Here is a 72,089-nt window from a genome sequence, read left to right as displayed (position 1 = left end):
ATCAAACAGTATTCAACAAAGCATACTTTAAAATCGCATATGACAAGACATACTGGTGAAAACCCATTTAAATGTGCCATTTGCACCAAAAAAATTTCAACGAAGGGTAATTTAAAAGCACATATTATGGCAATGCATACTGATGAAAAACCATTTGAATGTGCCATTTGCACCAAAAAAATTTCAACGAAGGGTAGTTTAAAAGCACATATGGCAATGCATGCTGATGAAAAACCATTTGAATGTGAACTTTGCGCCAAACAGTTTCCAACAAAGCATACTTTAAAATTGCATATGACAAGGCATACTGGTGAAAAACGATTTAAATGTGAAATTTGCAGCAAAAAATTTTCAACAAAGATTGATTTAAAAGCACATATTATTAAAGTGCACACTGATGAAAAACCATTTGGTTGTGAAATTTGCACCAAACAGTTTTCAATGAAATACGATTTAAAAATGCATATGAGAGTGCATACTGGTGAAAAACCATTTGAATGTGAAATTTGCACCAAAAAATTTTCAACAAAACGAGGTTTAAAAGCACATATTATTCAAGTGCACACTGATGAAAAACCATTTGGTTGTGAAATTTGCACCAAACAGTTTTCAATGAAACACGATTTAAAAAGGCATATGATAGTGCATACTGGTGAAAAACCATTTGAATGTGAAATTTGCACCAAAAATTTTTCAACAAAGATCGGTTTAAAAGCACATATTATTCAAGTGCACACTGATGAAAAACCATTTGGTTGTGAAATTTGCACCAAACAGTTTTCAATGGAACGCGATTTAAAAAGGCATATGAGAGTGCATACTAGTGAAAAACCATTTAAATGTGAAATTTGCACCAAACAGTTTTCCAGAACGGACCTTTTAAAAGCACATATGACAGTGCATTCTGATCAAAAACCATTTGGATGTGAAATTTGCACCAAACAGTATTCAACAAAGAATAGTTTAACATCGCATATGAGAGTGCATATTGGTGAAAAACCGTTTGTATGCGAAATTTGTACCAAACAGTTTTTAAGAAAGGGTCAGTTAAAAATTCATATGATCGTGCATACTGGTGAAAAACCGTTTTTATGCGAAATTTGCACCAAACAGTTTTCATCGAGACAAGTTTTAAAATCGCATATGAGATTGCATACTGGCGAAAAACCATTTGATTGTGAAATGTGCTCCAAACAATTTCCAACAAAACAACATTTGCGATTACATATCAGAGTGCATACTGGTGAAAAACCATTTGGATGTGAAATCTGCATCAAACAGTTTTCATCGAGACAAGTTTTAAAATCGCATATGAGAGTGCATACTGGCGAAAAACCATTTGATTGTGAAATGTGCTCCAAACAATTTCCAACAAAACAACATTTGCGATTACATATCAGAGTGCATACTGGTGAAAAACCATTTGGATGTGAAATCTGCATCAAACAGTTTTCATCGAGACAAGTTTTAAAATCGCATATGAGAGTGCATACTGGTGAAAAACCATATATGGATGTGAAATTTGCACCAAACAGTTTTTAACAAAGGGTAATTTAAAATCGCATATTAGAGTGCACACTGGTGAAAAACCATTTGAATGTAAAATTTGTTTTAAACAGTTTTCAATAGAGAATAATTTAAAAAGCCATATGACAGTACATAGTGGGTGTAAAGGGTAATTTAAAAGCATGCAGAGTGAGTTTTATGTATGGAAACGCTCAATTATCGGGGGTAATTACACAAGTGCATCAAAATTATCGATAATTTTGCTTGATAGCATATTGCCTAAAAACTACTAGAGTTCATTTGCTGAGCCAAAATGTAAAAATTAACGAGAGTAGTTTTTAAAAGACAATACACTTGAAAGCTAAATTATTTGGTTATTTTGATGCGCGAGTGTAACTTAGGGAGAAAATTACTCGAAGAAAGTGAAACTATTAAATGAAGAAATAATAGTTTTCTAAACAATTTATTTAACACGACAACAATACCCAATCTTCAAAAAACTAATAACTATTAAAGACAAAGTTATAAGGATTATTTGCATTATTTCCCGATGTGGATTTAAATTTTTGGAACACTATATTGGCATTGTATCAATTAAAGTGATAATGGCGAGATGAAAATTGCATTATGGAACAAAGAAAATGCATTTTCCGATAGGCATTTCGAAGTGTTGAAAAATGATAAATTTGTAATTCGAAAATAATTGACATAAATGAGTTCATTATTATGGTGTCTCCGAGGCACCGATGTCTCCGATGGTCTTTTAGGTATCTGGTGCCTCGGAGGCCATCGTCGTCATCATATTCGTGTTCAGCGAACCCAAAAACCTCCGAGTAGTAATGAACTAATTTATGTCAGTTATTTCCGAATTACAAATTTATCATTTTTCAACACTTCGAAATGCATTTCGGAAAATGCAATTTCTTTGTTCAATTCGCGAGCTCAAGCGAGGGTGCTGCCCCTTATTTGCAACTAGAGGAATTGGGATCAAAATATAAACCAATCATCCGTTAACCTATGTATGGACGTCGTTTGAAAGCTTGTAGGATGTGTTCATTTAATAAATAATTTATTTATATTAATTAATTACATCAATAACAATATTAATTATAGAAAAATACGATATCCCAATTACATCGGCCATTTTCATGCAACTGCACTGCCACCCAGGGCTGTGCGGTGCTATGATGCGGTGAGGCAACCGCATCAGGCGGCATCACAAGGGGGCGGCATAATCAGTAAAATCAAAATACAAATTGAGCCATTCAATAATTAAAAGTATATATAGGACCAAGTGTCAGCCGAAAATATTTAAATGGTGAAGGTTTAACAGAACTTATTTTGACAAATTTGGAAAAAATAGTTCTTGTTAAAACAACTCAGAGGACAAGGTTATGATAACGGGGTTAATATGAAAGGAATAAGAAAGGGTGTGCAAAACAGAATATTTGAAAAATATCCGAGGGCCTTTACGTGCCCTGCGCATGCCAACTCAGTCATAAATGACGCAGCGTCTTTTTTTCACAGAAACAAACTTTTTTTGTATTATACAAGAACTGTAAACTTTTTTTCTGGTTTTACAAAGCGTTGGGAAGTTCTGAAAAAAACATGTTTCACAACTAACACTAAAACCGTTGAGTACTACTAGATGGTTAAGTCGAATATATGCATTGAAATCTCCAAGATTTCAATTTTGTGAAATATATAATGCCTTATTCGAAATAATAGAAGACGTCAACAATAATTCAGAAACTAAAGTCAAAGCACGAGGATTAGTAAAAAATATTAAAAATTATAAATTTATATGCGGTGTAGTCTTTGGCATGATATTTTATTTTATATAAATTAAGTCTCGAATATGTAACATCTGTTGTAACTATAAATTTGTCATATTGTGTAAAAATGTCAGAAACTATGGAAAAATTAAAATTTACTGACAATTTGGCTATGACCAAATGAAAATTACTGATAATGAAATTGCAGAAAATCTTGTAAATAAGTTCCGAATTTCCTGCTGAAAACGAATATTGAGGCAAGAGAAAAATGCGTCAATTTGATCTATGGATTAGCTCTCAACAGAGAAAGATAAATTTGTAAATTTTTTCATCTATATTTTAAACATTGCCTTTAATTCTTTGATTGATCGATTTTCGCTTTTAGAAACTCATAATAAAAATTTTAAAGTTTGATATATTTTTAAATTGAGGGAAATATAAGAAAAAGGAAAGATGATAAAATACTAGAAAATATTCATTCAATACTTTTTATAGAAAAAGAATCGGATATAGAGGCAAATGATTTTCTAGAAGATTTATTGCATGATTTATCCCAAATGATACCATACTCCATGAAACCTTTAGAGGTTTTGAACTATTTGTGCCAAAATAACCTAATTTCTTTATACCCAAATATAGTTGTATCACTAAGGGGCGGTATTATCTGTTCCGATTAAAACCCGGTTAGAGGAATTTTGTCATGCGAGGTGCCGAAAGTACCAGCGCTAAAAATTTTATTAACACTCTGTCTCTGTAGCTTGGGGAAAGAAGTTTTTCAAAATTAAAAATGATTAAAAACTATTTACGAAGCTCCATAAGACAAACAAAACTAAAAAAAATTAGCACTTATTTCAATAGAGTCCCCACTAGCTGCTACTTTAGACTACACCGATCTGATTGACGAGTTTGCCAAAATTAAAATCAAAAGGATAAAATTGTAATTTTCATAAATGTGATTTAATGTTAATACATATTATTTCATTTAATTTAAAGTATGTTTTGTTTTTAAAATAAAAGTTTTCGTTCATTTTGTGTAATTTCATTTAATAAAAATAAATACGAGTACTAGTATTAAGCTGCAATAATATTTAGGGGGCGGCATTTCGAAGACTTGCATCATATTGAAAAGATGTACCGCACGGCTCTGCTGCCACCTATAGTCGATTGAGTTCGCGAATAATGCAATTTTCATTTCGTCATCATCACTTTAGTTCACAAAGTTTCCCAAGGCTTTTACGAATCGAATGCAACAAGTTTCATCGAGATGAATGCTGCTAACAAAACTAAAATTTTTGTAAAGTTTCCAGAATTTTGGCCACTAGTGTATGCATATGAGAGTGCATACTGGTGAGAAACCGTGAAACAGTAATTTAAAAAGACATATGGCAGTACATACTGGGTGAAAAGGGTAATTTAAAAGCATACGGAATGAGTTTTATGTATGGAAACCCTAAACTATCGGGGGTAATTACACAAGTGCAGCAAAATTATCGATAATTTTGCTTGAAAGCGTATTGACTAAAAACTACTAGAGTTAATTTGCTGAGCCAAAATTGGAAAATGCCAAAATGGCACGAGTGTAATTTAGGGAGAAAATTACTCGAAGAAAGTGAAACTATCAAATGAAGAAATAATAATTTTCTAAACAATTTATTTAACAGGACAACAATATCCAATCTTAAAAAAACTAATAATTAATAAAGACACAGTTATAATAATTGTTTACATTATTTCCCGATTCCTTTGGATATGGATTTAAATTTTTGGAACGACTAGGTTGGGACTCCGTTGTATTGGTTCTCATTTCTTGAATGATCATCTCATGGTGTTCGTGGTCCATCTGCAGGTAAGAAGATATAGTTTTTGTGTTGGAATGCCCGGTTATTTTTATGAGTTGCTGTTCCTCAACTCTTTCCTTCGCCAATTTTGAAACATCGGTCGCACATAAAGAATGATTGGTTATTTTCAGTTTTTTGTTATTTAAACCCGTTCTTTTTTTTTTCATCCTGGAGGGAAGTCCATTGTCCTATCATATTTCTGCGAACGGCCATATTTTTGAACCATTTTCCTGTCTTCCAAGCAGTTTTCTGTTAGAAGCAGTCTTGAGTTTTCATGACAGTGCAATTTTCGATTTCTACTATGCAATTATCAGTAGTAATTGCACAAGAGCTCTAAAATTCTATATTAATTTTAGAGATCGAGTGCAATTTGTTGAAATTATTTCATGAATAAAACTGTTCAACACCAAAATTTTATTGTAATTTTTTATGTAAGTACAAATTAGTACAATTAAACACACAGTTGTTATAAATATTAATTTGACGGTTGAAAGTCATCACTTTTATAATTTTTAAAACATTAATTGTCATTAATGTCACTGAATGTATTTTTTCGTAGCAACGAAGGGCATCTGACGTAATATACTTGACGACGGGAAATTATCAAAAATTATCGATTTAATTTAGATTTATGTAGCTTTCTATTGGTCAGAATCTCCTATGAATGAAATAATCGCTATAATCAAGCGATAATTATTGTCGAATAGACAAATGGGTCAGTGTAATTTGCAGTAGTAATTACTCGAGAGCTCTAAAATTATCGATTTGTATCCCGAGTGACATTTTGACAATTTTAATTTCACGACCCGAAGGGGATTGAAACTATGTTACTTATAGTGTCACGAGGGCAAACCAAATTGATAATTCGAGCTCGAGGGTAATTCGGTAAGATTATTTCATGCATAAAACTGTCTTTTTAAATCATTTATTTAATATTTTATTGATATCTTTGCCTGAATATTTGCTAAACCTGCTTCTTGTTGTTCTCTGTGACAAGTTGTAAACATTAATTGTCATTAATGTCACTGAATGTATTTTTGCGTAGCAACGAAGGGATCTGACGTAAAATACTTGTCGATGGGAAATTATCAATTTTTTTTTTGGCATTAGGTTCAAGACCTATTTAGCCAGACAATTTATTAATAAGTAAAAAATTACATTTTATAATAATACATATATACATATATATGTTTACAGTAAAATAATATAGATTACGCCGGTCAATTTCCATTACGCACATTCACTTGATTTCCTAACCTTCCCATTGGAAACACTATCGAAGATTGTACAACAAGGAATAACATGGACACACGCTAAGGTGCCCGTCATAGCGACTTTTTTTTTAAACAGACAATACAGGCAACGGTTAAAGGTAAATAACATAAAAGGAAAAACAGTAGGAAAATACAACTACGGCCCTAACATTTCGCATTCACGCAACACTGTTTGAAGAGAGGATTTAAATTTTCCGATTGGTCCGTTTGAAAAATTCCCATAAAGTTGATCTAATGGTTGGGTTACGACTACTTAAATATAGGAGAAAAGCGACGTTCAATGGTAATATGATTTTTTGTTGGGAGATGGCTTGAAATAAAAATTTTATTGCTTCTTGATTATACCGACACTGGAACATTCAGTGGTTAAGGTCATCAAAACTGCCGTCACATTCACATGTATCTGTTTCTGATAGTTTAATTTTATACAGGTATGAGTTTATTGTAGCATGTCCAAAAAGGCATCTAACGTACATGGTGTAAATTTTTCGAGAGATGGGACTTCTCTCCTTAGGAGAGTAAGACGGAAGAGTTGGATATATTATTGCAATATGTATTTTTGCTACTGTTAGTAAAGGATTGCCACTCAATTTCCCAACTAAATCTAACATGTTTCTTCCTAGCTGCAACTATATCCCATTTGGGCAACTCATTGTATTCTAGGCCCACTAAAGTGGCGTCTTTAGCAAAATGGTCTACTTTCTCATTGCCTGAAATATTAGTGACCTTTTACCCACACAAAGCAGACATTTCTTCTTAGCAAACTTAGTAACCTTATCTTATATAGTCTGTTGGTATATATGTGTTTAGAGAAGTGTCTTAATGCGAGGAGGACGGATTGTGAGTCGGACAGAATTATATACCTTTTGAAATTTAATGTGGTATTAACTATCCAATCTAATGTCTTGACAATGGCTACCAGTTCAGCTGTGAATATTGAGCAATCTGATTTTAATTTATACTGAAAATAATCCTTAGTATTTTCTATATAAAAGGCACAGCCAACACCGGCAGACGATTTTGAGCCATCGGTATAAATTTTACAAGAGTGGTTAGACTGAAGCTTATCCTGTTCTACTAAATTTTCGTGGACAACTGAACTATGTGAAGGAATTATTACAATAGGTTTATATTAATACAGTATGTCATAATTAGAGCAAAAAATGGAATACCTTCTCCATTAAATGAATAATGTGATTATTTGGGAAAAGCAATAGATAGGGTCGGAGAGTTTTTCTTTGCCCACCATTTGTTTGTTAGATTTCCAACAGAGAGGCAAGATATTTTTTGTAACAAGCTATTTTGTTTATTAAACTCGCATTTAAGAATAAATTTTTCTGCCAACAATAGGCGTCTTAAATGTAATGGAGGCTCGTTACATTCTGCCAGAAGAGCTGGTGTAGGAGTAAATTTGAGGGCTCCTAGGACTAACCTTAAGGCTTTGAATTGAATTCGATCCAGTTTAATCAAACGAGATTTTGTCGCAGATCCATAAAGAAAACTTCCATAATCAAAAATTGATCTGGTATATGCTCTGTAAAATAATAAGTTTATTTTCGGGTCTGCTCCCCAATCGTATCGATTAACGGCCTTAAGAATATTGAGGCTTTTTTCACATTTGTTACTGCATTTATTAATATGCTCATTCCAGGTTAATTTAGAATCCAAGGTAACACCTAGGTATGTAAAACTATTATATACACTACAGGGATCTCCAGCTGTGATGGTTCTAAATTACTAATTTTTGGTAACCTTTGTCTCGAAAAAAATACCACACCTGACTTCTTAGGTGAGATATCAAGTCCATGGTCATCAAAATACTTTTTACAGTAAAACATATTTACTTTAAGGTCATTAACACATTGCTGATAAGTATTTTTCTCAACATAGAAACAGAAGTCATCAGTATATTGTAAGATGTTACACTCCATTCCCATAGTATGTAAATTTAAAGAATACAAGTTAAAGAGCAAAGGACTAAGAACTGAGCCCTGGGGTAAACCTTTGTTAACTATCCTTGGGCCGGTCAATGAATTATTTAGCCGCATATGGACTTGTCTATTTGTAAATAGATTGACTAGGACATAAGCGCATTTACTCGGCACTCCTAGTTTAACAAGTTGCTCAAACAGTAGGTCGAGAATAACATTATCATATGCACAAGAAATATCCACAAATAAAGCAGCAATATATTGGTTTTTAGAGTAAGTTAACTGGATATCGGTTGCTAAGTGTGAAATGCAATCCATAGTACCTTTTCCTCTACGAAACCCAAGCTGGCCGTCTGGGTAGAGATTGTTACTTTCCATCCACCATTCCAATCTGTTTTTCATGACTCGTTCAAATGTTTTCAATATACATGACATTAGAGATATGGGTCTTAGGACATTAGGATCATTAGCTTTTGGAATAGGTATTACAAGACACTGCTTCAATGAATCACAGTTATCCCCTTTAATTAAAATATTGTTAAAAACATCAAGGAGAAACTGAAGGGCTATTGTAGGCAAGTAAGATATCATAAGATAATTGATACGATCAATCCCAGGAGAGGATCTTTTAGAACATTTGATATTAGCAATTAGTTCATGGATACTAATGGGAGATAACAAAAAATGTTAGTTAAATTCATCTTCCGTGAGATATATTGGTGACGGAACATAGGAAGGAGCTGTTTTATGAAACAATTCTTCAACAATAGCTTCGTCGTGCACATAAAGATTTTTATTTTTTTTTTTATTTTCTTAATTCTATCCCATATTTCATTTGGATTAGTTTGTCGATTTAGATTAATACAGAAGTTGGCCCAACTGTTTTTACATTTTTGTTTAAAGGTACGTTTACATTGAGCATTTAGTTTTTGATATTCAACAAAATTTGTCAGACACATATTTTTCTTGTATGTTTTACATGCAATTTTTCTTTTATACGATATCTCAGAGCACTCCTTGTCCCACCATTTAGGTGATTTTAATGGCATATTTGAGCATGGTCTTATAATTTTGCAAGCTTTGTTAGCAGCGTTGGTAATCTTCCATTAAAAATATACACATATTGTTGGTATCACTACAGTTTGGTGGCGTGAAAAATGATTTCTCTATTTCAGCTGTATATACGGACCAATTGTCATTATTCATAGACCATCTAGATAATGGGGATGTGATTGTGTCATTGTAATAATAGTTATTAAGCGTAATAACGATTAGATAATGATCTGATCCGTACGTGTCCTGACTGACAGACCAACCAAGCGTAGGACATAACTTAGATGAGATAATTGTGAGATTTACAGCAGATTTAACCTGGCTAGGCGGGGAAATCCTTGTGGCAGATCCGTCGTTTATGACAATCAAGTTTGAAAAATGATCTAAAGCGTCCACCAAAATTTTGCCATCATGAGAGCAAGCAGGCGATCCCCTCATGCCGTGATGGGAATTAAAGTCACCTCCTATTATGCAGTCATATTTTATTTGACCAAATAAGTTTATGTAGTCTTTGGATTTCACTCTAACATCGGATGGCTTATATACGCTTACTATACTTATTTTGTTGCTATCAAGAGTGATATTGACTCCACAAACTTCAATTTTTGGATTAAAATTATAATTAAATCGAATGGCTTCGTATATAATTTTATGAGAAATGAAAATCGCAACTCCTCCAAAACCTTTATCTCTATTAACTGCAATGACTTTAAAGTTATTAAACTTAATGTTATCAGTAGGTTTATACCATGTTTCAGAAATTATTGCAATATCAAACTTTTCCTCCAATAAAATTTGGTGTAAAGAGTTTTTGTCAGCTTTAAAAGATCTAGCGTTCCATTGAATAATCTTTAAATTTTGTTTAAATTGTGTTGGGATACACGGCATCTCTTAGTAATCTTCTTATTAAAACAAATCCTTTTAATAATTAAAAATGTCTTTAGCAAAACAAACTACGTTTGTTGATAGTAAATACGATCGACCTACATTAGCACATATCGGTGTAACAGTTTAGGTTTGACCAAGGTCGGTTTGAAATAACAATAGTATTCATTATTTTTATAACCTAGTCGACTCAGCGCTTTTAACCAAAACAATCTTACTTTCATTATATACCAAAACAATAAACAGGAGAAGACTAATTATTATTTTCTAATTCCATTGCGAAGAGTAAGTCATTAATATTTGAGATCCCAAAGGGAAAACATCACAGCTACTGAGAACTAACGTACCACCAGCTCTTTACCGTTAGCACTCTAACTTACAAAATAAATGCATCTACGGTGATACGAGTTATTTCATCAACCCTTATGGTAGGGGATAACCAACCCTTAATTATCTAAGGTGGCTCAGAAGGTAGGAGCCACCATAAAATGACATATTTACAGTTGTTTTTGTTTTAGGGTTTAAATATATTATCAACAATATTTTTAATTTTATTTTCAAACTCCATATCTTTAAAATTTAAAGTACTACTTGATGATGGATTTTGTGAAAATTGTTGGAAAAAACTTGTTAACATCGTAATTAATTGTTGTTTAAGTGTTGAAAAATCATTTTCCGACTCTTTTCCAAATTTGAAAACTGGTCCTGCGCAAAAGCTAGTTATATTCACGTCTAATTGGCGGGAAATTGAGAAAAGAATCACTAGTTTTTCTTTTTTTTACCAAGGGTTTAGGGGAAGATGGTTGATCATTGGTTGACGAAAGGTTAGATCTAGAAGAATTGTTACGTGGAGAATATTGTGCTGCGGAAGTTTTTAGCGATGGAAATTCTATAGCTGAATCAATTAATGGAGCAAATTTATTTTTATGTATGAGGCTGGAATAGGCCGGATTGTTAATAGTTTTTTTCAGCTTCTTTAAAAGTTATATTCAAATTAGACATTGCTTCCTTGATTCTAGTTTGCTTTTTACATTTTGGACATTCCCTATAAGTAGAATTATGACTATTATTTTTGCAATAAACACAAAAATATTGCATGATTCGCACACAGATTCACTTTCTGACCCACAGTTCCTGCATCTTTTCTTACCCCTACACTGCGCGCCAGAATGGCCAAATAAAAGACATCGAAAACATTGCATAACTGGGTTAATATAAGTTTCTACAGGACATCTAACTTTATTAATATAAATAAATTGGGGAATCAATTTTTCTTCAAACGTAACAATGATCATTTGACGGGGAACCCGTTCGATATTGCTATCTTTTTGAACAACTCTAGTCATGCGTTTTACTTTTTTAACAGGTACATTAGAATTAATAATTTGTAGGAAAGCCTCCTCGCTATAAGAAGTATCAACTGACCTGACTAACCCACGTTTTTCTATAAGATGGCCGGGAATATAAGCAAGTAAATTATTTTGTTGAAAGAATGGATCTTCAATCAGTTTATTGGCAACACTGCCCAAATTTAATTCAATTTTTATGCGATTCCGACCAACCGTACTAATTTCTATAATATTATTATCATATTCTTTTAAACTCATTAATTTTTCACCCAATTTCATTGGATGTAAATTTCCAATATTAAACTGTCACTTTGAACAAAAACATGATACGGTCCTGGATTATTAGGTTTAAATCTATTTGAAAGTTGGTTTAATAGACGTTGTTTATCGTACGAGTTTTTGTCTGATTCCGAGTTTTTGTTGAGTGTATCGTTAGCAGATATTTCATTGATTTGATTATTATTTTTACATAAACTCATATCAACGTCTTCATGAACAATAATATCTTCAACAAGAACATTGGGTCGGATAACTTTATTGAAATCATCAGGTGGTGGCGGTCCCCCGCCGCCAGTGGTGCAGGAATGGTTTGTGTCCGGGGTATAAAAATCCAGAAAAGTAAAATGTACTTACAGTCCTCTTAGCACAAACTAATATTATACTTATCTAATAATGAAAATTAAATAATTTATGTAGAAACACCGATGTCACAGAGCGTAGAGCGTATGCTAGCACGTCCTATCCACTCGACAGTCCATGAACGAATTTATCCAAAATTATTACTGTAATTTTTATTCTTATAGGTTTCTATTGGTCAGAATCTATAAGTGAAATAATCTTGGAAACGGCTTGCACGATTTTTATAGATTTTGGTGGGTAAGGGTTTTATAATGCGGCCGATATTATAGTAGACCGGTCTAGTTAGACTCAAAAATAGGAGTGAGGCTATAATAATTACCATCAAGCTGAAAATTGGTAGGATTGTTCAAAATACCATTAAAAATGAAATCTAAAAAGTCCTCATAAATCCGACCCGTGCTAAAAAATTTACGCGGGGTCAAAGGTCACCAAATATGGTTTTTAGCGTTTTTCAGCGAAACGGTAAGTTTTATCGTAAAATTAGCTCTAACAAAAAATGTAGGTTAGATAAATATCTATAAAAAATATCTTAATAGTTTTTTTCCTAAGAGCCACTGTTTTTGAAATACAACGATTCAAAGAGTTGAAAGACTTCTTATCGTCATAATATAATATTTGTATTAGTACACCAGGTATATGGTATATACATCACTGAAGCTGTAATACAAGTAAACATAATATTCTATCGGTCAACTTAACTTATATTACACATAAAATATAAGATAAATATGATAATGTTTCTACTAAACAGCTTGCGGTCTACCGAGGGATGCAATGTGTAAGCTGTATTATATTACAGTGCCAACAAAAAAATCTTTACAAAGTAAATTTAACGCGAAAATAATAAGAATTATTTGAATTTTACGGCTTAATCCCAACAAAAATAGTAAATTGATATGTACGGCGTCATTTTGGTCCCAGAGTTACTGTAGTATTTGATGGCTATAATGATTTTACGAGAAATATTAAATGCAGAACAACGTCGTAGAACTTCAGCAACATCTTCATCTTCTAATATTTTATTTGATCAGTCTATGACAGTATCTACCACTCAACAGAAATTTCTTGCAAATACTCGCAACATATCTCGGTTCATTTCAATGCTGAAAATATATCGGTAAAACAAGCTAATAATGATGCTGACGTAATGATAATTGAAACAACCATAGAGCAATTCAATTTAACAAATACAACTATTGTTGTAGGTGAAGATGTAGACTTGCTCGTATTACTCACTGGTAGCACTCTAATCGAAAAAACTATCTTTTTTTTAAAACCTGGAAAAGCTCAACACCAATCGGAAATATATTCATCGAAAAGTTTATCTACTTTTGCAAAATGTCAAAATCATATACCATTTTTACACGCAATAACTGGCTGTGATACGACATCTGCATTTTTCAGGAGGGGTAAAACGACTGTTTTTAAAATGTTTGAAAAACAAGATTTACTTGAATGTGCTGAAGCTTTTAAAAAACTAATTCAACTCCACAAGAAGTTATTTCCAACGGAAATAGCTTTCTTCTCTCTATGTATGGAGCGCCTAAGAAAACTACGTGCTTAGATAAGTTCGATATGCATGTTTTTTTAAAAGTACTCGAAACAAAAAACAAGTGCAGTTATCTTGTCTTCCTCCAACCTCAGCGGCTGCTCATCAACGTCTTTTTCGGGTATATTACCAAGTTCAAGTGTGGCTTGGTTATCAGCTAGATCCAAAAGACTGGGGATGGAAATTAGTCGACAGTTCATTAGAACCAATTCAAAATTTACTCCCCCCTGCGCCGGAAAAACTCCTGAACACAATTTTTTGCAACTGTAAAAAGGGATGTAGCGCTAAATGTGGTTGCAAAAAAGTTGGACTGTTCGGTAGCATGCACTAATTGTCAAAACCGGTCGTGCTCCAATGTTAAATCACCAACAATTGAGGATTCCTTTGAGTCTATCGAGGAGCCATGAGATATGTCATTATTGGGACAATTTACTTGCACCCAGGAAGAATAAGAAGAAGAAGAACTAGAAGAGGAAGAAGAACAAGGGAAGCAGAAGTATTAGAAAATTATGAACCAGTTTGATAAATTTCCCCTTTTTTTTAATTTATACCGCTTTATACAACTTTTATCACTTTTAACCCTTACCAATATCAATTATTAAATAGCTTTAAATTAAACAGAATCATAACAATCCGTGGAATAGGCCTACTGGGGAAACCATGTTAAAAAACGCGCTAAGTACACTACCTCAAAGGTGGTGTGGAAACGTGTGCGCATATTATGACGATTACCACTTTTTGAATCGTTATATCTCAAAAACGGTGGCTCTCAGGAAAAAAAGTAATAAGGCATTTTTTACAGATAATTATCTAATCTACATTTTTTGCTAGAACTAATTTTACGATAAAACTTACCGTTTCGCTGAAAATCGCTAAAAACCATATTTGGTGACCTTTGACCCCGCGTAAATTTTTTAGCACGGGTCGGATGTATGAGGACTTTTTAGATTTCATTTATGATGGTATTTTGAACAATCCTGCCAATTTTCAGCTTGATGGTAATTTTTGTAGCCTCGGATGCGTAAGTTGACCGGAGTATAGTGGTACTTAATGGTTTGTTACTTCTTTTTAGCAAAACGATTTGTCCTATTCACTACAGTCGAACCCGCTTATTGGAATAGCCTTTGTGCAAGGCAAAAATATTCTTATAACCGGGATATTCTAATAACCGATCATTGGTGGCTAGTCGAAATAAGTGTTACCGAATATACGTAATAATATTATTTACATACTATGCCAATGTGTAGTTTTACATACTATGCCAATATGTAGTTTTATTACATACTATGCCAATATGTATATCATATATGTACGTACATAATCAGTGTATGTAAATTGTTTTAGGTCTTTTTACGTCAATAATACAGTAGTGTAACTAGTCCTTATCTATGTATGTGTTAAATACCAAATTACATTACATGTATGTGAATGAATACATTAGGTAATTAATATGAAATGTATGCAATATGTAGATATGTAAATACATATTTTCTTATTAAAATGCATATACAGTCGAACCCGCTTATTGGAATAGCCTTTGTACCAGGCAAAAATATTCTTATAACCGGGATATTCTAATAACCGATCATTGGTGGCTAGTTGAAATAAGTGTACCGAATATACGTAATAATGTTATTTACATACTATGCCAATGTGTAGTTTTACATACTATGCCAATATGTATATCATATATGTACACCTACATAATCAGTATATGTAAATGGTTTTAGGTCTTTTTACGTCAATAATACAGTAGTGTAACTACTACTTATCTATGTATGTGTTAAATACCAAATTACATTATATTATATATGTGAATGAATACAGTAGCAGTAGGTAATTAATATAAAATGTATGCAATAGTAGATATGTAAATATTTTCTTATTAAAATGCATATAACAAAATTACTTATTTTTTCTTGAGAAATTATCGGTAATTATAGCTTTTTGTTGTTAATCCGTGCGGTCATCCTTAATCCATTGGTTGAATGGAACTTTTATTGGCGGCAAGAAATGGATGAATTGAATTTAACAAAGCCATAAGCCTCTCTGGGTGAATTCTAAATAAACTGCTTCTAACAATTTTATAGCAGGCAACAGTGCCTTTGTGTAGAGAAATAAAAATTACTTTATGACCCATGCATTTGTCGGCTAAAAATCGAATTGGTACTCGTAACAAAGTAATAAATATTTATTACCCTAATAATATCTAATCCATAATCCTTGACGACTGACCATAATAACCAAACATAATTTAAATTTTTAGTAAAATTGTAAAAAAAAAATAGTCGTTGACCTGCAAAATATGCTAATAAGCGGTATTATCTAATTAGAACCTATTCCAATAAAAGGATAAATTTATTAAGGAGTAAATGGAAACGTTTCGGGAACTCGAATTTATATTCCATAAACCGGGATATTCCTATAACAGGGATTCTAATAAGCGGGTTCGACTGTATATGATTAAGTACCTATGACCCACTTTGTGGGACGTGACCCACCGGTTGGGAAACGCTGGCATAGGGCATAAGTCATAAATATGCCATATTTTCATTTAGTTATTTAAGTCTATGCGCAACATAAAGTTGGTATTACATTCCTACAGTTGTTCCATCGGGTCTTTGGACATGATTGAAACAAATGACTTATGAATTATTAAAAGCCCTATTCACGAATTGCTTTTTATATTATTTTATTATTAGCTCTCTTTTTTACACTATGCCTTGTTTTTAAACCAGGAGGAGTAAATTAAAAAGACAAATTGACACCCAAGAAAGTCACTAGAAAAATCACCAAATACATTTTCTTTTTTGGTTGATCATGTCGGTTTTCGACGGTAATCCACAAATATTATACTAATTCGTCGCTAAAGAGTTCTAAAAACAACTGTGTAAAACAGACTAAAAATCCTAAAAATTAAAAGTATAACGCAGAAAACACAAAAAACGCTGATATAACTTAATTAATAGGTATAGATAGACACTTTTTTATTTAGTATTGGCTCCATGCGTTTCCCTTCTTTACGTTTACAGTCACGTGACCCGCTGTCACATTTATTTTGTTAAACTTGAATATTTTATTTTCTATATAGTGATAAGTGATAATAACCCAATACAAATTAGAATTCATTAGTAGTTATTCTTTTATAGTGCCATTTATAGTTCAACAATAGTATATTAAGTATGGAGAACGGTAAGGGTTTTATACCGATCGAAGACAATTGTTTGGAGGAGGAGCGGAGCGACGACTGCAATTATTGTCTGAGATCGGTTACCCTTAACGTTCGACATGCTTATAACGTTTTTTGCACGATTGATACCATTATAAATTATAAAATTAAACATTTTCGTCATATTGACTAGTTTCATTCATTTTATCAAGATAGATACTTTGGTTGTTAGGTAGTAACTAGGGTGCATAACAACAATGGAGAATTGAGTTTTTAATTAGTTGTCAATAATTTTAAGTACAATTTTGATTATTATAAATTAAAATATGAGCGAAAGTGAATTTGAAGAAATTGAACGGGCTTGGGAAGAAGAGTGTTCCGCATTTATTCTAATACTAGTAATACTACTAATGTATGCGATTCTGCAGGAGTTTCTGTTAGAAGTGAAACCACAGCCCAAACAAGTGGGATTTCATTAAATAATTTAACAAATTGTACCATAAGTTTCAATATTAATAAATAATTCGTTAGTTTTCTTTATTCTTTCAAAAAATAAATTAAAATTAAGAGATTTTTTAACTCGACGGTAAGTGAATTACTTACCGTCGAGTTGGAGTACTTACCGTCGAGTTGCTAGTAAATGTCACCTACTGACGTAAAATCTGTCACGGTAAACAGTCAAAAATGATCAATCGTGCAAAAAAATATTGTTTGTCGTTAATAAAGATTGATTGACATCATAGAGGTATATATTAACAAAGAGTAAGCCTACCTTCCGCGCTTCCTGACGACAAGATCTCATGGACTAGTTTGCGGCATCTCTTTCTAACACATTGTACTTATCGAGAAACTAAGATGACATTAAAACCCGATTCTCATTAGACGTGCAAGGAATCGGACCGGCAACGGCAAGGCACGTGCTCGGCAAAGATTGTTTCGAAAATAACATGGCATGCAAAGCCCGTCGCTTGCCGGTGCCTGGCACGCATAGTGTGAATTACATCCCGTGAAGTGCATAAGATTTTATGTAAAATGTATTTTGCCGAGCCGATGCCTTGCCCATGCCGAGCACTTGCCTTGCATGATAATGAGAATCAGCCTTAAGTGTGACTATAGGCATGATACTATAAATAACTTTATTTATAGTATCATGACTATAGGTACGGACACGGAAAGGGAGGACAACTGTCGCAGCTTTACTATGCGTAAGAGTGAAACAGCACTAATCCAAATAAAAAAGATAGTGTCGTCACTTCGCTCTGAACGACACTCTCTCTATGCTAATATATAACTCATCTATGATTGACATATTCTGCGATAGTGAGGTTATATAGTACATACCGTATCCGTAATTTTTGGAGTTAATTCGGATTTATCAGAGCTAAAAAGTGTATGTAATATGTATAAAACTTATAAAAACATAAATATGTAATATCAAAATCCACAAGGAAAAGAAAAAGTTTTTCCTGTAGTTGTCTGTATACCACAAAGATCTTATACACATAGATTTGGCCAACTCCGAAAAATAGCGTAACGCGGAGCAGTTCTGGCCGTTGGTCTATCTATCTCTCTCTACCGGCGCTTAACTTTCTCTCTCTAGCATATGATGGCCGCCGCCTGTGTGTCACTGTCCCACTGTCGTTCCGTTACTCCCACCTCTTGGTAGATACGCTCACACTCGCACGACAGACAAAGATAGCTAGACCACCGTACTTGATATCGACGTTACACCCCGATGCATTGAGTGGCATATCCCTAGCCAAGTCTATTTTCTTTACATGTCTCTGGTATACCATCAATCACAAAATTGGAAGTTGCCATTAAGTCATTGGAATGTAAACAACTCAATTAGGATCCCACGTGTTGGGAAATTCATTACATTACCTTAGGGCATTATCCTAGTTGCCATGTGACCATCATAAGGCATTTATGAGAACACACCTTATGAGAGGGATTGTCGACTTCAGCTGTCACTTGTCTGGAGGCCGGCAACTGGGCTAGGATTCCGTGCACTGTAGATATCTACAGTCGCTTTCTATCGATGGCAATTGTCATGAAAATATTTGAATTTTTAGTTTTAATTCAAATATTTTCTTGTTTTACTAAGTGTCACTTCAGCATCAATAAAGACCGCGTCCCACCATCAAATAATTTGATCAAACTGGTTTTAGCAAACTGAAAGTGACAGTTAGTGACGTCACATCCTGAGTGTTCATTGTGGATAATAATGAAAAATTTTAATTTTAAATAAAGTACAAACAAGTTAGACAACTCAATACAAAAAATTTGATCAAACTAGACTGATAGTGAGAGCACAGATTTTTAGAATTTCAAAAAAACTGCAACTGTGACGTCACTTTGACGTACTTCCTCAAGTACGTCAAGTTTGCTCAAACTGTTTGATCAAATTATTTGATGGTGAGACGCGGCCTTTAGAGTATAACCTAGCAAAACTAAAAAATAATTCAATTAAAGCTAAAAATTCAAATATTTTCATGACAATTGACATCGATCGAAAGCGACTGTAGATATCTACAGTGCACGGAATCTAGCCCCTGGTATTTAGATAATGGATTATAATGGTAAATTAATAAATAATTAATAAAGTACAATAATGTTGGTTTCATTTAAATAACATTAGAAACCACATTATAACATGGCGCAGTCAGACTAGTCGCTGGCAAATAAGTAATCAGAGTGATTAAATAAGCAGCAAATTAAGTAATTATGGGTGATAATAGGGGCGTTGCTCCAATAGACATGAGATCTAACGTGCTATGTACTAAGAGTATAAGTCATAAAAAAGATTTTTCGGGATGCTTCTATATTTTGAATTATATAATTAATAAGGTATTACCAAAGTATAAAGTAAAATCGTTAATTACTAATTTATTAATCATATTTCGTCACCATTTTCATATTCAGTTGTAATAGTTATTTCATCAGTGGTAAAAAAGACTTTGAAAAGTCCTAATAAAATATTTTCATTTTTGACTTATACTCTTAATACATAGCACTCTAGATATATTATCTAATAGCACCAATAACAGTAACATTGCTTCAGAGTAATTTATAATAATATTGATATTGCTTCATAGTAATTTATAATAATATTGATATTTAGTAATTTATAATTATAGTAATACTTATTAATTAATAATAATAGGAATATTTAGTAATTTATAATAATGGTAATAACTTAGTAATTAATAATATTCATTAGTCATTTATAATAATATGTAGTAATATTTAGTAATTTATAATTAGTAGGTAGTAGTAATAGTAGTAAGTAGTAATTAATTTAGTGATAATAATAATATAATTGGTGCATCTACAGAGACAGGTTTATCTTCACATATTAAAAGAGCAAGAATTAGACGAGAACATTTTAAAAATGATGCTCTCAGATGAAGGTAAACCAAAAAAGAGTAAAACTGATGAAATGTATGTGAATAGGGTTGAAGAAGGATACCAAACCAATTTAATAAGTAAATATATGGTTGATAATGAGACCAAGTTTCATAGTTTCTTTCGCGTGACGAAGAACCAGCTCCATTTCTTGTTATGTGCTATTAAGGAAGACATAACGAAATCTCCTACAAGAATGGTAAAGAGAATGATAACACTATATATAACACCAGAAGAAAAACTTGGTGTCACATTAAGGTTAGTACAAAATGTTTATTTCCTGTGCAATTATGAAAACAACAGAATTGCTTATTTATATCTGGAAATTACGTATTATTAAAATATTAATTAATAAAGCTTTTTAACCTCGAACCTCGTTATCATAATTTGATAAACAATAAACAACAAACTTTTAAATTCTATGTCAAATTTTTTGTTGTTTTATGAAATGGACGCATGCAGTCACTGCAAAGCACTGCTATCATTACCAGTCGATGCAGCAGGCGCATGCGATTCCTCGCGTCGGACGCACAAGACAGACCGGCCGTATAAAGTTTACATTTGAGGAGTGCACAGAACATCGCTTGCGACTGCTTCTTGCGTCAAACGCATGCGACTATCGCATAAGAGAGACTGCGGCTTTAGACAACTCAATACAAAAAATTTGATCAAACTAGACAAATAATTTGATCAAACAGTTTGAGCAAACTCCGGAAGTACGTCAAAGTGACGACGTCACAATTGCAGTTTTTTTGAAATTCTAAAAATCTGTGCTCTCACTAAAGGCCGCGTCTCACTATCAAATAATTTGATCAAACAGTTGAACAAACTCCGGAAGTACGTCAAAGTGACGTCACAATTGCAGTTTTTTTGAAATTCTAAAAATCTGTGCTCTCACTATCAGTCTAACTTGTTTGTACTTTATTTAAACTTAAAATTTTTCATTATTATCCACAATGAACACTCAGGATGTGACGTCACTAACTGTCACTTTCAGTTTGCTCAAACCAGTTTAATCAAATTATTTGATGGTGGGACGCGGCCTTATCAGTCTAGTTTGATCAAATTTTTTGTATTCAGTTGTCTAACTTGTTTGTACTTTATTTAAAATTAAAATTTTTCATTATTATCCACAATGAACACTCAGGATGTGACGTCACTAACTGTCACTTTCAGTTTGCTCAAACCAGTCTGATCAAATTATTTGATGGTGGGACGCGGCCTTGACTAATTTTTTGGTAACTTTTTGGTATGGTTTGTTCAACAGTAAATGATTGAGTTCAATTAGTGCGATCGTAAATATTATTAAATTTATCTGACCTGGCCCATTGTTAAGACCCACCCGGAGCGATAAGCCACCGAGGTAGACAGAGTTGGTCTTTTGCAATTAACACTGACTAGACGGTACTAATGCTAATTTGAGCCGCGTGTATGCTGTGGTAAACATCTGTAAGCATCGCGAGTGTCAGAATGTGGTTACAATTTATCTAATCGCGTTTTGTTTACACTTTAATATTAATTGGTAAAGAGTTTTCTTATTTTTTATTTGTTTATTGTTTTTTTTAATTAGCTATGGAGTGTGGACAATTATTTATACTAAATTTACATTCAAGGTGCAGTAGAAATCAACAAACAAGGAACCGTTAAATGCTACTAGGAGCACTCTCGAATCAAAATTTACAATATATAAACTTTGAAAATCATTATTTGGGATTTACAATGTATATACCAGTGGTTCTCAATCTTTTTGAGTCATGTACCACAAAATACTTTTTAATATTTTTGGTACCACCTAACTGAAATAACTACCTATCTAGATAGGTAATCTAATTAACTGTAATAGTGGTGATTTTGACAGTTTTGCGTTTTGTGTACCACCGCAAATAATGATATGTACCACCAGTGGTACATGTACCACAGATTGAGAACCGCTGGTATATACATTGTAAATTATGATTCGGGAGTGCTCCTAGTAGCATTTAACGTGTCTTGGTTTGTTTATTTCTACTGCATGTTGATTGTAAATTTTGTATAGTTCTTTTTCTTCTTAACTTCCCCATCACAAAAATATAAAGGTTTATTATGTTATACAGGGTATTTACAAAGTTATAACCAATTTTATATGAAAATCGCAACAAGTTCAACTCACTGTATAGTATAAATAAAAAATACACCACAGCATTGGTTTATAAACTGGTATAATTAACTTAAAATTAAAAATTATTTATATATTTAAATATATATAAAAATATAAATTATGTATATATATATATATATATATATATATATATATATATATATATATATATATAAATAAATTATAAATAAATAATGTATATTCAGGTAGGCAAAATAAATATTTAGTTGACATGACATGTACAAAACACTGTTAAAATAATTTTAAACCAGGAGAAATTAAATGTGGGCAGCCAAAGTCCGAAAATTGAATTTTTTAAGTTTTTTTGGGTTATGATTAAAAATTGTTCTCTGAAATCTTCTCTTTTTGAACGTCTGCACTTACGATGTGCCAGTAGCTTTATAGTCTAGTGTTTTATGTTTGTGCGATTTCCCAAATACTAGGTTTTTAACTTTTGATGTCAAATATCTCTGGATTATCATATGATAGAACGTCAAAATTCTTACAGTAGTTGTAGATAGATAAGAAAAATGAACAATAACAAGTAAAACAAAAAATAAAATCTAAACTGTATGGGTTTTTTTTTGTAAGAGTATTTTAAACAATTTTGAAATAAATGTTTCTTTCACTGTAACTTTACAAAAATCTACGCGGGACTAAACAATACATTTGGTTTCGAAACAAAACAAAAATTAGGTCTCTAAGTACTTTGGTTACTGAGCTATGTAACATAATGTTAACATTGTAGTTAAATGGGACTTCGGGTGCCCTTAAGTTAAAAGTGAAAATTATTCGGTCATGGTGTATATAGTGATGTTGAAAATGTAACTATTCGTTACAAAGTACTCGTTACTTACGAATACCGAGAGTAACGATTACTATACAGAGAGGCAAATCGTTACTTTGATTACTCTGATTACTTCTTTACTTTGTACCAATCGTATCAGAGCGGGTAACGACTATTGTATCTACAACCAGTACACTTGATTACTTTCTATAAAAAAATACCAATCGTATTCCAGCGAGTAACGGACGGGACCGGTATTTTACGAGTGTTATGGAATATCGTTATCGGTATGAAGCCTTTTAAGGGTGTGACAGAATACCTATACAAAATACCTATCTACTGAGAAATACGATTCTCGATATGATTATCGGTACTCGAATACAAAAGTAATCATATGGTAATCAAAGTAACGAATACTGTGATAAATGATTAAATGATTACTTTATACAAAAGTAACGATTTATCCCTTAAACAGATCGTTGAAGGTACTTGTTATATCGGAATACCTATACAAAATACCTACCTACTGAGAAATAGGATTCTCGATATGATTACCGGTACTCAAATACAAAAGTAATCATAGTAATCCAAAGTAACTAATACTGTAAGGTAAATGATTACTTTATACAAAAGTAACGAATCCTCGAAAGTAACTATAATCAACATCACTACTATGGTGGACATTCCTTTGCCCCTACAGTGTAGGCAACCACAACCGACGTTATATCGTTTTTCTTTATAAAATTTTCAATTTTCATTATTTTCAATTTAAGCCAGTTTATTTATAATCCGCAAACGAGGAGCAATTAGGTGATATGGTTATTTAGCAATTTTACGGCTTTTTATACCCAGAAAATGAAAATTTATTTTTAGCGCTGCGCCGAAATCTCAACTATTTATTTGGTTATATCTCGAAAACGGAAAATCCGCAAATGAAATTTCGAATGGAGGGATTATCTTCAAATCAGGAGGAATTATTTTAGATATGGTGGATAATACTTTTGCTAATACAATTAGGCCCAAAAAAAAGGAAATCTTTTTTCTTCGGAAAATTCTTAATTTTTATGATTTTTAGTTAAAAGTTAAAAATTTTAGTTTAGTAAAAAGGTATATTCGTACCTCTGTACCTCGTATATTCACCATCAAATAATTTGAGCAAACTGAAAGTGACAGTTAGTGACGTCACATCCTGAGTGTTCATTGTGGATAATAATGAAAAATTTTAATTTTAAATAAAGTACAAACAAGTTAGACAACTCAATACAAAAAATTTGATCAAACTAGACTGATAGTGAGAGCATAGATTTTTAGAATTTCAAAAAAACTGCAATTGTGACGTCACTTTGACGTACTTCCGGAGTTTGCTCAAACTGTTTGATCAAATTATTTGATGGTGGGACGCGGTCTTTAGAGTCGTATCAGTTTTTTTAGGAACGAACTGTACAAACAAGTTACAACTCAATACAAAAAATTTGATCAAACTAGACTGATAGTGAGAGCACAGATTTGTAGAATTTCAAAAAAACTGCAATTGTGACGTCACTTTGACGTACTTCCGGAGTTTGCTCAAATTATTTGATGGTGAGTGAGACGCGGCCTTGACAAAGTTATTCAAGGCCAAATTTGATGTGTACAAAATGTATGGTTTGTAAAAGAAAATGAAGGAATTTGATGAAATAGAAGAATTGGATATGTTTTATTTTGTCAAATTTCTTTATTTTCTTTTTATTCACGGCAAAATTGGATGTAGAATTGTGTTTTGTATAAGTCAAATTTGACCTTGAAGAAGTTGGTCAATTTCTTATTCAATTTATTGTTGATGTAAAGTGCACTTTATCTAGATACTGTGGTTTGACACATTCAAACTCCGTCGCCTCGCACATGCGCAGTTTACGGACATTTGACGGATGGCTTGGCTTGACTTGGAATTGGAGAGAAATAGTTCAAGAAAGGAAGAACACGAACTTTTATTCCGGTGATTAGATGTTTTGTCAGAAAAATCTTAAATCATCGCGTTAAAACTGTTATAAATTAAGTAATTATACTGTAGATATAGTTAGTTAGTGTTTGAACATTAATTTAGTAGTTAAGTTAAAACGGGGTAATACGTTAGTAGTGAATAAGAAATACTAAGGACTTTTCTGTAAGTTTTGCCTTTATATAATCATAGTAGCAGTAGTATAGTAGAGTAGAGGCTGGCTTAGGAGATGGACACAAACTCTCCCGGCCCCCCTGACAAAGGGGGCGGGATCTATGCTTTGCTTTCATTGAACTCGCAAAATTTTTTAAATTCCATACACATGCTAGCCCCGAGACATAAAAATAACATTAATTTAATAGAAAAAGAACTCTGTGCTTTAAAAAATAAATTCCAAAACGATCAGATCATGTTAACAGAAGTTAATAACTTATCATCTAGGATTGAAAATATTAGTAGAAGAAAAGTTGAATACAAGGACACTGACTTCGGCCCATTCCTTATTATGATAGAGAGTGACAAGGGAAAAGCAGGAAATATCCATCCTATGGATATTGGGAAAGTATTTCATACAATGGGTACGACTGGAATTAAAGAAATTAGTAGAAAAGGCATGAATAGAATTGGAGTAATTTTTAACACCTCCAAACAGGCAAATATGGTACTAAATAGCACAGAAATCCTTGAGAAAGGATTTCTTGCTTATATACCTCAAAAAATGCTAACATCAAGGGGTATTATTAGAGATGTAAGTATAAATATTTCAATGGAAAACATAGTTAACGACAGTAAATTACAAAAAAAACGTGAAAATTATATCGGCCAGAAGACTTAACAGAAGAGTTTTAGATAGCAATGGGACCGTTACATACATTCCAACAGGAACTGTACAACTACTGTTTGACGTAAAAACTTCCCCTAAAGAAATAATCATATATTCAAACTTGGTAACAGTAGATCCATACATCCCTCCTGTACAGCAATGCTTCAAATGCCTAAGATTTGGGCACTCACAAAGACAGTGCAGGGGAAAAGCAAGATGCCCGAAATGTTCCGATGAACATACAGTACAAAGCTGCACAGTTTCTGTACCAAAATGCCTATACTGCGATCTTGATCACCTTGCCACAAATAAAATTTGCAAAGAATTCGAAAGGCAAAAAAAGATAAATGAAGTAATGGTCTTCCAAGATCTCACCTTTTTTGAAGCTGCCAAGCTGTTTCCCCCAATTAAGGAAAAGCCAGAGAATTCGAGAATGTTTCAGAGGAGAAGTAGAGATTTTCCTTCTTTACTATCCAGCTCACCCAGAGCATTTACTCAAGCACTTCAAAAATCCCCATCCTCCACTCCCCATTTCCAGAGTCAAAGTCATGTGGTCCCAGTTAAAAGGAAAAATAAAGTAATTCTTAAAGACATTAGTTATGACAAAGAGGCGCATAAAGCTTTATTAAATGAGGATCTAAGCAGAAATTTACCTAGATTACCGATTTTAAACAAATTAAATGATTCACAAAAGTATACGGGATCACAAGGCCCAAGTTTTGCACTCTCATTAACAAGCAATCGTGTACATTCTCAGGATAGTGTATTTTCAAAAAACGTTGATTTAACCTCTGATAATAATATGGATTTTGCAGGTTTTGATGAGTCACATAATACATCTAATTTTAGTAAAAGTAGTGTTGACTGAATTTTCATTTATTTCTTACAGATAATATAATATATTATTTTTTATATTAAAAAGAAAAAATAATAATAATAGTAACAAATTATATATATAGTTATGATATTTAATATTTTGCATTGGAATATTAATGGTTTCTTTAACAATAAGCAAGATCTAATGGTGTTTCTTAACGAATATGATGTTAATATCATTCTTCTAAATGAAACACATCTGAAATTTTCACAGCACTTGCATATTCCCAATTTTTACTGCTATAGGGATGATAGGATTGATGGATGGGGTGGAATAGCTGTACTTATTCATCAGTCTCTGGCAGCTGATAGGATAGACATTTCACATATTCACTTGCCTGAAAAATGGCAGGCTATCATTATCAAATTTGAAAAAAAATTTATTATAGGATCGTATAAGACACCAGATGTTCGTTTTCGTAAGGAGATCTTTAGAGAATTGGTTCAAATGTGTGATAAACCGTTTTTCTTCATAGGTGACTTGAATTGCCAACATTCTTTATGGGGTTCATCATCTAACAATCCGAACGGCAATCGTCTTGCAGATCTTTTGGAGGAGGATAACTTGTGTTTTCTCAATACAGGTGAGGCGACAAGAATCTCACCGCCTGACTCAAACAGTGTCCCTGACGTAGCTATAGCATCTCCAGGTTTGGCTGTGGACTGCCTCTGGGAAGTTTTTCCAGAGATAGGAGCAAGTGATCACTTTCCTTTTGTAGTGTGTTACGGACAGGATAGAAATAGTCCCCAACGAAATGACCCTCTTCAAGATCGCAGTATCTTTAATGTGAAAAAAGCCAATTGGGAACAATTCAACCAATATATTGAGTCTAACATTAACAACATCCCTAATGAGTCTTACACAGGTTTTCAAAACCTAATATTAGACGCAGCAAACAGGTTCATCCCTAAGAAAAAGCGTGTTAGATTCCACAAACCACAATTACCTTGGTGGGATGAAGAGTGTTCAGTTTTAATTAAATCAAAGAGGGAGGCAGTCAAGAAGTTCAAACAGGTACCTTCTTTAGAAAACTTCATTAATTTTAAAAAAATTAGGGCACATTGTAAAAAAGAACTTAAATCCAAAAAGAAAAAATCATTTGTTGTGTTTTGTTCCACAATTTCACCTGATACTCCAATATCAGTAATGTGGAGAAAAGTGAGAAGTTTCCATAAGGCTTTCACTAAAGCCTCAGTTAGAACTCCTAGTAATTCATCGTTAGGGGAGGAAATGCTTTGTTCATTGACTCCACCTGTATTTGAGGACATTGCGTCTCACCCAGTGAAATCTAATACTATCGAGTGTGAACTCTTCACTTTAAACGAACTTTCATTGGTTTTGGTTGAACGAAAGGATACTGTGCCGGGCCAGGATGGTATAACATTTTCTATGTTGCAACATCTTCCAGAGTCAGCAATCAAGTTCCTGTTAAAATTTTTCAATTTATGTTTAAAGGAGGGAATGCATATTCCCACTCAATGGAAATCACAAACAGTGTGTTTAATTCCCAAACCCAATAAAAATATAAATTGTCTTTCGGGCTGGAGACCAATCGTTTTATCATCGTGTGTTAGTAAACTTTTAGAGAACATGATAAAAATAAGGTTAGATTGGTATGTAGAACATTTTATGATCCTATCGCCTTTCCAGACTGGCTTTCGTAAAGGTAGAGGGGTGTATGAAAACTTAATTCATCTGGTCAATGAAATCTCAATGAATATCTCAAAAAGGAAACCAGCAGCTGCTGTTATGTTAGACATTTCTTCTGCATATGATAAAGTGTCAATCATCCAATTATTGGACGCTTTGGGAGATCTCAATTTGCCATGGTTACTTATTGAATTGGTTAAACATTTATTGACTAATCGTTTGGTGTCTGTTCGTGATCCTATTTCCTTAAATCTGCTAGGACCAAGAACTACCAATGTGGGCCTTCCTCAGGGTTCCCCTTTGAGTCCAGTACTATTTAATATTGTCATCAATATAATCTCATTTTGTGTGCCAGAGGATGTTCTAATTACTCAGTATGCAGACGATGTTGCCCTCTATTGCTCCGGCAACAGCTGGGTGGATGTTGTGGAAAAATTAAATGGTACAATAGAAAGTATTTCTAATAAACTTCATGATATGGGAATGTGTCTGTCATCTAGCAAGAGTCAAGCAATTTTTTTTGATAGAAATAGGAATAATATTCCGAATTTACTAATATCAGTGAATAACACACGTTTAGATTGGAAACAAGAAGTTTCTCATTTGGGAGTTATTCTAGATAGTTCCCTTTCTTGGAGAAGTCAAATTGAAAAGATGGCATTGAGGGCTTCCAGTGGAGTCAATATTATTCGTTGTTTGTGTCGAACTTGGTGGGGAGCACATCCTGCAACTTTACTCACTCTATATAAGGCATACATTAGATCACATCTTGACTATGGATCCATTTTTCTGGGAGGTTGTGCACGTTCTCTACTTGCAAAATTGGATAAGGTTCAGTATAGAGCTCTTAGAGTGGTGGGGGGATTTATGAGGTCTTCTCCAGTTCATATAATTTTGTCAGAGTGTGGAGAAACACCGTTAGATCTCAGAAGAATATGGCTAGCATCTAAATTCATTTTAAAAGTAGTAGCCTATGACAACCCAATATATGCCTCAATTGAGCAATTTCACAATGTCTTTCTGGGTTACTTTAGTTTTTGGAGAAGAAAATATTTCCCACCAATACTGGCTGCTTTCCAGAATACTTTACATGAAATTCATGAGGTAGCACATAGCTCCTTATTTCCTTGTCACTCCTTTCCACTTAATATTCAGATTTCTCCTATGGCTTATGAAACTGTCAATATGGGCAAAGAAGCAAATAACCAAACCAAGTTTATGGAATGGTACCTCAATAACTGGTCGGAATATAAACTTATTTTCACAGATGGATCCAAAGATAAACAAGGTAATGTAGGTATTGGGATATACCTTAACGAGAGAACACAGTTAACAGCAAGATTACCCTCCGCTAATTCAATTTGCTCAGCAGAAGTATTTGCCATTAAAAAAGCATTAGAGTTAATTTAACAGAATAATTTTACAAAGTGCCTCATCTGTAGTGATTCTAAGAGTGCTCTAGAAAAAATCACAAGATCAAGCTACAAGGCGGCAATAGACTCACAAACTCTCCAACTAAAACAAAAACTATGTGAATTTGATGAACAACATAGAGAAATTAAATTTGCATGGATTCCAAGTCACACTGGAATTATTGGGAATGATAGAGCTGACCATCTTGCGAATCTTGGAAGAAAGCTGCCCATTAGTGAAGAACCAAAGGCCCCCTTTAAAGATTTTCAAATTAAATATAAAGAAAACCTATGGATTGGTTGGGAAAATCGATTCCAACAAATAGGACAGGCAAAAGGAATTACTTATTGCTCACAAGTTCCAGTTCCATATAAAAAGGCATGGTTTACAAAATTTCCCAACCTGGGGAGAGGTATAATCACACAAATGTGTCGTATGAGAAGTGGACATTGTAGTGTTCCTGTACATTTATTTAGATTGAAGGTAGTGAATTCAAACCAGTGTTTATGTGGCAGTGTAGGAACTTTACAACATGTTTTATTGGAATGTACTAGGTTCCAAAGAGAGTCCCAGTTGCTTAGAAGGGAACTAGAACGTGATCCGACATTAACTGATGTGTTGTTTAAAAATTTAAACTCAAAGACATTAATCGCAGTGCAAAAGTTTTTAACATCAACAATGACTCGTGTGTAGCTTGCTTAAAATCTTTAGACTTTATGCTTGCTTGCAATGCTTGTGCTTAGCGCGGTTTTGCGTGGTAGTACTAGACCATTAATAGTAGAAATTTAGTTATGGAACTTATAAACAATTACAAAGTTTTTTTTTATCTCTTAATTATTTCAGATTCAGGAGCTATGAGCTTAAGCCCAGATGTACCTCAGACCCGTTTGCCATTATACTAATTTCAGTACTGATTTCAGTACTAAAAATATTGGTTAGTTGCGCGAGTCGATTTAGTATGAAAAAGTCAGTTTGTGCCAAGTTTGTGTTTGCAACTATCCGAATTGTAATCAGCATATAGGCATGCGCTCTACCTACTAAATTTACATGAGCTTTACTCAAGGTTCATAGATAGGAGCTTTACTAATTGAGATTGCAAATTGCAAGCCATTAACAATAAAAGATGGGAAGAAGTATTTTTGCAAAACTGGCAAACTTGGCTTTTATTTCTGCTATTAGAGATATATCCACACCTAGTTTGGCTAATTCTGCCTTTATTTCTTCCAAAACTTTAATTCGTGCGTTCCTATTCTATAGAGAGGGTGCTTTGGCACATACAAACATTGATCATTGATTCGATTTGTAAAACTCTATTAATGTTTCAATCTGCCTTTTTCTCCACATGTTGAAAGTTGAAATCACTATTATTATTATGTACCTATAAAAAAAAACAAAAGTACCTAATATACAATACAACCTCACTTTTTAATATTGTGTCAATTTCAGTACAAGAAATTAGAACATGTTTTAATTTTTAGTACTAAATCGGCGCGCGCATCTAATTTGTAGATACAATATTTTTAGTACTAATTTCAGTACTAAATTTAGCATAGTGGCAAGCGGACCTCAGGTACGGCTCTTGAATATTCAAGTCTATATTCACGGATCCTGGCCGGATAGCCCTAGTAGCTAAGGCCATTCAAATGAAGAAGAAGAAGACTTGGAATTTTTTTTTGAGGTTAGGTTAGTTTTTATTTTTGATAGTACATATTATTAAAAATATTATTATTATTATAGAAGATAAATGTAATATATTATTTATATACCATTACTGAAACATATAAAATTATGTTTAATCAAAGTGAAGTAAAACAAGAAGATAGGGAGACAACTTGCAAAACTGAAATAGATAATGAAGTGGATGAATTTCCAGAGGATACTTTTAAAATTGAAATAAAAGATGAACCTATCAGGGAAAGTTCAAAGGATACATTTGATTATCTAGCTGTTAAGAAATGTCCTATAAAAGCTGAAATAGAACAAGATGATGGTAAGTAAGTAAAGAGTAGTTAGGTATATTTTTAAGCTCCTGTGATATTGGGGACTACAGTTGTTCCATTTTATCTTAGCTCATGCGTCACAATTAATTTGCAAACAAGTTAACATAAAGTGAAACGTATGTTGATGTGTAGTATCATTGTTAAGTACTGTCAGTGGCAATAATTAGGAAATGGCTATTATCCCTATCCTATGAATGTATTTCTATCTGTCGGTCTAGCGAGGTTCCTACAGCCTCTGCAGCTTCTCGCATTTTGACCTTCATTGTTTTGTGTCCATCCATTCGTCTTCTTTGATGGCTCTATCTCTCATGATGTGCCATACATTTTCTTCCCAGGCAACTGAAGGCCTTCCCCTTCTTCTTTGTTGTGGTGTAATTTAAAGCTTTCTTTGTCCATCTATCTTCATTCATTCATTTCACGTGACCATACCACACTAGTTGTCTCGTTTCAATTCTATCTACACTGGAATATACAGTAGCCATATTTGTACTGTACAACCTGAATGTATTCATAGTAAGTTAGGGATTAGTCCCCAAGGCGCAGGCGTCAACGTAAACTTATCCTGGACATGTTCAGGATTTTATTCTCTGAGAACAATTTTCGGATTCGTAATGTAATGACGGGTTGCACACATTAAGGTTAGAGAAGGAAGCCTTTTCTTGTCCCTTTCTTATTTCGAAATCAATGTCAACCAAAAATGCAAATGCAATAAATTTGTATGTCAACAATAACAAAGAGAAAGAGAATAACAGCTACACGCAAAGGCAATGGATTAACTTTCTATTCTGGTAACAGGGCTACTGATATACACAGCGTGCTTACGCCGTCACCATCGCTCCTTCAAAATTTTCAGACACTAGCCGGTCCTGAGTCCTGAGCGACAGCGAGTATACAGGGTGGTTCATCTTATCCGCCTCGGTGTCTGTACGGAAAACCACTTGATATTTTAAAAAAATTTCTTCACAGTAATATACAGGGCTATTAATACTACAATCTAAAAATAATGTGAATTATACAGGGTGTTCCAAAAAAGAGTGGTATATCAAAGTTATATTTTTTCTTATGGAATGCCCTATATCTGATGCCACTACTGAATTGACCTTAAAAAATAAGCTATACTTTTATAAGGGTTCCCTATACCTTAATACAGGGTGTTTTGATTTATTTCGATTTTTATGAAAATGTAAGGTTTTAGAAAAAAATAAATATCTACGAATCTAAGAATCAGTAACAAATTCCTTCTTGGATCTTAATAATAGACTATTTAGTATACTTAAATAGATGCTTACTGCAACAAAATTTCTTACAGGGTGGTCAAAATATGAGATTGTTCTATTAACAAATTCAAGCTGTAATAACTCACTTAATTTAAATAGAACACCCTGTATCTTACTAGTCTATCGCGTAGACAATATACTTATCTTTCAATTATATTAGGGTTTCCTACACCTATCTTTTTACAGGGTGGCTAAAATATTAGATTGTTCTATTAACAAATTCAAGCTGCAATAACTTACGTATTTTAAATAGAACACCCTCTATCTTACTAGCCTATCGCGCAGACAATTTATTTAGCTTTCAATTCCTATTAGGGTTTCCTATACCTATCTCCCTTCATTTGTTAAATATTTAAAGATTTCCTAATTTGCAAGCTTTAAAAATTAGAATTAAGTAAATATGTTGTGGTTACATATTATGTACAACACATCACCAACACCGGCAATATACTTAGACATGATACTGTCAATAATAAAATTTTCATTGTTATCATGTTATCACACAGAGTGTTGTATTATTTTAGTTGATTTTGGCCTACATGTGACATTGAATAATATGTTTATATTAAACTGCATAATATTAGATGCCGTAATCTGGAAGATACTTAAATTATATTTCATTCCGTATAAGTATTTTCCATATCTTAAACCAATGGTTATTAAATAAATTTAAGAACACCACTTTTTGTTTGAATCTTTGAATCGCAATTACAGACAATTAAATGCAATGGCTACTATGACGAAAACGAGCCTATTGTACAAAAATATGTAAAAATGGGTATTTACAGAATAACATGGGAATTAACATTTACAGAATAACACGTGTATTGAGAATGTTTACATGGAATTGAAGAGATTTTAAATATCTTCCATTATAAGGAATAGAATATCGAGTATGTCATTTAAAATAAGAACACTCTGTGTGATTAAATGATAAAAATATGAATTTTATTAACGAAAGTATCTTGACTAAGATATTTAAGTATATTGCCGGTGTTGGTGATGTGTTGTACATAACTACGACATAGGTACTTAATTCTAATTTTTAAAGCTTACAAATTAGGAAATCTTTAAATATTTCAAAAATGAAGGGAGATACGCATAGGTAACCCTAATAAGAATTGAAAGCAAAGTAAATTTTATACGCGATAGATTAGTAAGATACAGGGTGTTCCATTTAAAATAAGTAAGTTATTACAGCTTGAATTTGTTAATAGAACAATCTAATATTTTGACCACCCTGTAAAAGATAGGTATAGGAAACCCTAATATAAATTGAAAGCTAAGTAAATTTTCTACGCGACAGACTAGTAAGATACAGGGTGTTCTATTTAAAATAAGTAAGTTATTACAGCTTGAATTTGTTAATAGAACAATCTCATATTTTGACCACCCTGTAAGAAATTTTGTTGCAGCAAGCATCTAATTAAGTATGCTAAATAGTCTTTTATTATTAAGATCCAAGAAGGAATTTGTTACTGATTCTTAGATTCGTAGATATTTATTTTTTTCTAAAACCTTACCTTTTCATAAAAATCGAAATAAATCAAAACACCCTGTATTTAGGTATAGGGAACCCTTATAAAAGTATAGCTTATTTTTTAAGGTCAATTCAGTAATGTCATCAGATATAGAGCATTCCATAAGAAAAAATATATCTTTGATATACCACTCTTTTTTGGAGCACCCTGTATAATTCACATTATTTTTAGGTTGTAGTATTAAAGACCCTGTATATTTCTGTGAAGAAATTTTTTTTAAATATCAAGTGGTTTTTCGTACAGAGACCGAGGCGAATAAGGTGAACCACCCTGTATAACCATTGTAACCACAAATGAGACTGGTAACAGAGTATAATAAAGTGCAACTGAGTCACATAATCTCACCAATATTTTCGTGTGTCTATGAGTAGGTAGTTGGCTATTTACTGAATTAGGTACTATTAACACATAATATAATAATATATTTCTATTGGTAAATGGAATTATTGATCGTCATAAAATATTTATTTGGAAGATTTTAACTGTTACCGATGGTAACAGTTGGTTACATGTACGCTTCGCCAGTGTAGGTTGTGGCATTGTGCTGTGGTTTATTACACCACAAAAATAATGAAATATAACAAGACACAAGAAATAGTTTCAGAATATGTTTATGTTTATGTTTCGTTATATTCAACAAGAAACTATTTAACTCATAAATTAAACTGAAAAATAAACCACAGTAATATGTAGGTACTTATAAGCTCATCTAGATAGAAGAAATTAAGTAAAAACAGATTACAATTTATTGAAATACTACTGTAATAGATAGTTATCGAATATCGAATGAAAAGTAATAAGATAATAATACTAGAAAAGGTACCTACTTATTTATAAACATACTAAATGGAAAACATTGACAAAAACAACTAAAAAAGCTTTAATATAAAAAATATTAAAATTTGTTTGAAGAATATTTAAATGATACAATACTTTACATAATTTCAAAACTTTAAAAACCAGAATCTACATCTACAAGTTGTTTAACAATAACAATATTTTAGGTTAAGAATTGGAGGGAGTACGAACAGAATGGTCAGAATGTCAATAAATTCTTTCCAAATATTTTGTGCGCTTGTGCGAACTTAAAATCCGAAACAAAATCCTTGAACGTCAAGAGGGTATCCTGGACACCTTCAGGATCTTTTTTCTGTACTGCGCAAACACCGAATTATGCTGAAGGCACTGAAGGAATTACGTTCAGAGGGAAAAATCGACCTCATGCTCAATTTTGTAATGCGCAGGCGTTCTCCCTCTGGGTGGGTTCGGGTTGTCCAGCGCAAATAGAGCTAGTATTTGTCCTCCTTCTAATATCTTCATTCCTGATGTGATTTTTTTGGATATACCACACGTTCTCCTTAGAGAATCAATTTATACTACTTCTAATTTTTTCTATTTTTTTCGTCATCTTCCAAACTTCTGCCTCATAAGTCATAATAGGCTCTACCAAGGTACGATAGATTGTCAATTTCGTTTTTTGTCTTATATCTTTAACAGTAGAGAGCTTAGAATGTTTACCTCTTTTTGTCCTGCTGCATTCTGTTTTCGATGTCTTTTTTGGTAGTGCCTTCTTTAGATATTATAGATCCCAGATATTTATACAGTCGAACCCGCTTATTAGAATACCTGTTATAGGAATATCCCGGTTTAAGGAATAGAAATTTGAGGTCCCTAAACGGTTTTACTAGCCAACAATGATCGGTTATTAGAATATGCCGGTTATAGGAATACTTTTGCTTAACACGAAAGCTATTCCAATAAGCGGGTTCGACTGTATACATATTTTATAAAGTTATAAGTTCGACTGTATACATATATTAAATAAAAAAATAAAGCATCTGTCTACACTACAATCACAATAAAAATGCACTGGTATATAGAAATAAACAAACCAAGATACATTGAATGTTCGAGGAGCACTCCCAAATCATGATTTGGGAGTGCTCCTCGTGCTTGTTTATTTCTATTGCATCTTTATTGTGATTGTAGACGGTTGTGTCTCAGATTAGCGAATCGACAGTATAAACATAAGAAATATAAAATGGTAATAAATAAATTGGACATGTTGTACAAACGGGAAATGAATATTGGATCTAAGTATGACATACGACACTGTTGCCATATCCTCCATTTTTTCATACTATCACATTCCTTAAAGTTACATTTAAAAAATAGTTTTGAAACACCAAAAAGTAAAGTTTTGAGAAGTAAATAGTACAATATCTGTGTAAATACTGGACATTACTGGATACAAAAAGCTCAAAAGATGCATTTTAAATCAAAGTTAATTAAAATTGTTATAAAAAAGAAAATCAACTGATAAATAAAAAAGATAAATAAAGATCTGGGGTTCAAAGGAGTAGTGATGTGCAATACAAGGTGGCGCTTGCTGATAACACCTCTAGCCACTCCTACTCAATTCCTATCCTCACCTTCAAGAAGTGTGACTTAATCACACAGGTGGACCCTGGTAAACCTGAGCAACCCTACCGGAGATTGGGTAACCAACCCCAGTGGAAAGTAGGGTCAGGGCCGACGAGGAAGGGAGAAATGGCCCTCCGAAAAGGGGGTTAGGAGTAGGGCTAACAACCCTATCCTAGAAAAAACATATGTTACGAACGTTCAAGAAAAGAAAACCGGACTGATCAAACGATGATGACAGCGCGAGAAAAAGGTACACGATTTAAGAATTGCGACATGGAACATCCGATCCCTATACAGACTGGGAGCCCTCCAAAACCTGCTCGGTGAACTGAATAGATATAACATAGATATAACAGCTCTGCAGGAAATGAGATGGACCGGATTTGGAACCATTGACAAAAGACACCACATTATATACTATAGTTGCGACGCTAAAGACCACGCACTAGGTACTGGCTTTATTGTATATAAAAAGGTTAAACACCTCGTAAGAGACTTTCGTTCTACAAACCCTAGAATGTGCATCCTGAGACTAAGGGGAACTTTTTTTAACTATAGCATTTTAAATATGCATGCCCCTACAGAGGAAAAAGAAGACGATGTCAAAGAAAAATTCTATGAAGAACTAGAAGCTGCATACCATTTATGCCCAAATAATGACATCAAAATTATTTATGGTGATCTCAACGCAAAAATAGGAAAAGAGCAACAATACCTACCAACGATAGGTAAGCACAGCCCCCATGAGGTATCCAATGACAATGGCATCAGACTAATAAATCTAGCAACTTCCCTTAACATGGTCATTGCCAGCACATGCTTCCAGCGAAAAAATATTCATAAGGGAATGTGGAGATCTCCAGATGGGGTTACAGTAAACATGATCGATCATGTTATTATTGACTCTAGACATCACTCAGACGTAATAACCGTATGCAGCAGACGAGGGGCAAATGCCGACTCAGATCACTACCTAGTGGAAAGTAGAATAAGAGCCAGAATCTCAAACATAAAAAAAGAAAAGGATCCAAAATTGAAAAATATGAAATAAAAAACTTAGCAGACAACAGCAAAAAGGCCAAATACAAAGAATATATAAAAGGAAGGCTAGAAAACAGACAAAAGCACGAGGATATAAACAGAGAATGGGAAGCGTGTAAAAACATCATACAAGACGCTGCCAAAGAGACCTTGGGTCTACAAAAAAAGGTCAAATCAACTGAAGGGCTCAAAAGGTTCGATGAAGAGTGTCGTAACATAACAGAAAGGAAAAATAATGCATACCAACGATTACAACAACGACATAGAACAAGACAGGCAGAGGAGGAATATAGAATGCTAAGGAGGGAAGAGAAGACAATACACCGCAGAAAGAAAAGAGAACACATAGAAAAAGAACTCCAAGAAATTGAAGAATTAAATAAACCAACAGAAACCAGAAAATTCTACCAAAAACTAAACAAAAGCAGAAAAGAATTTAAACCAAGAACAATGATGTGCAGAGAAAAAGAAGGAGATACAGTAACTCAACAGAGTGAAATACTACAAAGATGGACTGAATTCTTCAAAGAAAAGTTTGAACAAAACGGATATCCACTATATGATGGAATTGTACTGGATCAAACGGATACCAGAGAAACAACCCCCCTTCAGTAACTGAAATGCAAGAAGCAGTTACCAGACTGAAAAACAACAAGTCACCTGGATTAGACAATATTAGCGCCGAATTAATAAAAGAAGGCGGAGACTCCCTATTGAATGCGATACACGAAATAATAGTGAACATATGGAATAATAAACAACTGCCACAAGTCTGGAATACCGGAGTAATTATTCCACTACATAAAAAGGGAGATCAGCTTGAATGTACAAATTACCGGGCAATAACGCTACTGACTGTGGCATATAAAATACTGTCAAATATTGTCTATGATCGATTGAGACCATATGCGGAACAAATAGTTGGGGGATATCAATGTGGTTTCTGCAGGCAGAAGTCCACAATAGATCAGATCTTCGTCTTGAGGCAAATCTTGGAAAAAACTAGTGAATTTAATATAGACACACATCATCTCTTCATTGATTTTGAGAGTGCTTATGATAGTATCCATCGAGAATTTCTGATCCACGCCCTGAAAGAGTTTAATATTCCCACTAAACTCATCGATATAGTAAAAGAAACACTTAAAGTACAGAGCCAAATTCGAATTCAAAACGCACTAACAGATACAATACATGTTAGAACGGGCCTACGACAGGGAGATGCCCTATCCTGTATTCTATTCAACATCACGTTAGAGAAAATAATTAGAGAGTCAAAAGTCAACACCAGAGGAACAATAATAACAAAAAGTTTACAAATATTGGCATTTGCAGATGATGTTGATATCATAGCTAGAAGCAAAAGAGAAATGATAGAAGCATTTAATGCGATAGAAAGAACGGCACAAAACAGTGGCCTAAATATTAATGAAATAAAAACCAAATACATGAAGGCCAGCAAATCGACAGGCCAAAGAAACCTACAGAATCTGACAATAGGAGACTATAACATCGAAAGTGTAAAAAATTGCACATATCTAGGTTCACTAGTCACCGCAGATAACAATGTCAGCGAAGAAGTCAAGAGAAGGATACATATTGCTAATAAAACATATAATGGACTAATTAAACATCTAAGATCTAACAACATCACGAGAAAAACCAAATGCAAAATATACAAAACCCTGATAAAACCGGTCCTTATATATGGATCAGAGACATGGACACTGTCGAAAAGCGATGAGAACTTATTAGGTACGTTTGAACGAAAAATCCTCAGACACATATATAAGGGGGTGAAAGAAAATGACGTATGGCGCAGAAGATAAAATTTTGAACTATACACAGCATACAACGACAATTTGTGCTTAATTAACAACCAACAATCTTAACTAAGTAAGTATTTTGATATATCAACCATTATTGCTAATTTTAAGAATCACTCTAGATTGATATGTATTTATTTCCGAAAAATTATTTGTGACTGAATATTTTCACGACCAGCCTAATCAAATTTCACGTATTTTTTGTTGCAATTAATATTTGGCTTAAATCACCAATAGCTCACAAACTAAAGCAGTTATGTATAGGGAATGCTTAAGAAATAAAAAAGTACTATAAAATATTATTTCCTTACAATACTAAAATACAGGATGTTCCATTTAAGAAAATTCAGAAAAGACTCATTCTTAGTTTCGACCAACCCTGTATACTGAAATTAAAAAATTAGCTATACTAACAATTTAATAGGTTATGAAAAAAAAGTTGATTAATAGCAAGCTGAAAATTTGTTAATAGCTTAAGGGTGTCTAGTCGCACAAACTTTGATATATGGGAACACTGGAACAGGGGCAGACAGGGGCAGTTTTAATTGTGGAACAGGTTAAAAATTTGGAACGGTCAGACCACGAAAACGGCACATGTATGTAGGTTTTATTTAAAGACAATCGTAATAAAAGTCCGTTTGATGTTTAACAGTTTTAATTAATAAAATAGATAGCTAAATAATTTAATAATTTTAATAAGAATACATTCAGTCGATTATAACATCACAGCGACGACAGACGCATTCTTAGGGATAATACTTAGAAAAGACGAATTAGACGGGTATTATATTGATTAGACGCAAATTACCTATAAATACATTTCGTTTTTGTAAGAATAAGAACACGTAAGATTTAGGTCGCAATTACACACTTTTACATTTCGTCAATTTAATAGTATCAATAATAATTATTGATACTATTAAATTGACGAAATGTAAAAGTGTGTAATTGCGACCTAAATCTTACGTGTTCTTATTCTTACAAAAACGAAATGTATTTATAGGTAATTTGCGTCTAATCAATATAATACCCGTCTAATTCGTCTTTTCTAAGTATTATCCCTAAGAATGCGTCTGTCGTCGCTGTGATGTTATAATCGACTGAATGTATTCGTTCTCTTTCCGTACGCTAAAACAAGCCCTCTTAGGCTAATCTCCTTTTTCCTGTGAAACAACCCAATTAAAATTGGTTCAAAGCATATACCGACATCTTCCAATAACCCAAAACTACAAAAAATTAGTCAAGCTAGCTACTTCGCTACTTTTTGATCTTTAACGATCGAAAATAAACACAACGATTAGATACCCCTACACAGCTGCCCTAAGGGACGGATGTTAATTTGCCCTAATCAAGGAAAAATGATATACAGGGAAATTTAAAATATAAGGTAAACTATTTACAATCCTACATTCGGCCATCCTGTTCGAATTCGACCCGAATTCCGTTTAGTTACCTATCCGCGACTTCATGTACTCTGCACACGTTGAAGTGCTTTGAAGTCCACCATGGTATCCAGATTTCTTTACCTCGTAACTGTCATTTGGATTCACTTGTACTACCACGTACGGTCCTAAATATTTCTTCTGCAGTTTGAGTCCTCCACCAAACTGTGTTCTCTTGATTGCCACTAAGTTCTCCTTTTTGTACATTCTCGGCCTTTTTCTTCGTAGATCATATCTGCGTCTATTTTCCTCTTGAATTTTGACTAACTGACTTGGACTCTCGTTTCTCAGCATCTCTCTACCTTCATCAAATTGTTTAATTATCTCCTGTTCTATGATCTCCTTCATCCTCAGATCTTCTTTGTTCTTCATCTTCGTTCCGAACAGTACTTCAAACGGCGTCGACTTTATGCTTCTTTGTTCGCAATAGTCTTCGAATTCCTTCGCCGTAAATGCGGTACCTCTGTCAGATATTATACGGAGCGGATTTCCGAAATCCTTTGGATGTCTCTTCACGCATTCTATAACTTCTTTTTTGCTTCTAAGTATGCATTTAACGCAATTCCCTATGCAGTGCTCGATTTTTTTCTAATATTTGGAATGTAACATTCTCTTCGAATCAAATCTTGTGTTTTTGTTACAGCAAAATGTCCTACCTCGTGTAAGCTTCTAATTACTTATGTTTGCATTCTTTTCGGAATGACTAACACTTCCTTGCCGTCTTCGTATTTAAACAAAATATTGTTTTTTATAAAGAAGTCCTCGTACAGTTTAATCTTCTCTTTAAAGTCATTGAGATTTTTGGCACCATAAAGTATTACTTTATTAGCCGGGTCTTCCATAATTCCCTCAATTATATATTGCATTATGACTTCATTTTCGATGTTTCCTCCGCTACCGATTTCTTTTAGACATCGTTTAGCAAAAATTAGCATTTGCAAATCATTCCATCAAATCAGATTGGAAATTTCTTCAAAATCAGCGATCTTGCTTATACTGTCCTCTACGTCTCTAAAAGTTAAGGCAAATGAATCATTCAGTCTGCCTGTCGTTATTTTGTTTGGTTTTGATCTATTCCTCGTAAATAAATCCGTCGTTCTTTCATCTTCCCTATTGTCATCATGATTACTATCGTCGTCGGTAACGTCTTTACCTTCTTCTTCGTCTTCGTGATAAGCGTCTTTATCACTATTTACGTCGTTATCCTCATTATCGCCATCGTCTTCGGTAACGTCTTTACCTTCTTCTTCGTCTTCGTGATAAGCGTCTTTATCACTATTAGCGTCGTTATCCTCATTATTGCCATCGTCTTCGGTAACGTCTTTACCGTTTTCCTTGTGATAAACGTCTTTATCACCGTCATCGTCGCTAGCGTCTTCGTCTTCATCGTCAGTCTCGTCTTCAAGATTGAAGTCGTTCAAAAATGAACAAATACGTTCAATCACATCGTCCTCTGAACCAGTGTAGTTCAGAACCAAAACATGGCAAACTCCTACTAAGTCCGGCATACTTAGTTTATTTTTCACGTCTTCTATTTTTGTGGAATATTCCTCGGATTCTTTATCCCACGAAAATTTTGTGAAATTCCGCAAGTTCTTCCTTGTTTGTCGCGGCAACCCTTTATCACCGTATGCAACAACATGCAAGGCCTTAACAGAACTTAATGCCGAATTTCTAAGGTTTAAACTAATTTTTGGAAAATCGCTAAGAGTTTGTTTAGACTGCATTATAAAAAAGTATATAAAAAAAATAAAAATAAAAAGATAGATTATCTTTTAAGTAAAAAGTTAGATTATTTTTTCCCGTGTGCAAATTGTACTTGTGAACTGTAGAATTGTAGTCGCTTTTACTTAAAAATTATCAATATTTACTACAAATACTAACAAAGTTATGATTTATTAAAATAAATGAACAAAAAAAAACAATGAAAAACAAAAAAAGTTAATCGTTAAATGATGTATGATAGTTCTTTCGCAACATTCACTGTTTATCGTCAAAGTTCCAGTTCACAGCTCCTCGAAAAAAATAATCTTTGGTCAGATTTCTAATTTCCAGACACCAGACCAAAGTGTCTTGACTACTTTTAAAATATTGGAACAAACACACCTGATTTCTCCTTGGTACATAATACTGCTTGCTATGATTGCGTCTCGTCGTCACTGCCCAAACAGCCTTCGTATTTGCCTAACAGCGTCGTCTACACTGTACTAGCCTGCTACTCCACCAACACTGCTACCATTCACCAACAGTTCAGAAAGTCCAGAAGTCACCAATAGTTTAAAAAAAGTCCGAAAATCACCAACAGTTTCCACGTTTCCCGAACAGTCATAAACAGTTTCCAAAAATTACGTCACGTCACCTGAGCCGATTTTTTAATTACACGTCACTTTACTTTATTTCGCGAACTTTACGACGAAATTGTCTTTCTTAGATCCGCGATTGAGCCCCCAATATGTAGGTTTTCTTTAAAGACAATCGTAATAAAAGTCCGTTTGATGTTTAACAGTTTTAATTAATAAAATAGATAGCTAAATTATTGATACTATTAAATTGACGAAATGTAAAAGTGTAAAAGTGTGTAATTGCGACCAAAATCTTACGTGTTCTTATTCTTACAAAAACGAAATGTATTTATAGATAATTTGCGTCTAATCAATATAATACCCGTCTTAATTCGTCTTTTCTAAGTATTATCCCTAAGAATGCGTCTGTCGTCGCTGTGTTGTTATAATCGACTGAATGTATTCGTTCTCTTTCCGTACGCTAAAACAAGCCCTCTTAGGCTAATCTCCTTTTTCCTGTGAAACAACCCAATTAAAATTGGTTCAAAGCATATACCGACATCTTCCAATAACCCAAAACTACAAAAAATTAGTCAAGCTAGCTACTTCGCTACTTGTTGATCTTTAACGATCGAAAATAAACACAACGATTAGATACGCCCACACAGCTGCCCTAAGGGACGGCCGTTCGTTTCGTATTTCTACTAATAATCAAGGAAAAATGATATACAGGGAAATTTAAAATATAAGGTAAACTATTTACAATCCTACATGTATTTTGTCCGACAGAACAGACTTAAACTCTCCGAACAGAGATTAAACTCTTATGAAAAAATCATACTGCTCTTTATCACCAAATGGGCTTTTTAATGAGTGGAACATGTAGAATATGTCAAATGACAGGAATTATGACAGGTGATAAATAGCAGTCTGATTTTTGCATGAGAGTTTAATCTCTGTTCGGAGAGTTTAAGTCTATTCTGTTGGACAAAATAAATGTGCCGTTTTCGTGGTCTGACCGTTCCAAATTTTTAACCTATTCCACAATTAAAACTGCCTCTGTTCCAGTGTTCCCATATATCAAAGTTTATCTGACTAGACACCCTTAAGCTATTAACAAATTTTCAGCTTGCTATTAATCAACTTTTTTTTCATACGCGGGATCCAGACCTATAACAATAGTAGACTATACAGTGCGTCCATAAAGTAACGCATAAATTCGTTATTTCGTAAACCGGCGACTTTAAGGAAAAATCCCGGAACAGGTCGATTTTTATTTTTAAATTACGATTTTTGGCGTATCTATCATACTAGTGACGTCATCCATCTGGGCGTGATGACGGAATCGATGATTTTTTTAAATAGGAACAGGGGTCATGTGATAGCTCATTTGAAAGGGTATTCAATTCTCTATCCAATAATATAAACATTAACATAATTATTTGTACAGGGTGTTCAAAAAACATTTTTTTATTTAAAATAAGTGAGACAAAAAGAAGATATGTAATTTATTTTAATTCAAAATGCATTTTACTACTGTCAGTAAAGAGAAAAAAATTTATTTTACAAATAAACATTGATTTTCGTTTAAACGAAATGTTCAAACTGCCAAGAGACAGGTGGGTGGCAGCTTTAACATTGAATTTAAGCGAAAAACAATATTTATTTGTCAAATAAACATTTTTTTCCTGTTTTCTGACAACAGTAAAACGTATTTTGAATTAAATAAATTACATACATTCTTCTTTTTGTCTCAATTATTTTAATTAAAAAAATGTTATTTTGAACACCTTGTATAAATAAATATGTTAATTTTTATATCAGTGAATAGAGAATTGAATACCCTTTCAAATGAGCTACCACATGACCCCTATTCTCATTAAAAAAAATCGTCGATTACGTCATCATGCCCAGATGGATGACGTCACTAGTATGATATATATATATATATATGCCAAAAAATCGGAATTTTTCCTTAATATCGCCGGTTTACGAAATAATGAATTTATGCGTTACTTTATGGACGCACTGTATTGGAAACCATTTGAACATAAATAGAGTTTTCTATGTCAAACTAATACAATTCTACAGGATGTGTATGTTGCTACGAAATAAAGAAAAGAAAGCGTAATTATCTTTTAAACTATTCTGTATAATATTACAAAACCTCATATTTTAAAAAAGAAGACATCGGGGAGAATCCAAAAATGTAAAAATATACAGGGTGTCCCATTATCCGGTATAACCGGAAGTATCAAATACAGTCCTGGCCAAAAAAAATCGGGACACCTTCAAAATGGGTAATTTTTGAGGACTCGAATCTCCTAAACCTCTTGTCCGATTTTGGTGATTTTTTTAATATGTTATAGCCTTATTCTCTAAGAATATAGATGTGGTAATAGAGTTGCTGAACAGGTAACTGTCATTGTATACCGGGTGTAACAATAATACTGTGTTTTTTCCTGAAAGTTCGTAACACACTGTAGAATATTCTAGTATTTAAAAAATATTGAAATTAAAACTAAATTGTAGCCTTAGCCTTTCTTAACATTCTGCTTTTTAGAATAGAATAGAATAGAAATGTGCTTTATTGCCATGAAAAATTTTACAATTTTATCGACAAAGCTTATAAATAGTAAAAAAAAACAAAACAGTAACAATCCAATTTACTAAAATTACATAAATCGTCAATAAGTTAAATAAAATAAATAAATAAATCGAAGTTAAAACAGAAATAATCAATTGCAAAAATTTAAATAAATTGCAAATCCATAGTCTACCTAATAATTAATAAAAAAGGTTTAAAAGTTAAAAAGTTAAGCTGCTGCATATGACACCCAAATATAGATAAAAAAAAAATAATAAAAATACTACTTGTGCAAAGGGTACTGTAATTTCTTAGTTATTGACTAAAATAATCTTCTACTGAATAATATGGTCTTTCAGACAGGTAGGCTTTTGTCAGTTTACGGAATTTGGGAAAAGATGGTGCAGATTTTAGTTGTAGGGGGAGATGGTTGTACATTTTTTTTGCGGAATATAATATCGATTTCTTTACTAACTCCGAGGACGGGGTCGGCAAATAGACGTCAAACGTAGAATTTCTCGTGAAGTAGTGATGATTAGGTCTTGGTGGAAAGACATGTAGATGTTTACGAATTAAGCAAACAGTTTCTAAAATATACAAAGATGGAAGGTTTAAAATTCCGTGATCTTTGAAGTAACTTCTGCAGTGTGTTGTTCTTCTGAGGCCAAACAGATATCTTATAGCTCTTTTTTGTAATTTGAAAATAACATCGAATTGGGCAGCTGTACCAGAACCCCATAACGAAGATGTGACTCGAACAAAGAAAAATATGTTATTTTGGAAGATGCTAAATTGAGTTCATTCGAAACAGATCTTATAGCATAGCAGGCTGAAGAGAGTTTCTTCCGTAACAAATCGATATGGAGGGACCATTTAAGGTTGCTGTCTAAAAAAATGCCAAGAAATTTTACAGAATCAACGGTACTGATCTGCAAAAAGAAAGATTTTTCCATCGATTTTTAAATTAGTGATGTCATTAATAAAGATAAGGAAGAGTAGAGGACCCAATACTGAACCTTGAGGTACCCCACATACAATGTTTTTGAGACTAGACTCTTTATCATTTGCTCTAACCAGTTGTTTCCTATCTTCCAAGTAAGATTGGAACCAATCTAAAGAAATGCCTCGAATTCCGTAGAAATTTAGTTTTTTTTATCAAAATGTTGTGATTTACACAATCAAAAGCTTTGGCATAGTCACAAAAAACGGTGGCAGTGTAAAGATTATTGTTCAGTGCTTGATAAACCTCATGTAGTACAGAAAACATGGCATCAGTGGTGCATTTATTATTTAAAAAGCCGAACTGATTTTGTGATAAAATGTTGTTTTCAACTAGAAAGGACATAAGTCGGGCTTTTATGAGTCTCTCAATAATTTTGGAGAGTACCGGTAGTAGTGCAATAGGTCTATAATTGCAGGTATTGGATATTTCACCACCCTTATGAAGAGGAATAATGATGGCTGTCTTCAGGCACTCTGGAAATTTACCTTTCTCAAAAGAATCATTAATTAGTTAGATGAGGACTTCTAACACATTTTCTGGAAGATTAGAAAAAATTTTGATCGATAGACCATCAGTACTACAGGAAGATTTGCTTTTGATACTATTAATTGTTTGGATTAGTTCAGATTTAACGACTGGTTTTATAAAGAATGAATTCGAGACCTTTCTTGAATTAGGGAGATATGAAATGGGATCTTGTTGTGGCAAAATAGTTGATGTAATATTTTTACTCACATTAACAAAGTATTCATTTAGATTTTCAGGGTCTGGAAGGGAAAATGTTTGAGCAGTGTGGGTTTTATTTCGAAGATCGTTTATTTTGACTCATTCACTTATGTTGGATAATGAAAAAGTTAGGTACTTTGACAACCAGCCACGTTCTTCATCAATACAGGGTGTTCCTAAATAAGTGCGACAAACTTTAAGGGGTACTTCTGTATGAAAAAATAATGACTGTTTGATTTATAAACATATGTCTGCAAATGCTTCGTTTCCGAAATACAGGATGTTGAATTTTTTCTTACACACTGACGATTTAGTTATTGCTCTAAAACCGGTTGAGATATGCAAATGAAATTTGGTGGGTTTTAAGAGGCAGTTATTGAGCATTTTTTGACATACAATTATGTATTTTATATTCACCATTGGCGTGCATACGGGTCATACACCATTGGCGTGCATACGGGTCATATTACCTGTATGCACGCCAATGGTGAATATAAAATTTTTATTAGTATGTCAAAAAATGTGAAATAACTAACTCTTAAAACCTTTCAAATTTCATTTGCATATCTCAACCGGTTTTAGAGCAATAAATAAATCGTCAGTTTGTAAAAAAAATTCAACATCCCGTATCTCGGAAACGAAGCATTTGCGGACATATGTTTATAAAGCAAACGGTCATTATTTTTTCATGCAGAATTAACCCTTAAAGTTTGTTGCACTTATTTAGAAACACCTTGTATTGATGAAGAACATGGCTAGTTGTCAAAATACCTAACTTTTTCATTATCCAACATAAGTGAATGAATCAAAAATGAATGTTAAGAAAGGCTAAGGCTATAGTTTAGCTTTAACTTCAATATTTTTTAAAATCTAGAAGATTCCACAGGGTGTTATGGGTATACAATGACATTTACCTGTTCAGCAACACTATTACTACATCGATATTCTCAGAGAATACGGCTATAGCATATTAAAAAAATCACTAAAATCGGACAACAGGTTTAGGAGATTCGAGAAATCAAAAATGACCCATTTTTAAGGTGTCCCATTTTTTGGCCATGTGACTCTTCAAAACCCTTATATTCTAGTTTTTATGATTCTGTTGTCTTTAGTTCTCGAGATATTTCTAATAGGACTTTTATCTGCCTCACCCTGTAAACATAACTGAAGGTACAGCTGGTTTCTAAAAAAACTGATATGACTCTTAAAGCGTATTTTGTAAAAAATTGAGCAGTGTATTTTGAAGGGTAAATATAGTCTGTTCGCTAAACTCAGACGCAACTGGCTACATATTTTAGTCGATAATTTTTTTGTTTTTTTGTCAATTTTGCAAAAATTTTGCGAAATTACTAACTATTTAGTGATTATTAACTATTTAATAATTATTTTTTGCCAATTTTAATAAAATTGGCAAAATGACCGACTAAAATATCTAAAAAGTTGCGTCTGAGTTTAGCGAACAGACTATACTTATTATTTACATACTGTCACTGCCAAATCTTAAAATTTGTCAGATAACTTATTTTGTTTAACCTCAAAAAATGGCTCCACATGCTAGCAAAGAAATAAAACAAAACCAAGAATTGTAACGAAATTAGAAGATGGTTGGTCACTATCTGCCGTAGCGAACCATTTTACGTAAGCAGAACAACAGTTTTTCCACCTACCTCTACCGAAAGTATACTTTTCCGGACCTGATTGTAGGGAGCAAAGGTGTACTTTTCCTCCCTAGGGAGGAAAAGTAAAAGTGACGTCATGGTATTTCATTCATGAAATATAACTTACTGACGCCCTGTATAACATCTATTTTCTATTACGAAGTATCTATACATTTTAAGGTTTATTTATAAACTACCCTGTATTTTGCAGAATTGTAAAAAACAGTAAATTGTTATTTTGATTTAACAATGTTTACATTAATAATTTGACTTATATTTGACAGTTGACAGTTATATTGTACCTACTTGTTGTTTTAGTTCTAATAAATTTTGTTGGTTAGTTACATAAATAAATTAAGTAAAAATGAAAAAATATATATGTTATTTGAGGAAGGTGGAAAAACCATATGTATAACATGGGAGTAAAGTGCCTTTTCCTCCCTTGAATGATTACTGCCCCCCGCTACGCGTCGGGCAGTAAACTTCATTCTCGGGAGGAAAAGTTACACTTTCCTCCCTTGTTATACAAATAGCTATTTAATATTAATAAAAGATGGAGAGAACAAGAAACTCTCGAAAAAAAAGCAAGGTTCTGGAAGACCAAAAATATCTACCGCTCATGAAGATCGTACGCTTTTAGAGAGGATAGAAGAGAATCCTTTTGAAGATGCGAAAACTGCAAGAACTATGTCACAGTTTCCGGGAAGAAAGACAACAACTTAGCGCAGAATTAAAGCATCGCGTCTTAGGTACCGAACTGCGGAAATAATAATAACCCTATTTTATGTCAAACCTGTCATTTATAAAATGCAGGAATTCCAAATAATATCAAAATTTAGACCTTAATAATTATTACAATTTATGAATTAACATATTATGTAATCAGTTGTTTGTTTAGTTTATTATTTGTCTGTCAAAATAAATATAATGTCAGACCCACGGTTATTAGACTTTATTACGGTTGTCTTGTCCGACGGTGGTGGGGAGACTTATATTTTTGACTTTACGTCACAAGAGTTTACATTCCCATATTTTTAAATAATTTTCGATCATTGAATGTGTGTTATTGTGTATATATGTGTATTATTTGTGTTATTATGAAATAATTAGACAAATAGTACACATTTTATTTTATACCGGGTGGTGAATCGTAAAAAGGGCCATAGGAAACTCCAATGTAAAATTCTGAATTGTTGAATTCCAGCTTCCCTAATTATTTTACATCAAAAGTCATTAGAGAATACTTGTAGAGAATTAAAATCTGTATTAAAATCAAAAGGTAAAATTGTTCTACGATTTAAATGCATTCCAAAATTTTGAAAAATATGATACATTTGCCACAATAGGTATGCGTGTAAAAGTAAGGTCACACGTTACTATTTAACTGACAGTGCTCACACCATTGACTGAATAAAAAAAATCTTTATTATTAATCCTTTCTCCGCAACTGAGGGTATCTTATCAACTGTATTGTTTTTAAACAATAGATGATAAAATAAAAATATTGACAGTTCAAAAATGTGAACATTATTGCATTGTGTGTGGCCTAAGTTTGGGCTGAAATCTAAAATGTATTACATTTTTACAAAATTTTGGAATATGTTTAATTACGTAGACCAATTTTAACAGTTATTTCCAATACAGATTTCAATCCTCTACAAATAGTTTCTAAGGTCTTTTGATGTACAATAATTATTAGGGAAGCTGGAATTCAACAGTTCAGAATTTTACATTGAGTTAATGCAAAATTTTGACTCATGTCAAAATTCTCAATGTGTTTTAATTGTATTCATTTTTTTCGAATCCTGAGAAAACTAATAAATATTTTTGAAAAATTTTAACTCAGAATGAAAGACCATATTATTACCAAGGGCTGAAAGTCCCTGAAAACTTCTATAATGTTTATTTTAATAAGTTACAGGGCTAAAAATAAAAGAGAAGTGTGATATTTAATTTCAAATATTTCATTCAAAAGAAACTTTTTATTTATTCTAAGGGGCTTTCCGCCCTCGGTAATAATGTAATCTTGCAGCCTGCGTTTAATTTTTTCTAAAATACTTGGTTTTCTCAGGATTCGAAAAAAATCATATTACGATTCAAATGACAGTAAACTCTCGTGACGTAATTTCACCCTTAATGTTCATTGGTTAGTCGATTTAGGCAACCGTAGTAATGTTTAAGAACCGTGTGTCAGACCAATCAAATACACTGCTCAAAATGATCAAATTTTACTAAGAGTCGTATCAGGTTTTTTTAGGAACCAGCTGTATCACCAGATCAGATTCAAGCGCAATGTCAAAAAACTCATCTTAGAAACATCAACGTTCCCATAATTATTGTAATTTTTTTTTCGTTAGTGTAAGTCTCAACGAAGAAAATTCGACCAAAATTATTGAGATCTATTTATAGCCCAATAAATGACCGTTTTGGTGTGTAATTTTCAGGGACAACTCCAAATTACATGAAAATTTGGATTTAGGTTCTCCTTACCCGCCACTTCAAAGTTGAATTTGTGCCGTGCGTTGGTTGCTTTTACTTGGGGGGTGACAGTCAATCAGAGGCGTCCGGTCCATGGAAGCGGGGGAAGCGCCGCTTCCCTATTTATTCGTCGATATAAGAAAATATATTATTAATTAATATTTAATAATATTTTTTTCCCTAATCCAAATAATCTACATATTACCTAGCCACTAGGCATTGAAAAATATTAAAAATTAATCGCGTACGAACGAACTCAATATGCACACAATTCAACTATTTGGTCCACTCCTGACAGAAGCGCATCTCAAAATCACCGCTGTCATGCAGTTGTCCCTTTTAAAATTGGTCAGGGTTCAATGACCGCACCCACTAGTCGCGCGAATTTTGGTATGCCATGGAAGCGCTCGTCTTATCGCCTTCCCGAAAGTGAGATGCTCCGACTGTTACTGCTGCTAAGAGGTGCTTAGGTATTACATACATTCGCTTAAAGAATATTTCGATTTAAATTTTTTGCAGAGATTTTTCCTTTTACTGATCTTTTATTTGACATTTTACAGAAATCAAATGGTATTTCATTTTGTATAAGACAAATTGATGACTTTATTAATACGATAATTAAAAAAACGAGAGCAGTTTAAAAATATTTGGGATAAAACTGAACATATGGGGTTTGAACATGAAAGAAAAATAATGAAGATTGATAATTTCGGAGACAGAGGAAACAGAGGAAGCAAAGAGACCTTTTGATAATATTCTACAACAAATGAATTCTAGCTTTCAAAATTTTAACGATTTAAAATTTGTAGAATTTTATAATCTTAATATTTCTAATGTAGAATAATCTTAATATTTCTAATTATAATTCATCAAAATTTCCTACAGAGGAATTTATGTCATTACGATTAAATAATGAAAATTTTTTGATATCCCAGCTTTGCATTCTCAGTTAAGTATCATTTATGAAACAACTGGCATGAATGATAAAGAAATACCCAGAAATCTGGGATTTCTTTATAACTACTGGTTTAAACAAGTCGCTGTGTGAAGTGGTCAAGTTGTGTGAATTAGTACTACTAACTATCCCAACCACAAGTGCATCAGTTGAACGAAGTTTTGCAGTATTAAGATGCATTAAAAGTTTCAAATTAAGAGTTTAAAAGAAATTCAACAAGCGAAGACAGACTTAGAAAGTTAGCCCTATTATCCATTGAAAAAGACTGCATTCAACAATTATCAGAAGTTGATAGGAGAATAGACCTCGAGTATAAATAAGTGTCATTTTAGTGAAAGTTGTGTGTTGTGGAAAATGCCTCGGAGTATATTTTTTTTAAATAGGATTCTTCTTTAGAAAACCAAGCCCGGCGCGAGGACTCAAGGCCCGAGCTAGCAATACAGATCAATGATAGGTCACTAGTAACTAGAAATAGCGGGAATAGAGTGCCTCACGCGTCACGGATTTAGTGTGTGAGTCCTTGTACGCAGGACGTCTCACATAATTAAGTACTTTGCTGATAGAGAGCCCCTGCGCATCAGAGTGTTATCAGGTGGAAAGTTGCTCGACCCTCGACCATTAAGAAAATATTTTTATATCCTTATTGAATCGCTTCCCCTTTCGAAAAAGTCACCGCACGCCACTGCAGTCAATCTTTCTCGGGGCGGGGGGGGTGAAAAAGCGTGTTTAAAATAAGCCCGGAAATGGATAAACTGACAGATTATAAGCAACTTTTGTTCTATAAAGTTTTTTACGTAAGTCAATACTTTTTGAGTTATTATCGATTGAAAATGTTGATTTATCGACAAAAAAAAACTTCGTTTTCAGACCGTTTTTCGCAAATAACTCAAAAAGTAAATATTTTATCGAAAAACATATTCTTATCAAAAGTGTAGACTATAAAGAATGAAAAAAATGGTGTATCAATAAAGTCTATAAATTGACTAAAAGCAAAGTTGTAGCTTATGAAAAATACGTTCTTATTCGTCTAATTCCAAATCGAATAATTCAACGCGAAATCACCGAAAAATTAAGCACTTTTCGGGAAAAACTTATTAACATTTTTAAAGTATCTAAAAAAATCTTTATATGTATTTGTTTTTTTACAAAAGTTTCTAGCATCAAAATAAACGAGTTACACTGAAAAAAAAAGTTGGCCACTTTTTTCGGTAAAAAAAATTGTGAAAACCTCCCTCTATTTAGCACCCTAAATTAAATTAATCGTTACCGCTTTACCATTTATTTTAACTGTATGTGTATTGTTTATATGATCTGTAAGTTTGATTGGTTTGAAGTGCTTATTTTTGAAAAAAATTGCTTTTATAATAAAAAAAATTTTTGAAAAATTTCCTTTTTTCAAAGTAACTTAAAAAGAATTAGTAATAAGAAAAATCTTAAAGAGTAAAAAAATGTAGGTTTTGCTATTATAAATATGCTAGTTTCATTTTGTTTTTCCGTGAGACAAAAATTGGTTAAGATATGGCTGTTCAAAATTTGCATACACTCGTGATTAGTGACCTGTTCTAGCTTTTTCAACTATAACCCTTTCAAAAATAAGCACTTTAAACCGGTGAGACTGACAGATCATATAAAAAATAGATAAGTAAGTAAATTGTTTGTAGAGTGGTAGCGATTAATTTCATTTGGGGAGCTAAACACGGGGAGATTTTCATGATTTTTTTACCAACAGAAAAGAGGGCCAACTTTATTTTGAGCGTAACTCGCTTATTGTTAACGCTAGAAACTTTTATAAACAATTAAAATAAACCTTTCTAAACACTTTAAAAAAGTATAAATGGGTTTTTTCCGAAAAGTACTTAATTTTTCGGTGATTTCACCTTGAAATATTCGATTTGGAATTAGACGAATAAGAACGTATTTTTCATGAGCTACAACTTTGTTTTTACTCGATTGATAGACTTTACTGATACACCATTTTTTAGGTTTTTTATAAACTACACTTTTGCTCAGGATGTTTTTTCGATCAAATATTTACTTTTTGAGTTATTTGCGAAAAACCGTCTGAAAACGTAGTTTTTTTGTCGAAAAATAAACATTTTCAATCGCAAATAACTCGAAAAGTATTGACTTACGTAAAAAACTCTATACGCTGTGAGCTCGTACGTAGAGGGGATATTTATAAATTCGTGAGCGCCAGTAGTGACAAGTCTGTAAACGTTTACCGGAAATTTGACATAAATGTCAAAGTGATTAATTTTAAATTAAAATTAAAAACATTAATTATAAAAAATATTAGTTGATCAAAGCTGTGGTTTATATTTTTACCTTAAATATACTTACGTTTTAAATACTGAAGTTGCGTTTTTTAATGTTTTGTAATATGTAATTATAAATTAATCTTGGCGCCATCTACATGATAATTGTGAAAGTATCTGAAGTAAGAAATTAATATTTCATCAATAGAACGTCAAAATGATTAGCAAAATCTTAAAAAAATCTATTACAATTTAATTACTTTTTTGCGTTGTAAATATTAAGCGATAACAATTAAATAATAAATTTAAAAATTACCGGTGAAAGTCGAATTAGTAACCGCTAGGAGCGACACCAGCGAAGCTCAGAGCGTATAGAACAAAAGTTGCTTAAAATCAGTCAATTTATCCATTTCCGGTCTTATCTTGACCGTATGTTTTTTCACCCCCGAGAAGGGGTGACTGTCACCCCCCAAGTAAAACATGTCTCTAAAAACTTTCAGCTGCTCTTCTTCTCTTGCTGTTAATGTGAATGTCTCCAAAGCATATAGCACTATTGGTCTTATGGTCGTTTTGTAGATTTTCATTTTTGTATTTCGGCTTATCTTCATATCTTTGAAAATTTTTGTATTTCTGTAGAATGCTTTGTTTCCTGCTTGAATTCTTCTTTTCATATCTACACTTTCATTTCTTCTGTTGACTAATACTCCCAAATATTTGAACCTCTTCGAAGCTGTGTGCGTCTATTGTCATTTCTGTCAGTTGCGTCTTCTTTTTTTTACTTACATTCATATATTTTGTTTTATTTTCATTTATTTCCAGTCCTCTCAGTTTGGATTCGTTTTCTATTTCTTGAAAGGTTTTCTTTAATGCCTTTTTATCTGTTGCTACTATGGTTATATCGTCCGCATATCCAATTATTTGTACTGTATTTTTATTTATAGTTCCTGCGTTTAACAACTTTTTTATTATCTTATCTAATGATAGAATAAATAGTACCGTTGAGAGCGCATCTCCTTGTCTTACTCCATTTTTTATTTTTATTATTTCTGTTCTCTCTCTTTAGGTGGGTGTCTATTGTTGCTTGGGAATCTCGCATTGTCATTTCTATCACTTTTATAATTTTATTTGGTATTTTGCTCTCTTGTAAGTCTTGGATCATGCCAACTTCTGCCATGTTTCTGCTTCTATGGCTACATTAGCTTTCCGTTTCCTACTACCTAGCTTTAAGTATTGGTACAGTGGTTTTGAATTGTGTCTCTGATTTTCTGTTTCGATCTCGTTCATAATTTCGTCTACTTTTTTATTTTTCTTTGATTTAAACAATTTCTTTGTCTTTTTCCTTTGATCTTGGTATTTTTCTTGTTTTATTCTTTTGTTCAATTGTTTCTTCTTTCTTTTTGCATTTTTCCAACTGCTTTCTTTGCTGCTTTGTTTATTCCTTGTTTGATTTTTTTCCACTGCTCCTCCATTTCTTGTTCCTCCTTGAACTGCATCTCTGCATTTACTTCTTTTACAAATCTTCTTTTTACTCCTTTATTTATCTACGCCCCATCTTCCTTGTGCTTTTCGTCTTTCATTATTTGTTGTTTTTATTTTACATTTTGCAATCACTAGCATATGGTCCGAATCGATGTTTGTCCCTCTGTGAGATCTCACGTCATTTATCGACTGTTTGTGTGAGTTTTTAATAAGTACATGGTCTATTTGATTCCCCTCCAGACTGCCTGGTCTCATCCATGTTATCTTGTGTATATATATCGTGCTACTTATGTCCATGTTTAATGCCGCTGCTAAATTACATAATCTTTCTCCATTATGGTTTGTTGTGCTATGTAATGAGTTTTCCCCTGCAACCTCCCTAAAGCATTTTTCTTTACCTATTTGTGCGTTGAAATCGCCTATAATAATTAATATATCTTCTCCTGGGATTTTTTCGGCATTTTCTTCTAGTGTTTCATAGAACTGTTGTTTTATTAAGTCATCACTGTTTTCTGTGGGTGCATAGAAATTTATTATGGACAACTTGTTCGGTTTGCTGTTTACTCTTATGTATGATAATCTTTGACTTAAGGGTTTAAATTCCATAACGTTATGGCTCATTTTTCCTAACACAATAAAATCAGTTCCTCCATATCCTTGTTTTTCTTCTCCAGCATACCATACTGTGTAATTTCCTTTTTTGATTTTTCCATGTCCCTCCCACCTGGTTTCTTGAATTCCTGCAATATCTACAGGGTGGGGCATTAGTGTGACAAAGTCCAATTACTCGTTTGTCGTAAGAGATACGAAAAAAAGTTATTTAGGTAAAAGTTGGGGTACACATAGTACCATAATTTAAAAATATTTTGAAATATACAGGGGCGTCCATATTGACAGGGTGACACAAACTTATGTTTTTTTAAATGGAACACCCTGTATATTTTTACATTTTTGGATTCTCCTCGATGTTTCCATTCTTAAAATATATAGTTTTGTAATATTATACGAGGTAGTTTAAAAGATAATTACGTTTTTTTGTTAATTTCGTAGCAACATCTACACCCTGTAGAATTGTAGTGATTTGACATCAGATTTTTATTTTATGTTCAAATGATTTTTAATATAGTCTACTATTGTTAAACATTAACAGTATAGCGAAATGTTAAACTTTAGTATACAGGGTTGGTCGAAACTCGGAATGAGTATTTTCTGAGTTTTCTTAAATGGAACACCCTGTATTTTAGTATTTTTATGAAATGATATTTTATGCTACTTTTTTATTTCTTAAGCATTCCCTATACCTAAGTGCTTTAATTTGTAAGTTATTCGTGATTCTTTAAGCCAAACATTAATTGCAACAAAAATTACGTGAAATTTTATTAGGTGGCCGTGAAAATATCCAATCAAAAATATTTTTTCGAAAAAAATATATAATGTAGCCTGATTTTTAATTTATTAATATTGGATGAGATATCCAAATACATTCGTAGTTAAGGTTGTTGGTGCTTAAAATATTAATCAAGCATACAAAATTCTGCCTAGTTGGCTATGACACAAAATTTGCTTAAAAATTTGACATTATACTATTTATGTAGTTCCAGTTGATTTGTTACCATTATTTTATTTATTAAGCGCAACAGGCCTTGTAGGCCTAGGGCATTGTTACCATTACTAATGATAATTTTTCTAATGAGGAACTGATTAAAATGGCTTTGTGCTAGGAGAGTATAACAAAAATGAGCTACTTGCAATAAAAATTTATCATCAGCAATTCCCTGATAGACGACAACCAAAAAGAGAAACTTTTGAAAGTATACTAAAACGGTTTCAACATACTAGATACTTAGATTGTAAGAATAGTTGTACTAATATGTGCAGATTCTCAGTGACACTAAGGATTACATTTAATTCCTGTTTTCCTCACTTACAATAGTTTTTGTTCGATCAGATTTACCACAATCTAAGTGTCCAGTCCGTTGAAACCATTCTAGTATATTTTTAAACGTTGCTCTTCTTAGTTGTCGTCTATCAGGAAATTTCTGATGAAAAATGCTTATTGCTAGTAGCACATTTTTGTCATACTCCACTAGCACAAAAATCTTATTAATCAGTTCCTCGTTAGAAAAAATCATATTAGTAATGGTAACAAAGCAAGTGGAACTATAAAAATGGTGTAATGTCAAATTTTAAGGAAATTTAGTGTCATAGCCGACTAGGTAGAATATTGCATGTTTTTATTAATATTTTGCGCACCAACAATCTTAACTACGAATTTATTTGGATACCTCATCCAATATTAATAAATTAAGAATCAGGCTAGATTATGATGTATTTTTTTTCGAAAAGTTATTTTTGAATGAATATTTTCACGGCCACCTAATAGAATTTCACGTAATTTTTCTTGCAATTAATGTTTGGCTTAAAGAATCACGAATAACTTACAAATTAAAGCACTTAGGTATAGAAAATGCTTAAGAAATAAAAAAGTACCATAAAATATCATTTCAATAAAATACTAAAATACAGGGTGTTCCATTTAAGAAAACCCAGAAAATACTCATTCCGAGTTTCGACCAACCCTGTATACTAAAGTTTAACATTTCGCTATATTGTTAATGTTTAACAATAGCAGACTATATTAAAAACCGTTCGAACATAAAATAAAAATCTGATGTCAAATCACTACAATTCTACAGGGTGTAAATGTTGCTACGAAATTAACAAAAAAACGTAATTATCTTTTAAACTACCTCGTATAATATTACAAAACCATATATTTTAAGAATCGAAACATCGAGGAGAATCCAAAAATGTAAAAATATACAAGGTGTTCCATTTAAAAAAACATAAGTTTGAGTCACCCTGTCAATACGCACGCCCCTGTATATTTGAAAATATTTTTAAATTATGGTCCTATCAGTGCCCCAACTTTTACCTAAATAACTTTTTTTCGTATCTCTTACGACAAACGAGTAATTGGACTTTGTCACACTAATGCCCCACCCTGTATATTGTTGTCAAATAAATATAATAAATTATATAATATTACAATAAAATTTAATAAATAAATAAAAAATAAAAGGTAATATTTATATACAGAGCGTCTCAAAAGTAAGGTAAAATATTTAAGGGGGCGATACTTGGGTTTATTTTAAGAAAAAAAAACTGCATTTGAGCATACATATGTCCTAAACGCCTTAAATTTTGAGATATGTATACAAAAATCTATAAATCCCTAGATGGGAAACTTTTTGTAATATCTCAAACAGCACATTTCAACTGTCAAACCCGTCTATACAGTTATGAGTAAAACTTGCAGTTTAAACATAACAAAAATTGTTTATTACTTTCAAAATTTGAATATATTTAATAAAGAATCGACACAGAAAATATAATAATTAATTCTAATACTCCATCAGTTTCTGTACTTTTCCTCTTAATTAGCTAGATCAGCGGTCGGCAAACTTATTAGCCAAAGAGCCAAATATGAACATTACAACAATTTAAACAAAAATTGGGAGCCAAATCTGCTTGTTTAGTAAACTTTTTGTACATTATATAAAGTCATGTAATTTTTTTTGAGTAAGTCGGGTTTGTATGTTGTTGTTTTTAGTCTTAGGTATGATTCTAAAAGTTCTTCTCAGTAAGATGACTTCTTTTGTTTACTCTTGATAATGTTCATGCTTGAAAAATATTGTTCGCATATATATGTAGAACCAAAAAGGGACAGAACAGCAAACGCGAGCTTTTTCAGCTGATCGTAAGAGTCAGGAACACTATTCCAAACGTTGAAAATGGTCATGTCTTCCTTCTCTAGGTCATTCAAAGCAGAGCACTTCTGTTGTGCCAGAGCCGCACTTTGCCGACCACTGATCTAGATATTTATTTAAAATAAATATGTAATGTTAAGTAAATACCAAATAAAATATAAAATTGCTTAAGCCGGCCCTTTTTACTATTTACCTGAAGAGGCAAATCCTTTTATGGCTTCGACTTTATCAACGGGATACTCTTGAATTCTGCATAAGCCAGTTACAATAAGTGTGAGTGAACTTTATAAAAGTCATGAAATAAGAGACAGACGTACTCTCAATCATTTATTGTAACTTCCGACGACCGGTTTCGCTCTCTAAAGTATGCAGAGCATCTTCAGGTCAACGGTTACAAGTCACTAATGCCTGGTTGCACCAACAGATCTTAAGCTCCAGCTTGGCTAAGTTCTACTTATAGATACGGCCTGCTAGAATATCACTTACGTTGCACCATAATTTTCGATTCTTACCTTATTATAAATTATATCTATTACTATATTATGATATTTTTATTATAATATATTATAATTATATTATATTCATTTTTATGTTATTCTCGTCTTAAGCTTAAGATCTGTTGGTGCAACCGGGCATAAATGATTTTGTAAAATTTTCCACAAAATTTTACAAAAAATACAAAGTAAAAAATGATTCTTGAACTAAAAACCAATACAGTTAAATAAATGAAATGCAGTGCTCCTGACCAATCTTAAATTCCCACATTATTTATTGTATCGTCTTGTGTCCTGTGTGTTTTGTTTTAATTTAATTTTGATGTGAATTTACTTATTTATTTATTGACGAATTTTTAAAACACAATGTAGGTATACCCCCAAAATATAATTTATTACTATTCATTAATTTCTTTTATCTAATTCAATAGTTTATTAATATTTCTTCACTGCTTATATCATTAAAACATAGTCTCAATTTAAAACCAATTACTTTCAACTTAATTTTACTTCCTATCTTTCTTTCTACTCTATTTCTCCACCCTTTAATTTATGTCTCAGTTCCATGTACCTACATTGTTGTCTATCAATTCACATTTATTACTGTTTTTATTATATGACTGCTAATTTAATATTTTAGTTACAACTTTTTAAGCTTTCTGATTGGTCTTCCCTTACACGACCACTACTCCTTTCATTAAAACATCAAGAAGTACTGACCTTAACAATTTAGGTTGCAGCTGCACATCCACATCTAACATACATAATACACATTCTACCCGTCTTGATCCAAACGTTGTCAATCTTACACTAACACATACATTAATAAATAGAAGTCTTTTAATAAATATAAATAAAAACAAAATCTTTTAATAAATAGAAATAAAAATCTTTAAAACCATTAAAACCATCAAATTTTAAAAATTGTATATATGACATTCACTATTCGCGATTGAAACGGAATATAGAGGGCAGGTCGAATGCAAGAAAATGGCCGATATAAATGGTATAAACAAACATTCAATTGAGGAATAGAACAATACCGATTTGATTTAAAATATTTTCATGTACTCATAATGCTGAAATTTACTAAAAAGTTCTTAATAATGACCAAATTCCATCCAAATCAACAATTTTCTGGTTTGTTTATACCACTTATAGCAAATTCCACTTATAGTAAATAGTTTAAATTTATTCCACCAGAGGTCAGCCACTTTGTTTTTCATCGCGATGTACAGATTTGTTGGTTGTCTCTCAACAACTATCTCTTCACCCTCAAGAATTCCCAAATCCCATAAACTTGTTTACCTTTGTAACATTCTCCGTCTATTCCACCATATCCCGTTAGCATAACTTAAGCAAAAACATCATGTTAATGAATGCTGAGGTAGTAGCTCCTTGTATCCGAATCATTTAGTGACTTGTAACCGTTGACCTGAAGATGCTCTGCATACTTAAGAGAGCGAAACCGGTCGTCGGAAGTTACAATAAATGATTGAGAGTACGTCTGTCTTTTACTTCATTTAAAATGAACTCTCACATGCAACCCATTCAACATTTTATAAAAGTCAATCGGAAACTTGGGAGGGGGATAATAGGCAACGGTTGCCACTACGCAAATGAGAACTAAGTTTACAGTATTATACAATATTTTAAACGAAACGTACACAAATGTGTTTATGTCCTTGAAGAGACTAGATATAATTTCTGCAATCATACATTATCAATTTTTGTTGAATTACATTGTTCTGATATAACAGTTAATTATACTTTTAGGTTTCTCTTGCAAAGATATGAAAACTGATGCCGATAGCCTATTAACAAATCATGATAGAAGTGACAGTACCAATGTGAACACTGGAGGACAACGTTTTATATGTATCATTTGTAAGAAACCTTTGTCGAACAATTATCGTTTAAAACTACATATGAGGATACACACTGAGGAAAAATCATTTGAATGTGAAACTTGCACCAAACAGTTTTCAAGAAAGGATCATTTAAAAACACATATGACAGTGCATTCTTATCAAAAACCATTTGGATGTGAGATTTGCACCAAACAGTTTTCAAGAAAGGGTGATTTAAAAACGCATATAACAGTGCATTCTGATCAAAGACCATTTGAATGTCAAATTTGCATCAAAAAGTTTTCAACGAAACAAATTTTAAAATCGCATATGTCAAGGCATACTGGTGAAAAACGATTTGAATGTGGAATTTGCAGCAAAAAATTTTCAAGAAAGAGTGATTTAAAAGCATATAATATTAAAGTGCACACTGATGAAAAACCATTTGGTTGTGAAATTTGCACCAAACAGTTTTCAATAAAACACGATTTGAAAAGGCATATGAGAGTGCATACTGGTGAAAAACCATTTGAATGTGGAATTTGCAGCAAAAAAATTTCAACAAAAAGTGATTTAAAAGCACATATTATTAAAGTCCACACTGATGAAAAGCCATTTGGTTGTGAAATTTGCACCAAACAGTTTTCAATGAAACGCGGTTTAAAAAGGCATATGAGAGTGCATACTGGTGAAAAACAATTTGAATGTGGAATTTGCAGCAAAAAATTTTTAACAAAGAGTAATTTAAAAGTACATATTAAAGTGCACACTAATGAAAAACCATTTGGTTGTGAAATTTGCACCAAACAGTTTTCAATGAAACGCGATTTAAAAAGGCATATGGGAGTGCATACTGGTGAAAAACCATTTAAATGTGAAATTTGCACCAAACAATTTTCAAGAAAGGACCGTTTAAAAGCACATGTGACAGTGCATTCTGATCAAAAACTATTTGAATGTGAAATTTGCACCAAACAGTATTCAACAAACAATAATTTAAAATGGCATATGACAAGGCATACTGGTGAAAACCCATTTGAATGTGCCATTTGCACCAAAAAATGTTCAACGAAGGGTAATTTAAAAGCACATATTATGGCAGTGCATACTGATGAAAAACCATTTGAATGTGAACTATGCACCAAACAGTTTCCAACAAAGCTTACTTTAAAATCGCATATGACAAGGCATACTGGTGAAAAACGATTTGAATGTGGAATTTGCACCAAAAAATTTTTAACAAAGAGTGATTTAAAAGTACATATTATTAAGGTGCACACTGATGAAAAACCATTTGGTTGTGAAATTTGCACCAAACAGTTTTCAATGAAACACGATTTAAATAGGCATTTGAGAGTGCATACTGGCGAAAAACCATTTGAATGTGAAATTTGCACCAAAAAATTTCCAAGGATGCGTAATTTAAAAACGCATATGGCAATGCATACTAATGAAAAACCATTTGGATGTGAAATCTGCATCAAACAGTTTTCATCGAGACAAGTTTTAAAATCGCATATGAGAGTGCATACTGGCGAAAAACCATTTGATTGTGAAATGTGCTCCAAACAATTTCCAACAAAACAACATTTGCGATTACATATCAGAGTGCATACTGGTGAAAAACCACATGGATGTGAAATTTGCACCAGACAGTTTTCAACAACGAATCATTTAAAAGCGCATATGAGAGTGCATACTGGTGAAAGACCGGTTGAATGCGAAATTTGCACCAAACGACTTTCAACGAAACAAGTTTTAAAATTGCATATGAGAGTGCACACTGGTGAAAAACCATTTGAATGTGAAATTTGCTCCAAACAGTTTTCAATAGAGAATAATTTAAAAAGACATATGGCAGTCCATACTGGGTGCACAGGGTAATTTAAAAGCGTACAGAGTGAGTTTTATGTATGGAAACCCTCAATTATCGGGGGTAATTACACAAGTGCATCAAAATTATAGATAATTTGACTTGAAAGCGTATTACCTAAAAACTACTAGAGTTCATTTGCTGAGCCAAAATGTGAAAATAAACGAGAGTAGTTTTTAAAAGACAATACACTTGAAAGCTAAATTATTTGATTATTTTGATGCACGAGTGTAATTTAGGGAGAAAATTACTCGAAGTGAAACTATCAAATGAAGAAAAAATAATAATTTTCTAAACAATGTATTTAGCAAGACAATACCCAATCTTAAAAAACTAATAATTAGTAAAGACACTGTTATAATAATTGTTTACATTATTTCCCGATTCCTTTGGATGTGGATTTAAATTTTTGAAACGAATAGCTTGGGACTCCGTTGTATTGGTTCTCATTTGTTAAATGATCATCTCATGGTGGTCGTGGTCCATCTGCAGGTAGGTAGATACAGTTTTTGTGTAGAAATGCCCGGTTATTTTTATGAGTTGCTGTTCTTCAACTCCTTCCTTCGCCAGTTTTGGAAACAGCGCACAGTGGTCCAAAATCCCAAAAAGCTGGCCAAAAGTCTTCGAGCTCGAGAGTAATTTGGTTAGATTATTTCATGAATAAAACTGTCTTTTTAAATCATTTATTTAATATTTTATTGATATCTTCGCCTGAATATTTGCTAAACCTGTTTCTTGTTGTTCTCTGTGACAAGTTGTAAACATTAATTGTTATTAATGTCATTGAATGCATTTTTGCGTAGCAACGAAGGGATCTGACGTAAAATACTTGTCGATGGGAAATTATCAAAAATTATCAGCAGTAATTGCACAAGAGCTCTAAAATTATCGAATTTTTCCCGAGTGACACTTTGACAGTTTTAATTTTATTATGTCTAAAGTGTCACGAGGGCAAAAATTCGATAATAATTTTAGAGATCCAGTGCAATTTGTTGCGATTATTTCATGAATAAAACTGTTCAAAACCAAAATTTTATTGTAATTTATTTATGTAAGTACAAATTAGTACAATTAAACACACAGTTGTTATAAATATTTGACGGTTGAAAGTCATCACTTTTATAATTTTTAAAACATTAATTGGCATTAATGTCACTGAATGTATTTTTTCGTAGCAACGAAGGGCATCTGACGTAATATACTGACGATATGGTATGATCAAAAATTATCAGTTTAATTTTTATTTCTGTAGCTTTCTATTGGTCAGAATCTTCTATGAATGAAATAATCGCTATAATTTTTATTCTTATAGGTATCTATTCGCCAGAATCTCTATAAATGAAATAATCTTGGAAACGGCTTGCACGATTTTTATAGATTTTGGTGGGTAAGGGTTTTATGATGCGGCCGATATTATAGTTTACATTGTTGTCAAATCTTCTGGTTTTTAGGAAATATAAACTTTTTTATTTCAAATGGAACACCCTGTATATTTTTTGCGTTTTGAAGTTCTTACTTCTAAAGCTGTACAAGTTTTAAAATCGCATAGGAGAGTACATACTGTTGAAAAACCATTTGAATGTGAAATTTGCACCAAACAGTTTTCAACGAAACAAATTTTAAATATGCATATGAGAGTGCATACTCGTGAAAAACCATTTAAATGTGGAATTTGCTGCAAACAATTTTCAAAACAGAGTAATTTAAAAAGACATAATATGGCAGTTCATACTGAGTATAACAAAGGGTAATTTAAGAGCATATATGACACGGCGTACTTCTGTAGTCCAATCAGCAGCCATTTTCTCGTAGAATTTTGAGAACAAAGGTCGATATCCTTGAAAATTTGGATTTAGGTAGTACAGTGGAACCCCGATAAGTCGGCCTCCGATAACCCGGAAGTCCGTCTAACCCGGAACGATTTTCATCTGACAAAACATACATTTTTTCACTTTGGTTTTTTACCAAGAAATAAACAATACTGTATACTATACAACTGTACGTAATTTAGATGTACTGTGCATATGTATTTCATGTTTTTGCAATTATAATGTATATTTATTTATTATACGGATTTTAGATAACCCGGATAGGCCGCGGTTCCGATTAATCCGACTTATCGAGGTTCCACTGTAATTATAACCTTTGTCAAAATCTACCCTATGCTTGTAGAGTTTATGAGAATACCCCATGTTTGTGAGAATATCGAAAACTCAAAGAAATAATTAAAATCTCATCATAAACGGATCCAATATCGAACGAGTCAATCAATATGCATACCTTGGAACAATGATCAACTCCACAGGAGATTACTTACAGGAAATCAAAATCAGAATAGAAAAGGCTAGAGAAAATTTTAACAAAATGAGGAAAGTGCTCTGCACAAGAGATTTGAAGTTGGAGCTAAGAGTTAGGTTGGCTAGGTGCTACGTTTTCTCGACTCGACTGTTTTATGGAATGGAAGCTTGGACCTTGAATGCTGCCTCAATGAAAAAACTAGAATCATTCGAGCTGTGGATGTACAGAAGAATTCTGAAAATATCGTTGACAGAACACGTTACAAACAAAGAGGTTCTGAGAAAGATGAATAAAGAAATGGAAATCCTAAATACCATCAAAACAAGAAAATTGGAATATCTCGGACATATTACACGTGGAGAGAGATACAGCTTGCTCCAATTGGTTATGCAGGGAAAGATTCAAGGAAAGAGAAGCATAGGGAGACGCAGAATATCGTGGCTGCGCAACCTGAGAGAGTGGTACGGATGTACATCAAATGAACTTTTCAGAGCAGCCATCTCTAAAATACGAATAGCTATGATGATTGCCGACCTCCGCCGCGGAGATGGCACTTAAAGAAGAAGAAGACCCTATGCTGAATTGCGCTTTTGCCATATGGTGAAAACAACCCCAACTAGGGGATGAAAATTTTTTAATCAAAGTAACTATGGAAATCGATAGAGTGACCAATCCTGAGTAAATTTTGTTCTATAATTTTTTTTGCAAAATTGACACTTTCCAAGTTATACGCGATTGAAACTATGCATTTTTCATTGAATAGCTCACGTTTTATAATACTCTGGACTAATTAGCAAAATACAAGGAATAGCTATTTGTATAACAAGGGAGGAAAGTGCTACTTTTCCTACCGAGAATGAAGTTTACTGCCCGACGCGTAGCGGAGGGCAGTAATCATTCAAGGGAGGAAAAGGCTCTTTACTCCCATGTTATACATATGGTTTTTCCACCTTCCTCAAATAACAAGTCATTTTTTCATTTTTACTTAATTTATTTATGTAACTAACCAACAAAATTTATTAGAACTAAAACTAACAAGTAAGTACAATATAACTGTCAACTGTCAAATATAAGTCAAATTATTAATGTAAACATTGTTAAATCAGAATAACAATTTACTGTTTTTTACCATTTTGCAAAATACCGAGTGTTTTTAAATAAACGTTAAAATGTATAGATACTTACGTAATAGAAAATAGATATTGTACAGGGCGTCAATAAGTTATATTTCATGAATGAAATATCATGACGTCACTTTTAATTTTCCTCCCTAGGGAGGAAAAATATTTTCCTCCCTAGGGAGGAAAAGTACAACTTTGCTCCCTACAATCAGGTCCGGAAAAGTATACTTTCGGTAGAGGTAGGTGGAAAAAGTTATTTACCAGCAATTTTATTGCTGGAATCAAATCTTATTATTATATGTATTAATAATATATAGTATTTTTACTACAAAAACGTTATTACGTAGGTCAAAATTTTTGACGTAAGAGAACTGTCAAAACATTAGAATGTGACTTTTCATCATGGCCACGTTAATGTCATTACTTGTCAGAGATATTTTTATTTGTTTTTGTTTACTGTACAAATAATATCTCTAGTTCTTTATTCTAATTAATGATGTCAATCGGATTTCATCAATTGCGGAAATATATTATTCATATCCCAAAATATTTGTTAATGTTAACGAAAATACATAATGATATTCCATAACAAACTCTAGAATTGAATTTCTCTAGCACAGCTAAAATACGACACCAACACGGAACTGCCCGATCTTGTATGTCCACATGGTATTTTAATAAGAAAAACGTAATCGCGATTGCATTGAGAATTTTATAATTATATTAATTAAATAACCAAAAACATCTATTGTTATCAATAATATAAATTTTCTAAACCAATTATTTAAGTTCATTATCCAACATAGCAATAATGAAAAGTCACATTCTAATGTTTTGACAGTTCTCTTACGTCAAAAATTTTGACCTACGTAATAACGTTTTTGTAGTAAAAATACTATAGATATGCAGATAGTGTGCTACTTTTTTTATAAACAAAATGGCGCCCGAAAATCGTGTTTTTTTTTTCAATTTTTGCTCTATAACTCCCAAGATTTTAACTTTAGACCAAAAGCACTCACATAAAAATTCACCGCAATTAAATTCTGCATAGAGACGTGTTTTTTCCGATTTACTTCGACAAAAACTTTCCCCGGAAAAAGCGGGTTTTTCCAACAAAATCTTTAATTTTCAACTAAACTTTTAGATAAGTAGTTGTTAATCAATAGTTAAATAACTTGGTAACGTAAAAGCCCTTTCCGTATATATTATAATTCCAGAAGTCTATGGAAATTGAATAAACAGTTTAGCAACAATTAAAATGTTAATTAAAAATTTACGGTCGCTATAATAACGACAATACTTATGATGCATAAGAATAACTATGATTTTTTCATAAAAAGACACTATACCTATCTAATGTACTTTACAGAATTGAAATTGGACTATTTAAGCGGCCTCAGGAATATTTTAAAATTATAAAAAAAATTTTTGGTTTAAAAACAAATAGAATATCTCAGGAAATATTAAACTAAATTAAATTATGAAAACAGTATTCGAAAGAGAGCGACAGGACGCTTCTTTTAAAATAAAAAACATTTAATTATGACGAGTGGTTCCTGAGATACAACCGGTCAAAGTTGACCGGAATTTACGGCAAAGATATAAACAATAGGATCATAATTTTCAAACCATCACCTTTTTACTTTTGTCCTCTTTCTTCACACCAAATTTCATATCTTTAAAATCCTCATAACATATATTATTATAATAAAAACTATCGATAATACGTGTGAAAATTGCCAAAAATAGCAAAATTCCCATCAAAAATTAGGTTGGAGGAAATGTAACCCTCAAAGTTCAAAATCGGTATACGTTAACAAAATGCATTTTCTCGGCTTCCCATGGAGCAATTTCCTTCATTCTTTTTTTGTTCCCTAATAACTCGAGTAGAGCCATCGAACTAACGCATTATTAAATGTCAAACTTGCTTTTGTTTTGTTATAATATTTTAAAGTTAAAAACATAAATATTCTCATTTGAAAGCTGTATAGTTATTTAAACAATTTTTATTTAAACAAATTAAAATATTGTGTTATAATAAATAAATTAATTTATTATAACAAAACAAAAGCAAGTTTGACATTTAATAATGCGTTAGTTCGATGGCTCTACTCGAGTTACTTGGGAACAAAAAAAGAATGAAGGAAATTGCTCCATGGGAAGCCGAGAAAATGCATTTTTTTAACGTATACCGATTTTGAACTTTGAGGGTTACATTTTCTCCAACCTAATTTTTGTTTGGAATTTTGCTATTTTTGGCAATTTTCACACGTATTATCGATAGTTTTTATTATAATAATATATGTTATGAAGATTTTAAAGATATGAAAATTGGTGTGGAGAAAGAGGACAAACATAAAAAGGTGATGGTTTGAAAATTATGATCCTATTGTTAATATCTTTGCCGTAAATTTCGGTCAACTTTGACCGGCTGTATCTCAGGAACCACTCATCATAATTAAACGTTTTTTCTTTTAAAAGAAGCGTCCTGCCGCTGTCTTTCGAATACCGTTTTCACAATTTAATTTAGTTTAATATTTCCTGAGATATTCTATTTGTTTATAAGCCAAAAAATTGTTTATAATTTTAAAATATTCCTGAGGCCGCTTAAATAGTCCAATTTCAATTCTGTAAAGTACATTAGATAGGTATAGTGTCTTTTTATGAAAAAATCATAGTTATTCTTATGCATCATAATTATTGTCGTTATTATAGCGACCGTAAATTTTTAATTAACATTTCAATTGTTGCTAAACTGTTCATTTAATTTCCATCGGCTTCTGGAATTATAATATATACGGAAAGGGCTTTTACGTTACCAAGTTATTTAATTATTGATTAACAACTACTTATCTAAAAGTTTAGTTGAAAATTAAAGATTTTGTTGGAAAAACCCGCTTTTTCCGGTGAAAGTTTTCGTCGAAGTAAATCGGAAAAACACGTCTCTATCCAGAATTTAATTGCGGTGAATTTTTATTTGGGTGATTTTGGTCTAAAGTTAAAATCTTTGGAGTTATAGAGCAAAAATTGAAAAAAACACGATTTTCAGGCGCCATTTTGTTTATAAAAAAAGTAGCACACTATCTGCGGACTTTGCATATCTATATTATTAATATATACAATCATAAGATTCGATTCCAGCAATAAAATTGCTGGTAAATAACTTTTCCCAAAAATGGCCTATTCTCCGATAATCAGCCCAGACTATAACTGTTTTTCATGAATAACCTAAAAAACTTAATTTTATAGAAAAAATCATTAAGAACAAAATTGTAGCTAATAAAAAAACAAAGAGATTCGCGTGTGAATGACATACGTAAACCTAATAAAAACTGAGTTATTGCTCTTTAAAGGATGGTTATTTTAGAAGAAGATCGAAAAGGAATCTCAAATAACTCGAATGTGGTGCAATTTTTTGGTAAAATTTAAGATACGTCTTTTAAATTTCATTAAAATACCTTTCAAATAAGCTCTGATAAAAGTTTTTTTCATAAGAACTGACTGACTTATGACGAAAATAAAGTCGCTCTCTGCTTTTTTCTTTTTTAAATGTATCAGGCTGGAAAAATTCATAATACCATTCAAGAAATGACCAGACTCGGAATCGGTATAATGGGCATAAGCGAAATGAGGTGGCCAAATAGTGGTGCTTGTATTGTTGACAACCA

The 72,089-nt window shown here is 32.6% G+C and overlaps 3 protein-coding genes across 6 annotated transcripts in view; all 3 read left to right on the top strand.

Moving 5' to 3' along the window:
• Positions 1-4,999, top strand: part of LOC126892293 (zinc finger protein 260-like) — a 97,296-nt gene extending 92,297 nt beyond the window's left edge. The window contains exon 3 of one of the 2 annotated variants that reach the window (XM_050661794.1): positions 536-4,999. In XM_050661794.1, coding sequence (XP_050517751.1) covers positions 536-1,542 — 1,007 coding nt within the window. In that variant the 3' untranslated portion in view covers positions 1,543-4,999. The other variant, XM_050661795.1, reaches the window with a different exon arrangement.
• Positions 5,000-27,122: 22,123 nt separating this feature from the next.
• LOC126891542 (uncharacterized) lies at positions 27,123-30,734 on the top strand. Its single transcript, XM_050660717.1, has 3 exons — positions 27,123-28,136; positions 29,784-30,002; positions 30,057-30,734. Exons 1-3 carry the CDS (start codon positions 27,123-27,125, stop codon positions 30,732-30,734), a joined length of 1,911 nt encoding a protein of 636 aa, XP_050516674.1.
• Positions 30,735-31,436: 702 nt separating this feature from the next.
• LOC126892291 (gastrula zinc finger protein XlCGF57.1-like) lies at positions 31,437-65,366 on the top strand. Of its 3 annotated transcripts, XM_050661790.1 has the most exons (3): positions 31,437-31,719; positions 31,779-32,031; positions 63,056-65,366. In XM_050661790.1, exons 2-3 carry the CDS (start codon positions 31,830-31,832, stop codon positions 65,011-65,013), a joined length of 2,160 nt encoding a protein of 719 aa, XP_050517747.1. In that variant the 5' UTR covers positions 31,437-31,719; positions 31,779-31,829; the 3' UTR covers positions 65,014-65,366. The 3 variants fall into 3 exon arrangements, with proteins under 3 accessions (XP_050517747.1, XP_050517746.1, XP_050517748.1); XM_050661789.1 differs by having other exon boundaries at positions 31,437-32,031; XM_050661791.1 differs by lacking the exon at positions 31,437-31,719 and having other exon boundaries at positions 31,910-32,035.
• The last annotated feature ends 6,723 nt before the right edge of the window (positions 65,367-72,089 follow it).

The sequence above is a fragment of the Diabrotica virgifera genome, chromosome 9, assembly GCF_917563875.1.
Source record: "Diabrotica virgifera virgifera chromosome 9, PGI_DIABVI_V3a".
Lineage (NCBI taxonomy): Eukaryota > Metazoa > Arthropoda > Insecta > Coleoptera > Chrysomelidae > Diabrotica > Diabrotica virgifera.
This window is presented reverse-complemented; position numbering and strand designations above follow the sequence as displayed.

Bases quoted from the DNA above. Each gene is read 5' to 3' on its own strand.
- LOC126891542 (XM_050660717.1), top strand. From the start codon at position 27,123: ATGGTGTTTCTTAACGAATATGATGTTAATATCATTCTTCTAAATGAA. The intron at 28,137-29,783 runs GTGAGAAGTTTC...CTTAATATTCAG, and splicing joins TATCAGTAATGTGGAGAAAA to ATTTCTCCTATGGCTTATGA. The intron at 30,003-30,056 runs GTATTTGCCATT...AATTTTACAAAG, and splicing joins ATTCAATTTGCTCAGCAGAA to TGCCTCATCTGTAGTGATTC.
- LOC126892291 (XM_050661790.1), top strand. From the start codon at position 31,830: ATGTTTAATCAAAGTGAAGTAAAACAAGAAGATAGGGAGACAACTTGC. The intron at 32,032-63,055 runs GTAAGTAAGTAA...TTATACTTTTAG, and splicing joins TGAAATAGAACAAGATGATG to GTTTCTCTTGCAAAGATATG.